General features: G+C 44.8%; 1 protein-coding gene across 3 annotated transcripts; it reads right to left on the bottom strand.

Moving 5' to 3' along the window:
• Window positions 1-27,356: 27,356 nt before the first annotated feature.
• Window positions 27,357-66,918, bottom strand: LONRF3 (LON peptidase N-terminal domain and ring finger 3). Of its 3 annotated transcripts, XM_043458594.1 has the most exons (13): window positions 66,780-66,917; window positions 65,229-66,417; window positions 62,370-62,488; window positions 58,744-58,866; window positions 54,519-54,674; window positions 52,075-52,339; window positions 51,235-51,325; window positions 42,230-42,344; window positions 39,918-40,039; window positions 37,457-37,615; window positions 36,686-36,848; window positions 35,533-35,682; window positions 27,357-32,199 (listed from the first exon to the last, which is right to left on the bottom strand). In XM_043458594.1, the coding sequence occupies exons 2-13, from the start codon at window positions 66,043-66,045 to the stop codon at window positions 32,044-32,046; spliced, it is 2,436 nt and encodes an 811-aa protein (XP_043314529.1). In that variant the 5' UTR covers window positions 66,046-66,417; window positions 66,780-66,917; the 3' UTR covers window positions 27,357-32,043. The 3 variants fall into 3 exon arrangements, with proteins under 3 accessions (XP_043314529.1, XP_043314530.1, XP_043314531.1); XM_043458595.1 differs by lacking the exon at window positions 54,519-54,674 and having other exon boundaries at window positions 66,780-66,918; XM_043458596.1 differs by lacking the exons at window positions 54,519-54,674; window positions 58,744-58,866 and having other exon boundaries at window positions 66,780-66,918.
• Between the last annotated feature and the right edge of the window lie 5,171 nt (window positions 66,919-72,089).

Below are 72,089 nucleotides of genomic sequence, written 5' to 3'. Positions count from 1 at the left end.
GTATTTTATGTATAGTAGTTTGTTATTCCCATATTCCTAATTTATCCCTCTCTTACTTTCTCTTTTGGTAACTGTAAGTTTGTTTTTTATGTCTGTGAATCTATTTCTGTTTTGTGTGTAGATTCATTTGTATTATATCTTAGATTCCATGCATAAGTGATATCATACAATATTTGTCTCTGTATAACTTACTTCACTTAATATGATATTATCTAGGTCCAACCATGTTGCTGCAAAAATTGTGCCCATTTTTTAATCAGGTTGTTTGTTTTTTTGATATTAAGTTATATGAGTTTTTTATGTATACTGGATGTTAACCCCTTATCAGTCATGAAGCGAAATGAAGTGAGGTTGCTCAGTCATGTCCGACTCTTTGTGACCCCATGGACTATAGCCTACCAGGCTCCTCCATCCATGGGATTTTTCAGGCAAGAGTACTGGAGTGGGTTGCCATTTCCTTCTCCAGAGATCTTCCCGACTCAGGGGTCGAACCTGGGTCTCCTGCTTTGTAAGCAGAGGCTTTTACCGTCTGAGCCACCAGGGAAGTCTTTTACCAGTCATATAATTTGCAAACATATTCTCCTATTCTGAAGGTTGTGATTTCATCTTATTTATGGTTTCCTTTGCTGTGCAAAAACTTTTAAGTTTAAATAGGTCTCACTTATTTATTTTTGCTTTTATTTTCATTACTCTAGGAGGTGGGTCAAAAAACATGTTGGTGTGATTTATGTCAGAGTGTTTTGCCTATGTTCTCTTTTAGGAGTTTTATGGTTTTAGGTCTTGCATTTAAGCCTTTAATCTATTTTGAGTTTATATTTGTATGTGGTATGAATAAATGTTTTAATTTTGTTCTTTCACATGTAGCTGTCCAGGTTTCCCAGCACCACTTATTGAAGGGACTGTCTTTTCTCCATTGTATATTCTTGCCTCCTTTGTCATAGATTAATTGACTATAGGTGTGTGGGTTTATTTCTGGGCTTCCTGTCCTGTTCCATTGACCTATGTATCTGTTTTTGTGCCAGTACTAGGGTGGTTTGTGCCATACTATATGTGGTTGGTTTGAAGTCAGGAAGCCTAATTCCTCCAGCTTTGTTCTTTTTTCTCAAGATTGCTTTGACTATTTGGGGTATAATTGACTTCTTATCCTTCAAGTCTCAGTTCAGTGTCACCTCCTCAAAGAGGTCTTCTCTTACCCCAGTTGTTTTCTGTCTCAACGCCATGTCCTTTTCCTTCATAGAGCTTATTACCATCTGTACAGATTTGCTTGTCTTCCTCACTGTAAGCTCACTGTAAGACAGAAGCCTTATTTGTCTTGTGCAGTGTTGTATTCCCATCACTCAATACACAGTGTTCACTGAGAAATGGCAGTTGATGAGCAAGAATTAAACTCCTGATGAGAGAATGGATAAAACAAAGTGATAGCCTACGTTAGCACCTTGCCCACCTGCCAACTGCCATGCCAACTGGCACCAGGAAAAGTCTCTATGTCATAGGGAAAGGGCAAATTTGGCCAGCCATTCTCAAATGCAGCAGCACAGCAGAGTCCTTGGGAATTAAAAAAAGAATAGTAACATGGCCATCCTCCCTGTAATGTCAAGGTTCTGATGTAATCTGAGTGGCTCTGGCAGATATCCTTTATGCACTACCTCAAGACTGCCGCTAGGTGGAGCAGTAAGACTGTGTTTTGGAGTGGAGTTTGGGCTTTGCTATAGGCAGATTTGTTTTGGGTGTTTGTTGGCAACTCTTACCTCAGATCTTATTCCAGGAGTGTTGGCTTGACAGTGCCTCCAGGAAAGTTCTAGTCCTGGTTTCTTTTCCTTGTCCTTTCGGGTTCACAATAAAAGAAAAAAAACAAACCCTACCTAACCTTCCCTCACCTCTCCTAACCTGCCCTTACAAAACTCCAACACCATTCTCTCACTTCCGCCCTCCATTTTCCTGCCCCCTGCCCAGCTTTATTGAGATACTACTGACACATAACACTGCATAAATTTAAGGTGCTCAACATGATGATTTGATACATGTATATGTTGTGAAATGACTACTACAATAAAGTTAGCTAATACCTTTATCACATCACATAGCTACCACTGTTTCTGAGAACATTTAAGATCTATCCTCTAAGCAACCTTCAAGTATATAATACAACATTGTTGACAATAGCCACAACGTTGTACCTTAGGTAGCCAGAATTTATTCATCTTATAATGGAAACTGTGTATGCTTTGACCAATATCTTCCCATTTTCCCCAGTCCCTGGTCCCTGGCAACCACCATTCTACTCTGTTTCTATAAGTTTGACTTTTTTAGATACTACATGTAAGTGAGATAATATGGTATTTGTCTTTCACTATCTGACTTATTTCACTTAGCATAATGCCTTCAATGTCCATCCATCCGTATTGTCATAAATGACAGAATGGCTAAATAATATTCCATTGTGTGTGTGTGTGTGTGTGTGTGTGTGTGTGTGTGTATCACATTTTCTTTGTCCATTCATCCATCGATGGACAATTTGGTTGTTTTCAGGTTTCAGTTATTGTGAATAATGCTGCAGTGAACATCGGTGTGGTCTACAGAAATCTCTTCCAGATAGTGACTTCACTTTCTTCAAATATACACAACCAGAGATAGGATTGCTGAATCACAAGATAGTTTTATTATATTTTTTTATTTTTTGAAGACCCTCCATACTGTTGTTTTTTTTCCCCCTTCATTTAATTTTATTAGTTGGAGGCTAATTACTTTACAATATTGTAGTGGTTTTTGTCATACATTGACATGAATCACCCATGGATTTACATGTATTCCCCATCCGGATCCCCCCTCCCACCTCCCTCTCCACCTGATTCCTCTGGGTCTTCCCAGTGCACCAGCCCCAAGCACTTGTCTCATGCATCCAGCCTGGGCTGGTGATCTCTTTCACCCTAGATAATATACATGTTTCAATGCTGTTCTCTCAAAACATCCCACCCTCGCCTTCTCCCACAGAGTCCAAAATTCTGTTCTGTACACCTGTGTGTCTTTTTCTGTTTTGCGTATATGGTTATCATTGCCATCTTTCTAAATTCCATATATATGTGTTAGTATACTGTATTGGTCTTTATCTTTCTGGCTTACTTCACTTTGTATAATGGGCTCCAGTTTCATCCATCTCATTAGAACTGATTCAAATGAATTCTTTTTAATGGCTGAGTAATATTCCATTGTGTATATGTACCACAGCTTCCTTATCCATTCATCTGCTGATGGGCATCTAGGTTGCTTCCAAGTCCTGGCTATTATAAACAGTGTTGCGATGAACGTTGGGGTGCACGTGTCTCTTTCAGATCTGGTTTCCTCAGTGTGTATGCCCAGAAGTGGGATTGCTGGGTCATACCTCCATACTGTTTTGTACAGTGGCCATATCAATTTATAATCCTACCAACAGTGCACAAAGGCACACTGCATTCCACATCCTTAAATAACACTTGATATTTGTTATCTTTTTGATATTAGCCACTCTATCATGTGTAAGATGATATTTCATTGCGTTTTTGATTTGTGTTTCCCTGATTATTAGTGATGTTGAGCATTTTTTCATATATCCATTAGCAATTTAGATGTGTTTCCTAGAAAAAAAAAGTCTATTTGGGTCCTTTGCCTTTTTTTAAATTGGATTATTTGGTTTTTGCTATTGAGTTCTTTATATATTTGGATATTAACTCCTTATCAGATATATGGCTTTCAAATATTTTCTCCCACTCTGTATGTTGCCTTTTCATTTTTTATTATTTCTTTTGCTGTGCAGAAGCACTAAAAGTTTGATATCATCTTGTGTGTGTGTGTGTTCAGTCGTGTCCAACTCTTTTCGACCCCTTGAACTGTAGCCCGCCAGGCTCCTCTGCCCATAGAATTTTCCAGGCAAGAATACTAGGGTGGGTGGCCATTCCTTCTCCAGGGGATCTTCTCTATCTGGGGATTGAACCCATGTCTTTTGGCTCCTGCGTTGGCAGGCGGGTTCTTTATCACAGTGCCACCTGGGAAGCCCTACTTGTTGATATTGTCCTACTTATTAATTTTTGGTTTTGTTGTTTGTGCTTTTGGTGTTTTATACAAAAAAAAAACCACTGCCAAGACTAATGTGAAGGTGATTTTACCTTATGTTTTCTTCTTGGAGTTTTACAGTTTCAGATTTTATATTTAAGCCTTTAATCCATTTTGAGTTAATTTTTGTGAGCTGTGTAAGATAGGAGTCTACTTTTATTCTTCTTCATGTGGATATCTAGTTTTCCCATTACCTTTTATTGAAGAGACCATCCTTTCCCCGTTGAATATTGTTGGCTCCCTTGTCAAGTATTAGTTGAGTCTATACAGGTTGGTTTATTTCTGGCCTCTATTTCTATTCCACTGATCTATTTGTCTGTGCCATGTTATTTTGATTACTATAGCTTTGAAATATAGTTGGAGATCAGGAAGTGTGATGCCTCCTACTTTGTTCTTCTTTCTCAGGATTGCTTTGGCTATTTGTGATTCCATATGATTGGACTATTTGTCTTCTTTCTGTGAAAAATGTCTTTGGAATTTTAATAGAACTTGTGTTGAATCTGTACCTCCACTTTTCTTTCTCTTCTTTTTTTAAACTTTTTTTGTCTTCTTTTCCTCTGTTTCTTTCTGGGAACCACTCTGTAGCATGGTTTCCTTACCTGTAAAAAGAGGATAAGAGTAGCATTGTGAAAGTCTAAGGAGATACCACATGCCAAATTGCATTGATCTATCTTCATAAGCCCTCACAATGCTTCACTAATCTGCATAGTAGTGGTAGCTCTTCTGTTTAAACAAACATGGTTTTATTAATGTTGATTTTTAAGAGCATGTATTATGTAAATTGAGTTATACTTGAAAAGTATTTGGGGAGAAAATCTCCACACACCAATCCCCTGCCTTTTGCTGTCCATCGTTAACCAGCCTCTTAGTTAACTGGATGGGGAAGGGGTGGGGGAGTAGCAGAGGGTTAATAAGAGGTATTTTGTTTTCACCTGAAAAATGGAGGTCATAATAGTGCTTACTTTGTAGACTTGTACTAAATGAAATAGCATATGCAAAAACTTGAAACAGAACCTGAAACATTAAAAACATGAGTTTTCAGCATATGATCCTTACCCTCAAATAGTTTAGGGTTCAGTTGGAGAGGTAAGTCTCTTGCAGTAGATCTTTTAATAGTACATGTTAACTCTTATCATTACATACATAGATTGCATGTAGTGTTAGACCCTAAAAGTGCCAATAAAGTAGACCAAACAATAAAAGCACCAAGATCAGAGCAGAAGAAAGTCCTTCGGAGTGGAGTGATCAGAAATGACTTCATGGAAAATGTAAGACTTGGGACAGGCCCCAGAAATATGCCAGGGGGTGAGTAGATGGAGCTAGAGCAATGCAGTGGGGACAAAAGAACATGGGCTTAGAGACAGAAATGCCTGTAGAGTGGAGGGGGAGGTCAGACCTCTTTGAAATGCATTTAAGGAAGCCCCCTTTCACAGGGCCTATTGGTAAAACACCAAACTAAAAAGAGAAGCATCTCCTAACATCCAAGAGCTAGCCTAGTACTATCGGTTGGCCTTGGTGTTGGTAGGTGCTGGCCTGGCACTAGTAGCAACACCAAACTAGAGCTTGGTGTTCTGTTGAACCCAAAAAATGTCACAGATTATCAGTATCAGATCAGGAAACTCTGCAACTATGATGGATCAAGACAAATCAAGACCACTCCATAATGTCTGAACCCAGACAAAATACGAACATTGTCCAAACCACAGAAATGACCGAAAATTTCTCCTTCCTGACTAATATGAGTGACCACTGCTTCTTTATCAATTAGTTTCATTCTAGTCTGTCCCCCATCCCTGATAAAATTGACTGAGATACTCAATCACAGGATGGCTCTGTTTTCTGATAGCACCCAACCCAGACTGAACCACAGATTCCTTTGACCCTCCCCCAAGTCACTCAACCAAAGCTCAAAGCCTATAATAAGTTTGTTTAGCACCCTTTTTTTCTTGAGATGCCTCACAGTTCTCCATGGTGTACATTCTTACTAAGTGACAAACCCACTTTGATCACTGTATGTGTGTTCCTGGGAGTCTTTGGCTAGTGGTGGTTAAGTCCCTAAGTCATGTCCGACTCTTGCGACCCCATGGACTGTAGCCTGCAAGGCTCCTCTGTCCATGGGATTCTCCAGGCAAGAATACTGAAGTGAGTTGCCATTTCCTTCTCCAGGGGATCTTCCCAACCCAGGAATCAAACCCGGGTCTCCTGTAGAGCTTGATCAGTATATGTACGTTCCTGGGAGTCTTTGGCTAGAGGACACTGATATTATCACTAAAATAATTGAAGTCTATGGATGAAGGTCTGCCACTCAGTTTCATTTCAAGAATTCCCCAGACACAATCCAAGAAACGTCTGAAACATTCACAATACAACACAGCATGATAAATGAAATGACAGAAGCAATTGCAGGCACTGTGGAGACAGAGAAAGACTACTTTTAGTAACAAATCACAACCCCACAATCCAGTGTGCATCATACTTCCTTTTGTCCTGATCACGCTCCAGTTACAGAGGTGACTCAGCTCCTATCTGCTGTTATTCCTACACCAACACCTGGGCAGTGTCTTTTCACTTCCCAACAAGACTTTCAGCCACAGCTGGTTTTTCTCTGTGATCTCTGGCTATGGGGAGACAGGTCCACACTTCAGGGTGGTTAAATACAAAGCCCAGCATAATTTGTTAACTAATGCTCATGCAGGAACCATCTTGTAGCTATTTTTAATGCTTTAGAGGAACATCAACTATATGTTGCTGATATTCCAAAGTATATTCTCAAGTGTTGTTTTTGAAGATTTGTTTGGTTCCAAACTTTTCTAACCCACTGAGGGGGTGGACAAGGTGGTATAAGTATCTCATGCTAACCTTATTCTCAAGGAGTGTACCACCTGACTTAAGAGACAGCAAATCATTGGCAAATAAAAGAAGAACATGGAAGAGTGTGATAATTACATGGTTCTTTGAAAGCTACCTGAACTTGCCCCATAAATGCAGGAAGAATTCTCACAGGAAGTTCACCATGTGTCAAGTGAGTCTAAGATGGCTTTGTAGAGAAAGAAAAGAGGGTAAAATATGCTTTAGAGCAAAGGGCTTTTTTTGGAGAGGAGAGCATTTCATGCTTTGATTGATTTTAGTATAAAATGAATTGGGATAATTAATTAATTTTGAGGGGATTATGCAGTGCTCCTTTAAGATCATTGAAGCCAACCAAGGATCTCACAAGAACAATGCTAAAAATGTTCACTGTTTACTGTAATCCTAGTTCTTCTGAGAAATGTTGCCAAGCAGCTATCTGCACATTTCATCAAATATGAATTTTCTCAGATTAGAAAAAACCACAAAATCACAAGTATGCAAAGGCCTGCAACTTCTGATTGGAAGAGTTGCCAAGGAGAATTCCTATATCAATGGCATCTGCAAATCCACACCTGTCACAAGTGATGGAATTCACTTTCACCTTCATTCTTCATTGTCACTATATTTTTTTTTAAGTTATTCTGGTGCAATCTTATACAACAGATCTCTAGAACTTATTTGCCTTGTTTAACCGAAACTTTATGCCAGTTGATTAGTAATTTCCCATGTCTCCCACCTCTAAACCCCTGGGAGCCATCATTCCACGGTTTGATTGTATGAACTTGACTTTTTTAGATACTTCATATAAGTGGAATCATGCAGTATTTGTCTTTCTGTGACTAGCTTATTTCACTTAGCGAAGTGTCTTCATCATGGGAATACCAGACCACCTTACCTGCCTCCTGAGAAACCTGTATGCAGGTTGAGAAGCAACAGTTAGAACCAGACATGGAACACGGACTGATTAAAAATTAGGAAAAGAGTACATTAAGGCTGTATATTGTCACCCTTTTTATTCAACTTCTATGCAGTGTACATCATGTGAAATGCTGGGCTGGATGAAGCACAAGCTGGAATCAAGATTGCCGGGAGAAATATCAATAAGCTCAGATATGCAGATGACACCATGCTTATGGTAGAAAGCAAAGAGGAACTAAAGAGTCTCTTGATGAAAGTGAAAGAAGAGAGTGAAAAAGCTGGCTTAAAACTCAACATTCAAAAAACGAAGATCATGGCATCTGGTCCCATCCCTTCATGGCAAATAGGTGGGGGAAACAATGGAAACAGTGACAAAGACTTTATTGTCTTGGGCTTCAAAATCACTGCAGATGGTGACTGCAGCCATGAAATTAAAATATGCTTACTCCTTGGAAGAAAAGCTATGACTTACCTAGACAGCATATTAAAAAGCACAGACCTTTGCTGACAAAGGTCCGTCTAGTCAAAGCTATAGTTTTTCTAGTAGTCATGTATGGATGTGAGAGTTGAACCTTAAAGAAGGCTGAGCACTGAAGAACTGCTGCTTTTGAACTGCGGTATTGGAGAACACTCTTGAGAATCCCTTGGACTGCAAAGAGATCAAACCAGTCAATCCTAAAGGAAATCGGTCCTGACTGTTCATTGGAAGGACTGATGCCAAAGCTGAAGGTCCAATATTTTGGTCACCCGATGCCAGCAGCTGACTCATTGGAGAAGACCCTGATGCTGGGAAAGATGGAGGTCAGGAGGAGAAGGGGACAACAGAGGACAAGATGGTTGAATGGCATCACTGACTCAATGGACATGAGTTTAAGCAAACTCAGGGAGATAGTGAAAGACCGAGGAGCCTCATGTGTGGCAGTCCGTGGGGTCGCAAAGAGTGGGACATGACTCAGTGACTGAACAACATCTTCAAGGTTCATCAATGTTATCATATATTGCAGAAACTCCTTTATTTTTTTATAACTTTCCTTGTTTATTCTTTTTATTTTGTGTTTTTTTTTATTTTTACTTTTTATTTTTATTGGAGTATAGTGGCTTTACACTTCTGTGTCAGTTTCTGGTGTACAGCAGTGAATCAGCCATATACATATATTTTCTCTTTTTTTGATTTTCTTCCCATTTAGGTCACCACAGAGCACCAAGCAGAGTTCCCTGTAGGTTCTCATTAGTTATCTATTTTATATATAGTAGTGTATTTTCTATGATGAGTATATGCTACCTTTAAAATCATAAATATTTTAAAATTATAAAAATATTAAGGTAAACCCATAGAAAAGGAATATCACACAGTAAAAACTAAACTTTATTGAGTCTAAAATACAAAATATTTTGCATATTTTATAGATTTTAATTTCATTTGTTATAAAATAAGTGTTAATTTATCTTTTATGGATGATGACTTTATGGCTTTTTAACTTTAAGTCATTTAAATTAATTTTAGTGTGATTTATTTCAGTGTAAACTAGTAAAGTTTGGGGTTGATTTTCAGTTTTTTAATATTGTCCCATTTGTTTTTCCCTTGTGTTTAACATAGTCACTTTTCAACAGTGTCACCAGTGTCAAAATAATATATAGACCAGGAAATCAAAAGTGGATACAGAATAATTGTTTATTGGCAAGGTATTCCTGCATAGAAATATTTTAGTTTTATTTTATGTGCCGACTCTACATTGAAAAAACATGCTTACATAACACATTGTCAAATCTTTCTCTTTAATCTAACTATTAAAAAAATTTCTGGAAGAAATAGCTAAATTTTAACTTAATCTTTTTACAGATAATAATGTCATTATGTTAAGTGACATAAATTGGCATATGATCAAGTGTGAAACAGATCGCCAGCCCAGGTTGGATGCATGAGACAAGTGCTCAGGGCTGGCGCACTGGGAAGACCCAGAGGGATGGGATGGGGAGGAAGGTGGGAGGGGGGGGATCGGGATGGGCAACACATGTAAATCCATGGCTGATTCATGTCAATGTATGGCAAAAACCACTATAATATTGTAAAGTAATTAGCCTCCAACTAATAAAAATAAATGAAAAAAATGTTGGACAGAGAAAGACAATACTCTATGTTATCACTTATATGTGGAATCTAAAAAATAAAAAACAGATGAATATAACTGTCACTGGAAACAATTAATCAATAGTCAATCTGATAAAGAAATGGAAAATTTTATCCAAGCCAACCCGAGGATTATAACCCAGGAGACAGTCTTTCAGGAAGCTCTGAGGTCAAAGCACAGTTATATAACTTTGGGGGACAAAGGGCTATGCATCAAAAGGTTTTACCTCAAAGTAGCATCTTGACAATGTAAACTGTCCAGTAGGTGGGTATTGGGTCATCGTGACCCCTTACAGGAAATGTTATCTCCCAAGGAATTACTTTGCTGGAATTACTTTGCTTTTTTCTTTCCTGGTGAGCAGGTCTTCCAGTGTCTTCAGTGAGGATCTAATTAACGTATAATACAGATTTGCTGTTGTTTAGTTGCTAAGTCTTGTCCAACTCTTTTGTGACCCCATAGATTGTAGCCCACCAGGCTCCTCTGTCCATGGGATTTCCCAGGCAAGAATACTGGAGTGGGTTGCCATTTCCTTCTCTGGGAGATCTTCCCAACCCAGGAATCTAACCCACATCACCTGCATTGCAGGCAGATTCTTTACCACTGAGCCAACTGGGAAGCCAAAGAGGAAGGAGTAGTGGCCCAAATGGACAGAGAGATAATTTTATGTTTAAAATTTTTCTTGTCTTAAAAATAATTTTATTTCCTCATAACAGAAATAGATTCAGATATACAGAGAAAAAACTAGTGGTTACCAGTGGGGAGAAGGAAGGGAAGAGGAGCAAGGTAAGGGTAGGGGATTAACTACTATGTATAAAATAAATAAAAGATAAGGATATATTGTACAGCATAAGTAAATATAGCCACTATTTTATAATAACCTTAAAAAATATAAAAAATATTGACTCCTCATGTTGTACACCTGAAACTAACATAATATTAAGTTCGGTTCAGTTCAGTCGCTCAGTTGTGTCTGACTCTTTGCAACTCTATGGACTATATAGCCCACCAGGCTCCTCTGTCCATGGGACTTTTCAGGCAAGAATATTGGAGTGGGTTGCCATGCCCTCCTCCAGGGGGTTCTTCCCAACTCAGGTCACTTACACCTCCTGCACTGGCAGGCAGATTCTTTACCACTAGCACCACCTGGGAAGGCCTCTGAAAGGATAACTGAGACTAAAGTCCAGCTCTACAGATTACCAACTGCATCCACTAGCTCAAACTCTACTTCCAAGAAACAGTAGAATTTCTGGACAGTGTTATGGTGATTTGAATGGAAACTGAAGGAGGTATTCACTAAATAGTAAAACAGGGCCTCATAGCCTGTACATTCCAGCATGGTTTCCCTTGCGGACTTTTTGCTCATATAAGGGATTAAATGAGTTGATTCAAAGTATGCCTCCAACTAATAAAAATTTAAAAATAAATAAATAAATAAAAATTTAAAAAAAAGACAAAGTATTGCTTTATGGTTTATCTGGGTGATACAGAGGGGAACTAGTGCTCAGTTGCAGAGGAAAAGGGTAGGATGTGTGTATGAAGATATTTTGTGGGGGGAAAACCTGATAGGTACAAAGAGAGAGAATAGATCCGTTACCTCAAGTGACTTTTATTCACTTGGCTTTATTCTACCAAAGTTCAATGCGAGATTTATGAATAATTAGAGAAGACATCAGGATACCAATTCAATCAATATTTTAATTCTTCCATTTTACCTTCCCCTCTTCATTCCAACGTGTGCACATTTGCAAAGGTTCATCATAGCAGTGAATATCAATGAGAGCATTCAGAAGGGAGAAGAACCTCCTAGAAATAGTTTTGTAAGTATTAATGCAGAAAATTACAGACTCAGGATACAGCCAAACAAATGTACAAATAACTTCTGACATTCTGCCTTGTAGAGTATGGTCAACGTAAATATCCCCTGTAGTCTGAGCACTTTTCTTCTTGGATTAGATTAGTTAGTTTAGTAAGTTAAATATTAAGAGTTGTATGGTATGATGTGTAACCTTGGCTTAGTTACTTCACCTTTCAAAGCTTCCATCTCTTTGTCTTATAAAGTTGGGAAAATATAAGTCCTGACCCCTTAGTGTTGTTTTGTGGATTGAATACAATAATGCACTCAAGTACTTAGCATAATTCCTGGCACGTAGGAAATGGTCAAAAAGTATTAGCTGTTATTGTCTAAGGTAAAACAAATGGCATTACAGTGGAAAGTACATGCTGTTCCAGAAAGAGTACTGAACTGGATGGCAAGAGTCCTGGATTCTAGTTCTGATTCTGCCACTAAATTGCTGTAATGGCCTTGGGTAAATGACAAAAATCTCTCTGGACCTTAGTTGGTTCACTTGTGAAAAATAAAGACATTGGACTAGATGGTTTCTAAGGGCCTGTCCAATTATAAACGTCATTCCATGATAATTCCAGAACTCCCCTGTGACAAAAAGTCCACTCTCTCTGTCTCCTACTAGCCCCAAAGTAAGGAGAACTGACAGGTGTAAATTACTGGATTCAAAGAAGTATCCACGAGATGGCCAGAGGAAAATCTGTACAGGCTTCTCAGCTGTACTGCAGCACTTTTCTGCCCATGGCTGTAGTCTATCATGATGAGGGGATGACAGCGCAAGCCGTGCAGAAACCTACAGGAGAAGGTTGGCACAGGCCAGGAGTGTGTCATGAGCCCGCCAAATGAGGCTGTGGAGCCCACGCCTGATCATTGATATTTATGTGCCTCTACCTTTTACATTTGGAACAAATGAGGGTGCTTCAGAGGCATGCATACAGTAGTTCTTTGATGACTGTGTCTGGAACAATGAGAACATCCCACTGAACTTGCCTTTGGCTTTGTGTGGATGAATCATTACTGCAAATTTGTTCCTGCAAAAAAAAACACAAAAAACCTCTCTCCAGAGTCTGGAAGCTTGTAGATTTCTCATGGCTCTCATCTGGGATTGAAAGGCTATGTGGGAAATTGGTCCTTACTGATTTTTTTTTTTTAGTGGGGGGATATTAAAAGCATACCCAGTCCTGAAATTGTGTCTCTGCACCTGTTGTAGAAAAGACTAAGGAACATTTTATAGAAGTTCACTTGTAGACTTCCCTTTCTCTGGGGGCAAAACATAAAGAAAAAACAATAAAAAGATAAAGAAGTGTAGAAGGAAATATCTCGATGAATGTGCTGTTTCCAGAGAAAGAAACTAGCAAAATATTAATACTTTCAATCTGAGTGCTGGTCAGTTCCATTGGTTGAGTGTGTTGTCAGGGCACCCGAGGGACACCTATAAGGGATGTCAAGTGTCCAGAGAACCCAGGGGGCACCCAGGTGGCCAAAGGACAAGTTCTACTGACAGTGAGGAACAGCATCATGTTTCCATATGAATTGGACAAACCATTCCATCAGCATAAATGTGGGGAAATCTGGGGCACCACTCCCCTCACAGAAATCTAACAAGTGGAAGGCAGTTAATGCATAATTTACTCCTTATCATGTACAAGGAAGGCACAAAGACAAGCCCATGTGTTGTTTCATGCACAGCTTTGTGGGGTATGTGCCTTTGGTGTGGTCAACACATGTTTAGGGTCGGTCCTTCGCTTTTAGGAGCGAGAAGTTAGATTGTATCCCTACCTCTTCCTCCAGGGTGATGAAGTTCTGAGGAAAGGATTCTCAGTAAGCAAGTTCATAATAGAGGAATTTCCAAAAATATTTCCAAAATAATTTGGGGGAATGACTTAATAATGACTCACACTGATTCGGTACTTATGTGTGACAGGGACTCTGAACATTTCTTTGGATGATTGATCTCATTTAAACTTCACAATCATCCTCGGGAAATTAAGCCTCAGACAGAGGAAGTCTTCTATAGGTGGTAAATGACAGGTCTCTGTGACTCCAAAGCCATCATGACATTTGTCTAATGATAATAGAAGACACAGCCCCTTCCTCGGGTAACGAGGAAGAATATAGGGAGGGGATAAGGAGAAGGCTTATCATCAGAAAGCACAGTCTCCTGCCTATGACTCAGCTGCAGCTGTGACTCATAGAAGACTGCAGGTCACTCAGCAACTTGGAAATGGCCCTGGACTTTAGTATTGGAGCCAACACATGAGTGCTGTGATGCTGGCTGTTATCCCAAACTGACCTGCCTTTCCACCACTCCCACAGACTTAAACATTCTTCCGCTTCCCACACCTACCTTCTCTCAGACAAATGTGATCAAAGACACAAATAAGGTGCCTGGGTGTGCTGTTTGGGGGATGGGGCGGGCAGAGGTGGGTTCTGAGACACAAGAGAAGCTGACAAAGAATCAATTTCCAGGGTCCAGGAACTGAGCAGCGCCCCCCACCCACCCAGATTCGTCTCAGCATTTGCGTGGTAGGTGAGACCCCGGCCCCTCTGGCTGATCAGGTGACAGACATTCCTCCCACAGGATGCTGAGAAAATAGAATGTATCTCTCTCTCTCTCTCCTTCATCATCTGACCCAGACTGAAAACAAATTTCTCTAAGCTAAACCCCGTTCTCATCTGCAGGTGCAAAAATAAAATAGCTGCCTTATATAAGGTTCTGCAGTTCCCCCACTTTAAATGACAGTGGGTTGATCTGGTTTGCAGAGGTGTCGCTGAGATCAAAGCCACTAATGGTGGGTATTCACTTCCAGCAGTCTCTGTATTAATCATCAATTTTCTACCTGACACGAGTAAGTATAAACGGAAATTTCCAGTTCTTGTCGTAGATCGTGGGATGGGGAAAATGAGGGCTGCAGGGAAAGTGTCTACTGGGCAGCTTAGCCCTTTTAACCTTGGAAAACTCTCAGGTTCCCAGGGCTAGGTCTTTTGTTGTTGTTGTTGTTTCTTGTTTTCTTTGGTCCCTACCATCCTGGTCTTCCTGTGTTTTCTTGCCCACACATCACTTTATGGGCAAGTATTGGGTTGGCCAAAAAGTTTGTTCGGGAACCCCAACGAACTTTTTGGCCAACCCAATACATCTGGCTTATAGTCATCTCTACCCCCACCCCACCCCTGCAAAAAAAAAAAAAAAAAAAAGGAGGCCTGTCCGTTCTTGCCAAGGAACCAGACCAGCAGGGATTACCTAGTCTGAGTAGCACCAGGCTTTTCAGAATTAAGCTTTAGGCTTTCTGCTTTTTTTCTTTGTCCTCCCACTCTTTAAGGCACTCTCCCCAATTCCACCTCATTCTGAAGACATGTACACAATATATATACTCCCAACCTCCACTCCCCACTCGGAATTGAAGGCCTTCCTGACAATAGGGCCATATGACACAGCCTCAGACATTTGTAAATACCTACTTGTCTCCTCCTTTTTGAGTGGGCTGTAACCTTCACTTATTCCAGTTATATAACCATTGGTCAGCCAATTCCCATAAGGCCCTTCTCTGACCTAGTTGCACCTCATAATTTAATGATTTCATAGGTTACAAGAGGTGCGGCTGCCAGGTTGCTATAGAAACTTTTGCTCCACTGACCTTTTTTCCCCCTAATAAAATGTTAAAACAAAGTTAAATCAACTATCCAATGAGGGATTGGGTGTATTTTAAGCATAATGTGTTCTTTCACACTGGTGAATGCTCGAAAGCCTTCTACCTCAGACAAATTCAATTTGTCTCTTGGGTTTTGGGTTTTGTTTTGTATTTTTACATTTTCAATCAAATAATCCTATTGAGTTCCCCCAAGGGAGAAATAACAAGCTGAAAATTACCCCTAATTGTGCATGCTCTTGCCAAAGGACTGACTTCATCGTCATGTCCAGGCTCCACAGGCTGGAGTGGAAGAGGAAAAGCCAAGGAATTGATAAGATATGGAAAAGAGAGTTGGAGGTATGGAAGTCTGGCAAGCCTGAGGTCACACTGAAAAATGATCAGCTGAAAGTATGTTCTAGGCCCAAGGCATTAGGCCATGAAACCCCTGAATCCTGTGCCTGGGAGACCAATGAGCAGAGGTAGGGGGCCAGACAACCAGAAGTCATGCCCCAGGCAGGTGGCTGAGGAATAGCATAAGTCCTTAGAGCAAAAATTGAACTTGGAGCTGAATTAACTGCCCTCTGACATAAGGTTGGGGGCCATAGGTGCCTCCTGTCCAGCAGTGGGGACACCAATGAGTAGCTTGGGAGAGCTATATAGACCCCCTTAAATCCATCTGTCTCTCAAAGTTACTCTCAAATAATAATATGAAAAGCCTTCTTTGATAAGGACAACCTATATTTTAAAATATTCAGTAAAGTATAAAAAGGGCTTCCTGGTGGCTCAGTGGTAGAGAATCTGCCTGCCAAATGCAGGAGACGTAAGAGACATGAGTTCGATCCCTGGGTCGGGAGGATCCCCTGGAGGAGGGCGTGGCAACCCACTCCAGTATTCTTGACTGGAGAATTCGATGGACAGAGGAGCCTGGCAGGCTACAGTCTATGGGGTTGAACAGTGTCAGACACAACTGAAGAAACTTAGCACATACACACAAAGTGTAAATAAGACCATATTTGGAGATGTTTGGTATTTTTGCTCCACAACCATATACCACCTTAATAGAAACCATGTCTTTGCTATATAAACTTAGCAAACTTAGGGCCACACAGAGTGCCCCTCTGTCTTGGCCCACCTCACCATCTCCCACTAGTAACTATTTGTGGCCTTAATGTGTTAGTCATTCAGTTGTGTCCAACTCTATGCGACCCCAGGGACTGTAGCCCACCAGGTTCCTCTGTTCATGGAATTTCCCAGGCAAAAATACTGGAGTGGGTTGCCATTCCCTTCTCTAGGGGAATCTTCCCAACCCAGGGATCAAATCTTTGTCTCCTGCATCGCAGGCAGACTCTTTACTGTCTGAGCCACCAGGCAAGCCAGATATTCTTCCTTTATACAGATTCTAGAGCTGCCATGCTGTCTCAGGCTAATTGTTGGTTCCAAAGTAATAGAGAATCAAAGTTTGCACAGAAATAATGTCATATTATCCTTATTTACTAGTCTTCATGGCTGAGTCCAAGCAGGGCTGAGATGGGGCGGAAGGGGATGCATTCTAAGCCAACTTTCACTCCCAAGACAGCTCAGATTGAGCAGGGCTCACAGCTTCCTTACTCCCAAGGGCCCTAGGGCTGAACAATGTCTGTGGAGTCTAGTGACCTAGCCAAAGCATTGGGCTAAGGACGAGTAGTAATACAAACAAGGACCAAAGGAATTAGGAAAGAGAAAAGAGAAAAGTGTTCCTCTTGCAAGCGTCTCTGATGGTTGGAGCACTGCTCAAAACTGCCTCAATCCTGGGGGACTTACCTGGCAGTCCAGTGGTTCAGACTCTGAGCTTCCAGTGTAGGGTGCGTGGGTTTGATTTCTGGTCAGGGAACTAGGGTCCTGCATGTGGAGCAGTGCAACCAAAAAAAAAGAAATTGCCTCAATCCTGGGGACACTGAGGCCATCACCCATCCAACTTTGAATGTCCCTGACAGCTAGGAACACTTGCAGTTGATGTACTCTCAGGATGTAGATGTAGACCTGAATCGTAGTGGTCAGTGGTCTTAATTATAAGCTACAGAAACCACCTCTGATTTAAGGGAGAAAATGTATTCAGTACTTATTTATAGGTTCTTGGTAGCTCACAGAATCCCTGGGGGAGAGCTAGCCAGCCCAGGACATTCCTACAGTTTTCTTCCATGAGCACTAGACGCAGCAGCCTGGCCCCTTAATGCTCTCAACATTGAACTCCATCTTGACGCAACTATTGCTGCCGCTAGAGAGGTTCTGCCTCCCCCAATACTCATCAGTGAGTGAAAGTGAAAGTCACTCAGTCTGACTCTTTGTGACCCCATGGACTGTAGCTCTTCTGTCCATGGAATTCTCCAGGCCAGAATACTGGAGTGGGTAGCCTATCCCTTCTCCAGGGGATCTTCCTAATCCAGGAATCGAACTGGGGTCTCCTGCATTGCAGGTAGATCAGCTGAGCTACTAGGGAAGCCCTCATCAATGAGGACTTCCCCCAAATATTAGAAAGAGCTTTAGAGTCTAGGAAGTAAAAAAAAGGGGGGAGTATTCATTCACTAGGGCTATCAGAACAAAATAACACATATGGGTGGCTTAAACAACAGAAATTTATTCTCTCACTGTTCTGGAGGCTCAGAGTCCAAGATCAAGGTGTCAGCAGGTCTGGCTCTCCTGAGGCTTCTCTCCTTAGCTTTTTCAGATGACCGTCTTCTCATTGTGTCCTCGTGTGTCTCTTCCTTTTCTTATAGGAACGCTGGTCAGATGGGATTGGGGTCTACCCTAGTGGCCTCATTTTTACTTTATTACTTCTCTAAAGGCACTCTCCCCAAATACAGTCGCATTCTGAGGTACGGGGTGGTGGGTTAAGGCTTCTTCAGCTTATGAATTCTGCAGAGGACACAGTTCAGTTTGCAACAGGGACAGATATTTGTTCTGTTTTTAGATCATTTTTTAAAATTTGATTGGGTCATGCAACTTATGGGATCTTAGTTCCCTGACCAGAGATCGACCCTGTGACTCCAGCAGTGGAAGCATGGAGTCCTAACCACTGGACTGCCAGGGAAATAATCTGGAACAAACGCTTATTATTAAAGAAATTGCCTTTAAGTAGGTAATTAAGTGCTTCCCTGGTGGCTCAGATGGTAAAGAATCTGCTTGTAATGTGAGAAACCCGGGTTCGATCCCTGATTGGAAAGATCCTCTGGAGGAGGGAACAGTTACGCCACTCCAGTATTCTGGCCTGGAGAATTCCAAGGACAGAGGAGCCTGGTGGGCTATCATCCATGGGATCGCATAGAGTCGGACACAGTAAAAATGAGGCCATTAGAGTGGACCCCAATCCCAAATAAACAAATGCTTATTTCCCTGAATTTGCCACACTGCCTTGGGCACTATTAGTTTGGAATGGTTCATTACTCCATCCCCTTGACCCTTCTAGGGGCAAACCAAATTGTCTTCCCCTCCCACAATCTTATCTAATGCCAGCTACATATCTTTCTCTACTAGTCTTCTATTGAGGTCCCCACAAGCTTTGTGGGGCACTTACTCAGATTAAAAGATCTGGAGTTCTTAAATCTCCTGATCTGATATTCTTTTAGATAAACTATTGAACTTTAAATTCCATCCTCTAATGGCAGCTAGTTCTTCTGTAAATATCAGTGCATGTCCCAAGGACCAGAGTGGTGGAGATATCTAGGAAGATTTGACTATCATGTTCCTCAACATAAGTTCTAAAGAAAATGATTTAGAGTGTGGTCCTGCTGCCCTTGAAGGGATCACAGTGTATATGCACCATGTGTGCTCACTCAGTCGTGTCTGACTCTCTGTGACTCCATGGACTGTAGCCCACCAGGGTCCTCTGTCTATGGGATTCACCAGGCAAGAATACTGGAATGAGTTGCCATGTCCTACTCCAGGGGATCTTCTGGACTCAGGGATCGAACCCACATCTCCTGCATTGGCAGGTGATTCTGGGAAGCCCCGTGTATGTACCACTGTGAACCTAAAAAAGGTTAGGTAAAGAGGCCATGTTTTCATTATCAGAAATACACTATGTTCTTTGTGCAAGGTTTTTCTAGGTCAAGGAGGCATGTTAAGGCAAGAGTTTGTCTGTCTAATGCTTATTTTGCAAAATTTCATAATCCTGTTTTGTAAATTGATAGTCATTAATTTTCCCCAATGGATGGCTATTAATATAAGTAATCTAGCTAAAAATATATTTCAAGAGAGTAAAGTGAGGTCATTTTATTTGTGAACTCCCCACATTTACATCTCTGGGCTCAATCTTAGGGCCTCTTTTCTTTAGCCAAATAGTCCAGGCTTTAGCCCACAGCTAAGGGATGGAAGACATGTGGAAAAGTGTAAAGCTACTCCTGGCAAAGGCGAGTTTTTGAATGGTGGAAGCCAGGGAAGGAAAGAAGGGGAACCAAAACAAGACTTTTAAAAAAATATATCAGCATGGCTTCCTGAGGTGTGGGTCTTGTTTTTATTTTGCCAAAGCCAAAATCGGTGAGAATTATAATCAAAATGCAAATACATATTGAGAAGCCATAATGAAACTCTTCGGGAGAATAAGGCAAAGTCCATTTGTGGGAGATGCTGGGAACTTGAGCTGGGCCAGGCATGCAGTGTTCAGAGACTATTGGGAAAAAGAGACACTGAGACCAAAAGGCCAGAACAGTGTGATACGAACCTCAAAAAATAATGGCCAAAAGTGTAAAGGAGGGAAACTGAATGGAAACATAACTATGGATCCAAGATGGGAGCACTTGGGTGTGTGGAGGTAGGGAAGCAGGCAAGGACAAAAACTACCAGATGAATAAAACAGGGGGAAAACCAGGAACTGAATGTCCAATTGTCTTTAGCTTAGACTCTAGAATCAGAGAAAAACTACTTCAAGAAGGGCCCAGATCAGGAGCCAGAGAATATATAGAGCAGGAAGGTCCATAAGTGCATGTCAAGGGGGTCTAAGAGTCTGCAAATATATGTGCCTATGTATATGGCTTTCAGCAGATTCTCAAACACAGAATGACTTCCATACAATTTCTATTTACACAGAATGGCCCCAGAGAGAGTCCATGAGTATTTATGTTTGCTTGTTTTCTGGGTCAATTCTAGGCTGTAGCCAAATAATCAGTATGCCGGGGAGACTAAGTCAGAGGGAGGTGTCGGGGGCAGTCCCTAAACTGGTCAGACTGTGAAAGTTGGGAGTTTAGCTCAAGTTCAAATTTAGCATGTTGTCCTGATATGCTGAACCAGCATCAAATCACTGAAATATTATGGGGCTTTCATGTTAATCTTGGTGACCCCAAACAAATACTATTAGAGTGTGGACTTTAGCATGTAGAAAGTTCTTCCACAGAGAGCACATGAATGGGCTTCACTGATCTGGAGGAGGTCTGTAGACTGCATATATGCAAAGTGTATTCAAAATAGTGTGTGTGCCTTTTTCTAGAGAGCAGATACATAATGTTCTGCACTTGTAACACAATAAAGGTTATGACCTGTGACATACAGAAATATAAAGAATGATGAAACAACAAGGTCCTTCTGTATAGCACAGAAACATTTTATAATAAAGGATAATGGGAAAGTATCTGAAAAGGAATATACATCCAGTTATTCAAGCTGGATAACTTTACTGAATGTCAGAAGCTAACACAAAATTGTGTCAATAAATCAACTATATTCAATTTTTAAACTTCTTTTAAAAAAAAGGATGATGAAATAAGGTTAAACTTTGTGTTTGAATGACAAAAAAGTTAAGACGAGGTTGTCTTGGCCTGGAAGGACTTTCAAGCTTGTGGGGTCCCTCTGTAAGCTACATTATAGGTCAGAGCTGTGAAACTGAGTGTGAAATTGACAGTACTTGTGAGAGGTTCTCTACTGCCAGAAGCCTTACGTCAGATCAGGGCAAAACATGGCCAGGGCAACTAGGAAAGTCATTTGATCAAGGCCTTACATTCACGACTGACCTGTGTTTGGGGTTATCTCACAACTAGGGTATTCTTCATACATTCACAGAGTTTCACTGATAGGTCTGGACAAGCACAATATTCACCATATAGCTTAAAGCTTGTGTCCCATTTTCAGATGACACTACATACAGTGCAATACAAATTAAAATCCTGTGAACAGTAAAGTCATACTGTATTAAACTGCTCTGTAATTAAATATATGAATGTGTTACCACAAATTTTATAATCTTATCTTTGACTTTTCCTCATTTTTTTCATATACTTGCTATAATTTTTTTAATTGTAGTAAAAAGCACTTAACATAAAATATACCATCTTAATCAACTTTAAGTGTAAAGTTCAGTTGTGTTAACTATGTTCATATTGTTTTGCAACAGATTCTTAGCACTTTTTAATCTTTTACCTATCCTCATTGGACAAATGCCCCACTTCTCTTGTGACTCACAAAATTATATTGCATTACGTTTCTCTGTATTAAATGCGTGAATGCGTTACTACAAATTTTGTAAACTTATCTTTGGTATTTCCTCATATTTTTGTTTGTTGTAATACACTGGAAGGATCATAAAATGGAAACAGTCTGGGACTTTCTCAGCTTGTGTGATTTTCTCACTTAATGGTCAAATTCAGCCACACATATAAGCCCCTAGGTATGCCATCCCTCAATGAACAGGGAGAGAGTACAGTCTGGTCAGAGAGAGGAGCGAATGAGTCCCGGCCAAGCCAAGGGAAGAACCATGAGGACAGCTTTGATGGGAGCAATCTCCCCTCCATGATGAGAAAGGAGCAACCTGGAAGCCGACTGCTTGGATCCCTAGCTCCCTCCATGGTTTGAGCGCTCTGTGCCTCTAAACAGGTTCCTTAACCTCTCGGAGCCTCAGTTTCCTCTTCTGTAACATGAGGATGGTAATGGTGTTTGCCTTCCAGGATTGTTGTGAGCACTAGAGAGCACTGCCTGGTACAAAGTAAGCACTCAATATGTATTACCTGCTACTGGTATTATTATTATTACTAGTTACCCTTGTGTAGTGGTGGTTAAAGTGAACCTCTCCAGCTGGGAACACCTGGCCTAGGGACCTGTCAATCCATCTTGTCATGACCTTAGTGAGATGAATGACGAAGAATCAACTGTTTAATCCCACTGAAATCCTAGGCCAGGAGAATAGTGGTTTGAAGGGGGTGGATGTTGAGGGATGATCTTAAAGAAAAGCATAGAAGGGATTGTTGTCTATTATGTCCATCTCAACAGTGGTTGAAAAGGTTGGTCTGAAAATGTCTTGTCAATCACACCATCTTGGTGTCCCCCCAAGACCTCTCTTAAAGCACGAATAAATTATCTGAGAGTCCACCAGAAATCTGGACTCCTAACACTTTGCATGTCCACACACACTAGTTTTCAGGATTGCTGTTTCCTGAAAATAGCTACTGGCATTGTGGGTAAGTTGAGAGATGGACAAAGGAAAATGACCCAGAGTTGGTGCTGTGCTGGTAAAAATGTAGCAACCTGTTCTCTGGGAGAGAAGCCCTAATTTTTAGTGTGCTGTACATCTCCCACCATGGCTGATTTCAGCTACTGACCTGATGTCACTGAACGAGAGGTGCTCAGTGAGTGGCGTACTGTGATATAGCATTTCCACCTACAGATGCAGGAGGGCTCAATAACTTCAACAGCATGAATGAGAGTGAAAAGTAGGAATTATCACAATTAGGAAGTGATAAACTTGGAGTATCCGTTACTTTGTTTTTAACATAATTTATTTAATTGTAAGTTTATACCACTCATTTAAAAATAGTGGCCATGTTTAACAACCAGCTTGTAAAATTTCTGAAATCTTAACAGTTGTCTTTCATGAGGACAACAAGCCAGCTCTAGTGCCCCACTGCAGGGGCCCCGTTTATGTCTGGTTGATCAAGGTGAGAAGATTCATCTGGGTCCATTGTGCTAAAGCCTCCAATCTTATAAAGCACAACCCTTCACTCCAGCCCAGCCAACTCCTTTCTTTCCCTACACTACCACGCTACCATGGCCTCCCCACTTCTGAAGGTTTCAATCACTCCCGAAAGCATGTCCCTCCCACAACAACCCCAGCTTCTCTTTCTCTCGTCTGGATTATAATAGGGCTCCTGGGCTCAACTGCGGGAATCAGGCTGTGCTGAAGGGGCTCCCATGACAGTTACCCCATGAACCCTGACTTGGCCAGTGGGCTGGGCTCTCCCATGCTAGCCCACCTCCTTCTCCCAGAATTTCACTGCACAGGTCTGCCCAGACAGTGGCTGGTACTTTCAATCAGAATAAAACAAAAGTGTGAGACACTGGGACCTGCTTCCCTGTCAGGAATTGCCAGGCCTTGGGTCCTGTGTTCTGTTGGACTGAACTGCTCACAATATTGCACACCATTGGCTGATGGTCTCTTTATGAACTTAATAGTTTTTTTCATGTGTTTCTTCTGCCTGGAATGTTCTTCAATCCCTCTCCATACTTTCATCTGGAAAACTCATTCTTCAGGATTCACCTGCTGTATCACCTCCTCCAGGAAGCCTTCCCTGAATACCTCCCCAAGCAAGATTAGGTGCTTTTCCTTTGAAGAAAATAATGCTCTGTGTATCTATGTAATACCCTGCATTTTCTTCCCTAGGCTGTGAGCCTCTCAAGGGCACAGATGTGCTGTGTTTTTCTTTGTAGCCCAGTGCCTGGCATATAATGTGTCCTGTAAATACTTGTCCTGCCCTTGCAGGATCTAGACTAAAAATTACCACTGTAGCTGAGCCTCTGTTTTGCTGCCAGTTCCTATAGGTGGAAAGGCCTCTGGTGAATACCCTTCCATCTGAACTCTGAAGGAGATGTGAGCATCAGAAGACCCATCCCCTTTTCACTTATCTATTTTTTGAACACAAAGATTGTGTTTAATTCACAATTAATGAGGGAACCAGTAAGATGTCACAGGCTATTCTAAGGAGAATACAAAACACCTTTTTCAACTTAAAAAAATCCTTTCATTTGTGGATTTATAGTCCTGTATTATGGATGGCTGACAAAACCCCACCCCTTTTGGCACCTGGCTCCCAGAGGGAAGGATGAGGTAGACAGCCTTCTTTGTGAAGTTGTTTCATTAATGATGAGGCTTTAAAAACATTCAGGATGAACTTTCCTGGTGGTCCAGTGGTTAAGAATCCACCTGCCAATGCAGGGGACATGGGTTTGATCCCTTGTCCAGAAAGATTCCACATGCCATGGAGCAACTAAGCCTATTTGCCAGCCACAACTACTGAGTCTGCACTCTGGAGCCAGTTCTCTGCACAAGAAGCAAATGCAATGAGTAGCCCATGCACCGCAACTAGAGAGTAGCCCGCACATGGCAATGAACACCCAGTGCAGCCAAAAACCAACAAAAAAGACAAAACAAACAAAAAAAACATTCAGGAAAGATAGAAACAGACCAGGCACTTGATGAGATTATTGGACCTAAGAACCAACCTGGAATCTCTTGCTTCTGGTCTTCCTATTAGATAGATGTCTTTTGGTGGGGGGTGGGGGGGAGGGCAGCTGTCAGAATATAGGAAATGTGAGGCCTGAGAAGTGAGAGCGGTGGAGTTCAAGACAGGCAGTTTAAGGACTGTGGAGTCAGACAGCCTGGATCCCAAGGTCAGCTGCGTGGCCTTCAACAAGTTGCATTCTTTTTCTGAAGTACAGCATCCTCCTCTGTAGAACAGGGATGATAACAGGACCCACCTCAGGACTAAACACGATAGTGTGGAGCACAACACCCTGCACATCATTCATTATCAGTCAAGGGGCGCTGCTTGCACAGAAAAGGTTGTTATCACCCTCTCTGCAGGTTCCCCAACCAAGTGTCCACCAGGTGAGTCTGTGGCACCCTGTGGGGGGAGCTCATAACAGCAGTGAAGGTCGGGGGCTCTGGAATCAGATTGCCCAGGTTTTTATCTGTATGACCCTAGGCAAGTACTATAACCAGGCTGTGCTACAGTTTACTACCTATAACATGGGACTAGAGATCTACTTCACAGATTAGGGTGAAGATCTCATGAGAAGATAAATATTTGAAAACCTAGAAAAGAGCCTGGCATGCTGGGAACACTCCGTGTATGTTAGCTGGGCCTTTGAACATCCAACGGTGTAAGAACATGACTTGTGCTTCCTGAAGACACAACCTCAGTCTTGGTTTGGGCATAAGTGGCATCCCCAACCAGGATGGAAGATCAAATCCAGTCACCATGAGAAGAGGATGCATGAAGTTCTGCACAGAAGGTGGTAAAAGGAAGTCACGTGAGTTGTCATGATTAGCTATTTCCTCCTTCCCTCCCTCCAGTTGGAACTCATTCTTGTAGACTGCCAAAACCAAAGTGCTTAACTCCATTTGTAGACTTCATGCTCTCCCAACCCTCAGCCCTGGTCCTTTTATGAAAGTGCTCACTGGGGCTTGTAGGAGAAGCACATGGTCCAAAGGGTCAGTGATCTCCCCTTTTCCTGTGACTGTGTTGGATGTTCCCATAATGCACCTCTAAAACCCAAGAGAAGCAAGATTTTATAGCAAAACTCGACTTCTGTTAAGTAAGCTATTTGGGGACTTAATTTTGTTGCACTTTTGGTATCCAGAAATTGTTGATATTGACTTATTGAGAGGGAGGTGGTATTCTGCAGGGGGGCTAGTGGGAAGCACTTCACTAAGTGGAGGAAAGGGTTTTTTAGGACTTTGTAATGCAACCATGACATTGGGTCATACATGTGTGGACAGTAAACATGGCTGATCATTCAATGTAAGGATCAATTGAAATGGGGAAATCAGTAGCAGAAAACTGGAAAGGGTGGGAGAGGTGAACTCTGAGATCTGGAGCAGGGCTCCTTGGGGCCTCCCCCTCCTCTGCCTTGACCAGGGCATGGCTCTGCAGTGGACTGACCATGGACAAGTCTTGCTGGGAAGTTTCTGCATTGCCTGGAAGAAGGCAATATGAAGAGTATTGACATCAGCTCCTTCCCATCCCACCCCAGTCCCTCCTAGGAGTGAAGAAATCATAGAATGTAAGAGGGGACAGGAAAGTTTAAACATCTGGGAGCCTGTGGGTTGAGGGCATTTGTCCATCCCTTCTCTGGCTCCTGTCTTGTTTTGAGACTGGGAGTTCCTTCTAGGGAGGCATCTTTGGCCGTGGAGAACTCAAAGGGTGGATCCCAGAAGACAGAAAGCAGAAAGTGTTGGCTTTGATCGAACAACACCTTCTTTTTAGATGATTCAGTGCAGTTCTCCAGAGAAAATTAGGAGGCATTCTGGGCAGAAGACCTGCCTTGAAGGGAAGACTGTGCCTTTGGCCTGTGTGTGCTCTATCTCATGAGAACCAGACAGCAGCAAATGAGGCATAGAAGGGCCATGTCCAACAGAGCCAAGCATTCCCTCTGGGACCTGGCTGGCAGGAGTTCGGATTTTTCTCAATTACCGGAAAGATTCTGTTACAAAGAACAAGGTCAGGCCCAAGTGGAGTTTTCTATCATTTTTTTAAATTGTTCTACTCCTATGTCTTTTTTTTTTCCTTCAGCAGTAAAATAGAACCTGTGTAAAGTCCTCAATGGCACGAGACTCGCACCCGTATGCTAAACGAGGTGAGATGTTACTGAAGCGCTCATGCCAGTGTCAGCTCTTTCAGCATCATTCATTGTCCTAGCCAATTTTACCAGTTTTCCTGTCAAACGGCTCATGCCGTGGGCCTTAGCTTCAGCCTATTGTTGAGACACCATTGAATCAAAATAAAAACGTGTAATTTGCTTTCATGAACATTTTATCATGCCAAAGAAAATACACTAGGTATTGTGCTCTGCTTTAAACAAACCCAATATATGAATGGATTGACAAAGTAGTGGCAGGTTATTAGCAAAAAGTTTCAACATAATTAGTAACAACAAGCTTTCTGGTGCATTTTTAAACAATTAGTTTAATCAGTTCACACCTGCCTCGCTGTCACATACATAAGGTCTATTTCCTTGAAACATCTTCCAGTCAAATGTATTACAACCAATAGAAACAAGAACAAAATAGATGTTCTGATTGCTTTCAATTCAGCTTCTGACAAAAAGATACTGAAGTTATTTGGGCAATTCTTTGCCCTACAGTATGGGTAGAGTTGTGTTAGATACAAAGTGAGACAATAGGAAACATTTTAAAATGAACAACAAGCTTTCACAGAGACTGTCTATATCACATTGTTATTACAACATAGATGAGCTGAAACTTCATTTGTATATTTTGAGGAAAGAAGACCCTAAAGAGACATCAAGCATATAGAGGTAGTTGAATAGCAATGTCGGAAGAAAAAAAAGAAGCATTATATTTATTCCCCGTTTGGGTCATTACAATGCAAGAGTAAAATGGCTGCTTAACAAACAATGGGAATTACAAACACAAAGACACATTTGCCACTGTTTAAATGGCTTGCTTGATATTAATCCTGGCATTACCGAGAACTGCATAAAATGATGGAACTAGTTTATCTAAGGTAAAGCCCATGATGCCACACTGAACTATTTGCTCTCCTTTGATTTTGTTGTTGTTTATTATCATTGCTTTGACTATAGATAAATGTCAAGCAACTTTTAAAATGAAGCATAAGCTACAGTGTTGCTTTGTAAACTTGTTAATCACATTTGCTGCACAGGGTTTTAAACGGCTACACAGTCAGGAAGCAAAAGCTTTAAAATGACACCAGGAACAGGGATTACAGGCACTTCTCTCTCAAGGTTAACTTAACGCATTTGAAAACACCCATTTGTAACGGGAAATGTCTTCATTTCACCTCTGGTTGTGCATAATCCAGATTATTAAATAGTTGAACAGTGGGAGCTATCACTCTAAGAGGAACCAAATGCATACATTTGACTTGGCTCCTTTTCCTTCTTTCTTGCACTCAGGAAAGGCCACAAATCGCAGGCCATGCAGCCGGCTGCTTCTCAGAACTGTCTTTGATCAAATCAAAACCTCATTCCTCATGCCCAAGAATGGGCTGAAAAGCTGTCCTTTTCTCTTATTTGGGATGCCTTCTATTTGCATCTCGATTGCACATCTCTGCTATGATTCTGCCTTGGGAAACAGAAATGGATGCAAAGTCAACATGTTGGGAACTCAAGGAACGAGTCCCTGAATAACACTCCCATCTTGGAAAAGGAGTTGGTGAGGGGAAACACAGTCCCCAACGGGTTCCAGTCCATCAACAGTATGTGATCTATTGGCAGTGAGAGACCTCTGGGTGCTGTGAACCAGCCTCAGAGCTCCACCGCTCCAACACCCAGTCACAGGGGACTATCTGAACCCAGTCCAGCTCCACAAGCAGAACTGGAAGCGCCACATGCGCAGTGATTTGGCTAGCCCCAGAGTGCTATGGCGGCAGTGGACTAGATGCAGTCGGCCTTCAGAAAAGGCAAATTGTTAACATAGTCAGTTCTCTACCCCACTAAATAAGGGGCAAGCACTCTTTTCTCCAAGTTATCTACAGAAATTTAGTTTTTATCATTTTTCATTTTCTACATTTTGCTGGTTACTAGCTAGCAGCAATAATAGTACAGTACAAAGCAGAAAGGCATAATGTCTGCTTGGTACCTAATATATATATATATATACACAAGTACACACACACACATATATATGCACATCTATATACACCTATATACATCTTTATACACACACACACACACACACACACACACACACACACACACAGGGAAAATAACCTACTAGAAAAGGCTAGGTCAATCACAATAAACTAGCTGAATAAATGGCACTGAATACCAAGGGGGAAGTCTTGTCCTTCTGGCCTAGATTTAACTTTATGTTTTTATTGTGTATACTCTTTATTCCTAAGCTTTGCAGCAAAATCAATTCACAAGCAGTGAAATGGTCATGTCCAATTGATTACCCCATTCAAGTACATATCAAAGAAAGTCAAGGCTTAGCTTTGCACCTTGCCTCCCACCACTACTGAAACAAAAGCTTGCTATAAAACAATCCAAATGTGTATCAAGGGTACTGGGAGGCAAGTCCATTTCTGCCTAGCCAAGATCTATTGCTACAGTTAGGTCCTCACTCATCAATGTGAAATATCCTATGATGTGGAATTTTATACATTTTGGAGAGCAAGAAGTGATGAGTTGATTATTCTATGGAGTTCAAATTTAAGGCTTCCATTATATCAGAAATTTTAGACCTCCAAACAACACTACTTTTTAGTCCTCTTGAAAGAGGGAAAATTTGCTGGCATGGGATTTTTCCCTTATTTCTAACCCTCATTTGTTTTCCAGTCTTTTCACTTTCCCAAACAGACTTCACCCCCAAAGGAATTACATGTAAATCATCAAGTTATGGTCTGAAAATCAGAGGTGTGGACTCCCTCAACCAATTGTAAAGGGTTTGGAAATGGGTATTTTATGTAAAGGCATGGTTTTATGGAAATGAAGCTCCTGATGATATTCTGTAACTATGAATAATCTAATCAGAGCAGTTACTTGTTGAATGACTCCTATGTGCTAGGCACTATGCTAAGTGATATATGTATATTATCTCACTTAATGTTGTATTAATAACAACCCTACATGCAGTATTTATCATTACCATTTGCTAGATGACAAACTGGTTCTCAGAAATACTGAAATCACAAAAGTAACACATCTAGCAATCAGAGACACTTATGACCCTCTTCTTTGCTGCATTTATGCTAGATAATAGGAAACTATTGCCCTAGGACTGTATTCTGACCATCTGGTTGGGCACCAGGTGGGAGTGGGAGCCTTTCATTTCCTCCTCCTTGAGCCTGGGAGAGTTTGCTCGGGCAGTAACCACTCCTACACTTCCATTTTTTACTAGCCCAGTTGGGCTCCAAACATCCAACCTGGGACCACAATGTTCTGACAACACGGTGTTCGTTAAGAAAGTGCAGAAGAGGTTATTTGGTTTCTGCTTACATGAATCTCTTTTCTGTTGCCTGGATCAACTCATTCTCCCTTTTCTGTTTCTAGCCACAGGTGGTGATGGAAAAAGTCAGGCTGATTACTTGAGGCAATAACCTCTCATGGGAACAGAGTGGATGGGCTGCACATGAGTCACACATCGCAGCTGTCCAGAGTCACATGGGGGGATTATTTACGTGAAGGTAGGAATAACACGATTCATTTCTTCCCTGCCCTAATCTTTTCACTTGGTTGTTATAACACTCCTGTTTTCAGGTTGCCCTGGCACTAAAGAAATCAAACTGCACTAAGCAAGCTAAACAAGACCTCACCCTTACTCTCTTATTACTGTTCTTCCCCTGTGTTGAAATCTTTAGCCCACCACCACAAGGAGGGAAGATCATGTTTAGATAAAATCATGGATTAACTGTCTGCTTCCTTTGAAAAGGCTTAAAAACCAAAAAGGTAGTTTGAGGGTTTTTTAAAAAGGGTTCTACATCTTTTTTTCCTGGTTTCTTTACACTTTTAATAATGAACCATCCTCATCAAGTGTTTCCACACATGCTAGCCAGGCCACAATCCTCACAACCCTGACTGACAAGAGGTGGGGTATGGAGGCTAGCTGGGCATGGCTGTGATGTGCCAGACTGAAAACCATCACCTCTGAAGAGTTAAATATTCTTCTGCCTTCCCATTCTAACTGAATTGGAGAGAAATTAAGATATAATTAGATTGCTGAAATAAATGCCTATGAGAGATTGTAATAAAATATACTCTAATTCATCTCTTGAGTCCAGAAAAATAATTCCTTCATCCTGCCTCCAGAGCAAATGGATTATTTTTATTGTACCCTGGCTTATTCCATAACCTATGCCGAATTCCGTAAGTGTTTTCTACTGTTGCATTCAAATTGAAAGCAAAATAGAATCTGTAAAGATAGATGATCTTAGCATGATGCTGAACTTCCTTTAAGCATCAATTGGATAGATACTGAAATGGTTCAAGAACTGGGGTCACATGTAGCACAAATTGTTAAAGCAAAAATCACACATTTCTAGTATTGTTACTTCCCCCTAGGTACATGGTAAACCACAGCAATAAATAAAGCAGTATTTTTCAGTGATGCACACTTAAATAGTTACAAACACACATGTAGGGGAAAAAAAGATATTGTAGTGCAAAAAATAAATTATTAAAACAGAAAGAACTATGAACATTATTTTACACAATGCTATATAAAATCTGAAACATTTGGAATGAGATCTCAAAAGTCAGTACGATAATGTAGCAACATGATTAGGAACTGGGTATCACATTTCAACCACACAGTCATTCCTCTATGAAAGACAGAAAATTAAAGCAAAACCACTTTAAACTTTGAGAAAATTTTATGTCAAAATCAAAAATTTTTTTTTTCTTCTGGGCTCTTAAACAACCTCTGCTGTGCATGTAGTTGTGCAGCATGTCAAGAAGCATCTTCAGAAAGAAAGTTGCAAACAGATCACATTTTTCTGGTCTTTCTACTTAATTTCTCTCTGATCAATAGCAAGAGAGTGATTCTGTTTGATACTTCCTTCTAAGATGTTATTGCAATTAGATATATTTACAAGATGACTCCCCTGCAGTGGTTGGGGAGCGTGGGGGCTCCTTTTCAGCAATCCACTCACTAGTTCTGGTTTCGGGATATAAAGGCCAGGATTCGCCGAAGACCGTTCAGCCGATCCTTCAGGGACCTCATTGCTAGGAACGGGAGCTGAGCACGGCTTTCCAATGGAAGAACCGCTAACGTCCACCAGCACCAGGCCGGGCCATTTGGGTTGATCTGCAACAGAGAAATGGTATGGGTTCATCCTATTCCCACAGAAGCGATCCCAGCTTGCAGGCTTTCAAAGCCGCCAGGAAACAATCCAGGTGGAACTGCTTCTGTTTGTGGCAGAGACTGCTAATTACACCCCCTCCTCAATATCTAGTTCCCTTTATCTTAGCTAGGCATACAGCCACTGGGGCCGAGGCGGGGAAGCTACATTGCTCAGTTTCCCTTGCAGCCATAAGACAAAGTTCTGGCTAATGAGATGTAAGAGGCATTGATGCGTATAACTTCTGGGTCATTCTCTGGGAAAGGGGCATGTGCCCTTGCCTTCATCTTTCTCTCCCTTTCCCCTGGCTAGAACGTGGACATAGTGATGATCACCTTCTTCACTCAGGAGGATGAGGGCAGCAGTTACAGGAGGGTGGAGCTTTGCCAGGAATGAGCCTGGGTGTCTGAATGATCTGATGGAATAGGGCTGCCCTAGCTCCCCATCTCTATGACTTCTGCTCTCTATCTAGTTTAAGCTACAGTTATTTTTGGTAGTGGTTAAAGCAGACACATTGATATCTTAACAAATACACCATACCTTCTAGCCAGTGTGATTTCATGAGCTGAACCAGCTACTACAGTCAGCCCTCCATATCCACAGACTCAACCAATTATGGATTGAAATTGGTTGACTGAATCTGCAGAGGTGAAACCTGTAGATGCAGAGGGCTGGTTGTACTCATTGCACTGCGTCACTTTATAGAAGGGGCCTCCTGGAACCAGTCCCCCGTGGAGATCGAGAGATGACTACTCAGCCTCTTCCACCTCTTAGATTCTGTTTAGGCCATTTGGCCTGGTGTGCAAAGCATGTGAGCCTTCAGTTCTTATGACCTCTTAGGCTTCGTGTGTCTCTTACCTCCCTTCTTTTCCCTGTTTTTGGCTGAAGGCAAGAGTCTACATATGCCAGGTTACTATATGGGCCACAGTTAGCTTCTCCCCCAAAACCAGAGCCAATGGTTCACAGTCCCAAAGGACAACTTTGCAAAAATTCCAATTGCAAAACACAGTCACATGGAAATATATTCCACCCCAGGTTTCCTTGAATAAAGAGCTTTCCCACCCCACAGAAATCCTGCACCAAAATTCTGTTTGTCAGCAGTGTCCCAGGCACACACTGTAGACATTGCTGACTTATTTTCTTGTTGGTTGTTGTTTAGTTGCTCAGTCCTGTCCGACTCTTTTGCAACCCCATGGACTGAACCCTCCAGGCTCCTCTGTCCATGGAATTTTCCAGGCAAGAATACTGGAGTGGGTTGCCATTTCCTTCACCAGTGATTTTTCCCCACACAGGGATCAAACTCACGTCTCCTGCACTGCAGGCAGATTCCTTACCACTTAGCCACCAGGGAAGCCCAACTTATTTCCTACTAAGCCCCAAATGAGCTTTCTGCCTACATCCTTCGGAAGGTTGGCTTTAGAACTGCAGAGAACCACATTCTGGTCAAACCATCTACACATGGGATTATTTGCCTCCAAATTGGTCACCTGATTTTCCCCCAACCCTTGCTGCCTCTTTGCTTCTCTATGCCTCTAGATTCATTTGGATTCTTTTTGTCCCTTGCTGCAGTCTGTAATATCTCCTCCCTCCTCTGATAAGTTCTGAATGTTAGATAGACATATCCTGAACTGTATTTTCCAAGATCATTAAGAAAGATATTTAAGCTGATGTTAATACATGTAGCAGTTTCTAAGAAACCCCCTCTGGAGCCTTAGAACATTCTTATTAATGGGACCGCTGGGGTTATAGCATTGAATGGCTCAAACAAGATGAGATTTTTTTTTTTTTTTCGCTGCTGCTGCTGCCAAAGCAACATGATAACAGTCCTCATAAGAAATGAAACAGAACCCAAGATTTCAGCTTTCTGTGTCACTGAGCCCTTATGAATCACTCTGTGGCATCTGTGTTTTCTCTTATGGAAGATGCTGTCACCATTACTGATCTCTATCTTCTGCCTGACTGGGGGAGAATGCTTTCCAGAAGATGAAGGGGAATATTCAACTTGATCGTGAGCTTTCTCTGAGCTCTGTCGTAGTCATGAGTCACACTGGCCCAGAGCCAGGAGCCTGATCACTGGGAAGCATTAACTGCCCTTCTCCCTCCAGCATTCATGATGCCTTTGAATGGGGGGAAGGAGTCACATTTGTGGTCTGGAGAAAACAAGACACTTCAGCCCATTAGGGAAGAGACTGGTGTTTTACAGCCTCAGAAGGCAAGAGGAAGAAGGGACTTTAGAGACCTCCTCATCTACCTCCCTCATTTCAGAGATGAGGGGAAAGTTGACAAAGGGGAAAGGACTTGCCCAAGGTCACATAGCTAGAGGTAAGGAGGACCAATCTTTTAGCATGGATGTCAGAACCTATATAGTCTACTTTACTATTGTGACAGAGTCAAGAATGAGTGTAAGTCAAGAATCAAGGAAGTTATGGGGATGATATTATAGAAGCTAGCTCAGAATGTGGGAAGGTGATGGTGTGAAAATATTAATATTTGACTACAACATCTCCAATCTTGTCCTAGAGAGAAAGTATTCCCTGATTTACACTAGGCATGGAAAGCTTCATGAAACAGCTACCACCACTTTCCTGGGGAGCTTTTTTCTGATCTCCAGCTGGATCTCTCACATGGACCTATCCCTCCAGGAAATAGACTGATCTGGTAGAATCTAGTGAACTCTTATCTAGTAGAGAAAAGGGTAGATTTAAGGATTGCGTCAGTTTTCTCAGGAAACTTGCTCATCCATAATGAGGACAATGACAAGGATCTAAACCTCCAGGGCTAAGCTTCGAGGGAGCTGGGTATGAAAAGTTTCTGTGGTCCTGCAGCTGAAGCCCTGCAAGGTGGCTGGCCCTGAGCAATGGGGAAGAGAGCAATGGGGAAGAGAGTTCTGAAGCCCCTGAGACATGGCAACCTTTGGTCTCAGCTCCCCTAAATCCCCTTCTTTTAAGCCTGGCCTTTTGTGAATCCTGTCACCCTAACACATCACCACGGTGGGCATCTGGACTCCCATGAAAGACTCTTCTGTTGATGGTGCCTGTGTTCCCATCCTCTCACCTAACTAATCTCTCAAAACCTGTCTTGGATTCAAATTCCTACTGCTTTAGTTACCCCAAGTCTGACTTGGGGTCCTTTTGTTCTTTACCATGATGCCCATTGCCTAGCCAAATGAGACCAATTTGGATCCATCTTCCCCTCTACACTAAATTTGCTGGATGGAAACCACACACCCATCTAATCACAAAACCCAGGCTCTCTTATCTGGTGGGAATGATTGATTACAAAAAGACATTTTCATATACCTGGGGATCAGCATCTTTCTCTGGCATTGGACCAAAATGATTGAGTATCCGGTTCTGCAGAGATGTTTTGAGGGAATGGAACCATGATGACGCTTGCTGATAGACACAGTTATGTAATCCCATGAGCTCAGCACAATCCTCTCCTTGAACCTGAAAGTACCAAAGTGGAATGAAGCATTCTGTACCTTCTCCATCACACCTAGAACCCTTTTTGACACGTGGCTCTTTGAGCATCCATCCTGCCACCCTCTGGGAAGGCTCACCCTTCTGGCTGTCTGCTGTGTGATGTGTGAAAGGCTCTTCAGCTGCATGATGGACTGTGTGGAAATACTGCTGAGGGTGGTGGACTGGAGAAAGGTTCAGCTGGGTAAATGAGCCAGACATATAGAAAACTAGTGACGCAAACTGGCCTGAGTGGATGTGTGCTGTTCAACTAGGTTGTGCTGGTTCACACCTCTCTCCTTTTCATTTTTGACATCTGCTTTCCCATTGCTCCCTGGGAAGAGGACATGAATGTGTCTGTGTCTCAGTGTGTAACTCTATCTTCCAAGGCAAATACATTTATTCACTGAGCAAATGTTTATTACTCTTGTACTATGTAGTGAATGTAAATATCAATGATTATGGGATAATTTACCTCTTCTTCTACCCATTAATCCAGAAAACCCAGGATTAACTGGACATGTCCTCTTTCTCCCTTATGGGATGATGGATTATCGGGAAGGGCTCTCGGCCAGGTTGCATGTTTAAAAATAGAAATGTGCATGTGAATCCACAATTATCTCAAAAGCAAAAGTTGTAACAGATAAGTAAATCAAAAAATCAAATATATATATGTAGATCCAGCTCCAGATCTTGGTATCCCTGGCAGAGACCCAATTCCAGTGCTGAATGGGCCGCAGGGTTGATCTGGCTTGGCACCTCTCATGCACAGATACAACTCAGCAACTAAGCAGGGGAAGGCTGGACTCTGGGCTGTGCACTGCTGTCCCACAACTGAACTGCAACCCGGCGGCATTCAATGTGGCTGCAGCAGATGGGGAAGAAATCCCCAGGCTCCCATCAGTGCCGAGAAATCCTCCTGCAATCATCCTGATCTGCCAAGCTACATGGTGAGCCTGGCCTCAGAATTCTTGGCACTGGCCACCCTCACCTTTTGGTCTTCAATGTACTCGATGTCAGCTGTGTTGTAACCATCCCGCTGGCCCTGATGGAGGACCCTGAAGCGCCTCTTGCCTATGCTGTCGACCACTGAGCGGCCATCAGCAAAGAACTGAACATTTCTGATCTCTAGGATGCAGCCATATTCCGCAAACCTGTTTAGAGGGAATGGAGTTAAGAAAGTAAATTCTTGATAAGCTGTTTCCCTGACCCGCTATCCCTGCTCCATCGCTATACCCCCATGTTGTGCCTTGAGGGACTTCTGCTTTTTTGTCTGTCCCAGGGTCTATGGCTGCAATGACACCACAGGCAATGCTTGTGTGAAAACTCATCTTAATGTGTCACTGTTACCATTTATTGTACTGTACTCAGTACTTTATGTGCATTATTAACTCCCCAATCCTTCCAACAAACCAGAGAAGTAGGCACTATTATTGTACCCATCCTACAGATAAGGAAACTGAGTCACAGAAAGGTTGAGTTATCTGCCCGAAGTCAAACTTCCTCCAAGGCTGGAGCCAGAATATGAACCCAGGCAGTTTGATTCCAGGGCCCACACTCTTATAAAACAAGTTTTAGAATATGTATCAACCATTTAACAAAAGGTTGATCCTGGGGTGCCTTTAAATAGGCAGCCTCTCACACACTAAACCTAGGGGCCAGAGGGACCCTGAACCTTACAAACACACCTTGAAGAGCCCCGAAGTAAAACCACAAATCCTTTCCACCCAACCTCCCTTGACGCTCCTAACTCCTCGCTTACCCTTTGACAGGATCTCCAAGGCACATGCCAAACTGTCGTGTGCCTGTCTCAATGCATCTACGGATCATCAGACGGTAGCAAGGCTCAAAGATGTGCAGGGGACAAGGAACCGTGGGGTAGGCCATGGTGCACACGAAAATAGGCACGTTCTTATTTAAGCTGTCAGGAAGAGCAAATGACATGGATCTCACAGCATGGGAGCAGAACAGAGAAAGGCTGGTCGAATTTCACCATGTGGATCCCCCACAGGAAGACAAGGAGGCATAAAGTGTGGACAGCTCATAAAAAAATAGTAAAATGCATCTGATGCTGTGGGCTGAGTCCCATTACCTGATGCATAGGTTAGCCTAAGGGCTATGATTAAAATGGACATTCTATACATTCTAATTTGGGTAATGAAGTTCTCTAGTACCTTAACATTGTCGATGATAGTTATACCTCATATTTTTCTTTCTTTCATACTCTCCACTCCAAACAATCTCTTCAGGTGTCTTGCTGGCAGTATGGGGAAGGGCACTGGTGGTAAAAGTGGACCCAGCTCTCCAGAGGGATGGTGGGGAAAATCTCTGCAAGATCCCTGTGAGCAGCTTCCATTTGCAAAGCTCCCAGAGGATGTGCATGGCAGGCCCAGCTGGGAGGAGGGAGCAGTAGAGAGGCAAGAGTAATATAGCCCAGTGATGCTCAAATACTCCTATGCATTGGAGTCACTGGAGGCCCTTAAACACAGACAACCTGGCCACTGCACCTCACCCTCCCAGAGACACTGGTGCGGTGGCTCTGAAATCAAGACCTACAAGTCTGCCTCGCAATGTGTGGCCATGAAGATTCAGACACACAGCCTGATGGGGAACCACCAACCAGGCCAGCTCCTCCTGATCACAGTTCTCTTGTTTGTCTAGTAAATCCAACACAGGGACATCTAAACTCAAACCTGCCAACAAATATAAGACTGTTTGCCCAAATCTCAAAAGGATTAAATGTGATTCCCCTAAAGGAATATCCCCAGTAAATTCCAGTGTTTATTAATAAGACATTAAATGATACATGAGAAGAGGGTTCAGAAAGATTCAAGGTGAACTTAATATCAGAAAGAAAGATAAAGACTCCTGCAGTAGATCTAATATGTCAATGAGAAAAGAAGGACTGCACTTCTGGCTTCCCAGGAAAACATGTTAGTCAAAGGGAGAGGTGCAAACAAGCTGGTTTCAGTTTAACACTGTTTTCTATGGGGTGGGCATAAAACCAGAACAGCCCCCTCGGGAGCTTTACCCTCAGAATGCTGTAAGAATTCTGCTGGGAATGGGAGATGAGAGGGCAGCAGTATGAGAGGCAGAAATTAGTGACTTCCCCTGCTTTTTCTGCTACCTGAGGCAGAGAGTTTGGAGCCCTACTTCCATCTCACCCCTACTCGCCACCTCTCACAACACCTGTGATGGAAGAGGAATCATAATAACCAGAAGCATTCTTACCATTACTTTTATTAAGTGCTTACTCTGCACCAGCTCATTTGAGCTTCATAATGAGTCCTTGAGGTAGAAACTACTATTATCCCCAAGTTACAGATGAGGAAACTGAGGCCCAGAGACATTAAGTGACTTGCCTAAGGTCATGAAGTCTACTCACTTTATGGCAAAACTGTGTCACAAGCCCAGGTCTGACTGATATCAAAGTTCTTAACCTCATAGAACCTCCTTATGTATCTGAAGACTGTCTTCAGAATACAGCTGACCCTTGAACAACTCAGGGCTTACAGGGACTGACCCTCTGCACAGCTGAAAATCAGCATGTAACTTAGAGCCAGTCCTCTTTATCCATGCTTCCCTGGTGGTTCAGCTGGTAAAGAATCTGCCCACAATGCAGGAGACCTGGGTTCAAGCCCTGGGTTGGGAAGATCCCCTGGAGAAGGGAACGGCTACCCACTCCAGTATTCTGGCCTGGAGAATGCCATGGACTGTATAGTCCATGGGGTCGGAAAGAGTTGGACACAACTGAGTGGCTTTCACTTTCACTGATCTTTATCCATGGTTCAGCATCTGTGGATCTGACCAACCACACATTGCATCATGTAGTACTACAGTATTTACTACTGAAAAAAATCCACATATAAGTGGAACTGCACGATTCAAATCCATGTTGTTTAAGGGTCAACTATACTTCATTCAGTTCCCCTGATAACTTATTCCAATCTAATCCTGCCCATGACACCCAGCTACTAGTGCCAATAACCTGGTCAGTGGTTTGACTTAAGTTTTTTCAGTGGTGAGCTGGTAAATGAACAATCGGCTTTCTAGGGGTGGGGAGGGGAAGTCCTTGTTATTGCATTTGCCAATTTTCACGGTGTCAACACTCTCACTGCGGCAAATTTCAAGCTATCAGCATGGTATCATTAAATGGGGAAGATATGTGCACTTTCAGTTCTATGAGCTGGCGTGAATGAAACTGAAAACAGCAGTGTGCATACTTAGAAAGTTCTTCCATTTCCTCTTCATAAAGCCTCCTTCGTTCCTTGAGTTCTTCTGGAAGGAATTTAGCTATTAGCTCTTCCATTATGACGTTTTTGCTGTACTTTCTTGATGCTAAGCACTACATGGGGAACAAGGCAGTTAGATATTATACAGTCATCAGAGAAATACGAAGCACTTCTGATGTAATCAGTAGAACAGTTCAATGACCAACATACTGGAGTAATGTGGACCGACACATTGGCAGCTCATATGATCATAATGTATATAATCTCTGGAGGTTAGAGTTTACCTTAAAAAAAAAACACATGCAATGAATTACTTCTATAATTAGAAAAAAATATTTTAACAAGGAAAAACACCTGCATTGAAGTTTTAAAAATGCCATAGCCTTCCTAAAACACTGAAATTGATTATGATCATGTTTACTGTCAATTAAGGGAGACAATCCTTTCCTTTCCTTTTTCTGATTATTGTGTTTATAAGCTCCCAGAATGTTCTCCACCTGGGATACGCTGCAAGTCTGTGGACAAACGTTTCAGGGAACTAAAAAGCAATTTTAAAATCATTCACCCTTTTCTGCCCTGCCACACTCTCAGTGCTTTGCTTCTGGATATTTTGAGTCTATATAACTATTTTTCTCCTCTAACTTAAGTATTTTTAAAATAAACTAAATACTGGTGATTTCATTTACCTATTTATTTTCTTTATTATAACATCTAGATATCACTGAATTTACATTATAAACCCTGATTTCAGAATCTAACTCAGGCTCAACTGTCACTATTACTCTCATCCCAAACACCCCTAGTTTATGCATATCCAAGGAGCTGTAAGGAGTGGGTGTTTAACGGCATGAACCAGACAATGGGGATGACAACATCTGCAGAGAATTGCTGGTTATGGAAACTACCTACACAGACCCAGCAGGGGGAGCTCCTGAGTATAAAAAACTGCAGGCTTCAGACATTTTTTCCTTTGCCAACGTCTATCTATTCCGCAGTGAACATGATCGGAATAAGATATTTCTCTCTCTGGAAAATGGTGCAAGTGTGACCCCAGGTGAATACCCAGAGACAGGTGGAAATAACTTCTAGCCCCTAAGGCCAGGACCCCACAGCCTCTGCTTCCAGGATGCCTTCCTAGCCACTGCCATTGCCTGGCTGCAAGAAAATCAGAGGCTTGCCAGTCTTTGGGAGAAAGCAATGGCTCAGAAGGTAGCCTATCCAAGAAGGAGGTGAACCTCTGCTGATGCTAAAACAAAAACCCAGGAAAGGCACATATTAAAATGTCAACAGTAGATTTTCCTTCTTTCTGCTGTTCTGAATGTTGTAATGTTCCCACAACACGAATGCATTATTTAAGTGTAATGGCCATGGGCTTCTCACCTAAAATCAGGACAGCAATCCCACCTCTTTACCCAGGCCAGACATGACACTGACCCTTCCCCCAGCCCAACACACACCTTCAGGGCTATCCTGGGTGATTATCTCACTTCCTTCCCTTAGTTTAAATGGTGGGGTGCTGGGAAAGCTCAACATGTGACTTCTCTGGATCTACATTCATCAAGAGAGAGTCTTGCATCATCTCCAGCCTCTCCTCAGGGATGACAGGGGTCAAGGAACATGAATACTAATTGTAAAATGTGGCAAACAAGCCCCTAGCAGGGAGAGGGGGGGGTGACAAGATGGATTCCTGGATCTTCTTGTGCTATAGAAAATTACAGCAAAGCCACTTGAAAAGCACAGGAGGCTGTTTGTGTGATTCATTTTAGAGGACCTGGAAGCCCCAGAGATTTTCAAGCAGACAAATACCTGCTAACAATAACAGAGGCAGTTGAGGAGAGGGACAAGGACCACAATGAAGGGCTGTGAGGTTTTCCTGGGGACCTGGGGGTGACCGCTTCAAAATATGGAATAAACATGGATGATAAAGGAACACTGGAGCTCATAGATGAATGAGCCAAGGCCAGTGAATCAGGGGCCATGATGGGATTAGAGCCAAGATCCATGTTTATCATCAATTTAATCCATGTTTATCACCATTTTGGTTCATGTTTACTATCATTTTGATACTTTTGTTTCCAACACAGATTGATCTCACTGCTAGCAGTTCATAAAAAGCTAGCTGTTGCCTCATTTCCCTGGAGGACTTTGTGGAGAGAGGAGGGGTGCCTCTAGACAGGAGAAATTGATGGTCTGAGGGGGTGTTTTGCTCTAGCACAGTGCAGTGGCTTGGGATCCAATAGGATACTGTCTTCGTACCCAATTCCAAATAAGCTAAACTGATCAAGAAAGAAACAACGTTTTACCTGGGAAAGACCGTCTTTGCACAGTGGACACTTCGCATTGTGATCTAGACATCTTTCAAGGCATTTTAAGCAAAAGGTATGCCCACAGGGTGTTGTGACTGGTTCGTAGAATAATCTGAAATTTAGGAATCAAAATGGAAGAAAATTGCAATCAGAACAAACATAAAAGACAGAGCTATTGAATGTTAAGGTTTTTTTGTATTATTTGAGTATTATTTGAGAAAGTCTATGCGTGGGAGTAAGAGGGGGGTTCTTTTTCCTTTTTAAAAAACAATCCCTTACACTTTACAAAACCATTTGCTTTTTATTTCTGAGCTGGATTTAAATGCATCAAATAATGCACTTATTAAAATTTAGGGCATAGCTAGATCATTTTATAACATTAGTTCTAGTCAGTCTCTTCCAGAGCATCCAGATTTTTTCCCTGTCAGGTCCCAGAAAAATGAAGATGAATGCCCAGAGTGTCTGATTAGATTCCATTCTAAAATACTTAGCCAACCTGTTCACCTGAATATACGTAAACACATAGATAAACAGACACAGAGATAAATACACACACTCCCATATTTAAGCACTTTATATAATATTAAATGGAAAAAGACTAGGTTTATTTGCTAACCTTGACTCCATTTTTCATCTAAACAATGTACACAGTCTGAAGGATCTCTAAATTGCACCTGTAACAAACATACTGCCTTTTACATGGATGGATCTTTTGCCCAGGGGCAGTAGAGTAATATTGTTACTGTGCTTATTAATAGACAGACAGACACATACATAGATACATGTGTATACATACACATTCTCTAATTAGATCCTGTTTTAATTGCTTTGCAGGAACTGGCTATTTTTTTCAAAGCAATCTGAGCCTCTTTTAAAAAGCTGTTCTGTACATTCAGAGATTCACGGATTTATTTTGCTTAATGAAAGTCTCACCTGCAGCAGGACCACTGGATGGAGGCAGCTGAAGATGATGCTTCAGAAGTGGAGCTCGCACTCTCCAAGAGGACAGAAAGAAGGGAAAGACGCCAGAACAGCCTATTTTGACCTCACTAGAGTGTTCAGTTGAGAGGAAGAGGCTGCGAGCTGCACAGCCCCCTCGTGTGGCCAGGAGGTGCACCAGCAGCCTGGGCCACACAGCCAGGCGAGCAAAAGAATCAAAACATCAGAGCTGAAAAGTACTTAAGAAAACATCGAGCCCACCAGCCAGAATGAAACAGATCCAGAGTGAATGAAGTCGCTGATCTAAGAGTACACAGCCAACTGTTGGCAAATGAAAGGCTTTCCAACTTCCCCTTCCAGCCGTGTGCCCGTTCTATTAGAACAATGATTCTCAACTGTTGCTGTGTTCGAGAATCATGTGGATTGTTTTTTCTTTAAGTAGTTTTTTAGATATATTATTGACATGCAATAAATTGCACATACATAAAGTGTAAAATTTGATAAGTGTTGACACATGCACACACCTATGAAACCATCTCCAAGATCAAGATAATCAAAATACTTGTCACCCCCAAATGTCTCCTTGTGTCCCTGGGCAAACCCTCCCTCTTGCTCCTCCCTAGACCACCCTCCCCCATCACCTGGGGAACTTTTAAAAACTAAAGAGGCTGGACCTCACCTACAGAGATTCAGATCAGTTGGTCCAGGGTAAGAGCCAGGCATCAGGATTTTTAAAGCTCCCTGGGTGGTTTTAATGTGCAGCCAGAGTTGGGAGTCACTGAATTTCACAATCCTACTAACCTCTGCATGGACAAATCTCCATTGGTATCTAAACCTAATTATCAGAGTCCCCAGTGGAACTTTAAAAACACAGACATGGCAAAGTCTCACTTGATAAAGTTGCAATTCAGGAGATTTGTTATTTTTAACAAGCCAATGAAGGTCTGGACCTGGGAAGAAGTTTTTCATATATTTACTGTTTTCTATTTCAATGTTATCAAGGTATTTAAAAAGTAGTTAATGTGTCTAACTGAGTTAATAAATTTTAGTTACTAAATTGACCAAAAAGTATAACTAGTTTTCAAAAAAAGTCTTTAATGGAGGTCCTAACCAGTGTACTAAGGCAAGGGATAAAAAAGTCTGAAGACTGAAAAGGAAAAAAAACAAAGCTGTTGTTATTCATAAATGGTATGATGATGAACTTAGAAAATCCAAAAGAATCTTAGAATGATTATTAGAATTAATAGGAATTGAGATAATTAGCAAGAATGCTAGACAAACACACACACACACAACTGTAGTTCTACATACCAACAAGAAGCGTGAGAGAATACATTTTTTTAAAGATGACATTAACAATTGCTTTTGAAAATCAAGTGCCCATGAGTGAAGTCAGACAAAGACAAATATAATATGGAATCGCTTAAATGTGGAATCTAAAAAAAAAAAAGTAGAAATGAACTTATTTTAAAAATAGAAATAGAGTCACAGACATAGAAAACAAAATTATGGTTACTGGGGGTAAGGTGGGGAGGGAGATTCAGATTGACATATACATACTACTATATACAAAATTGATAACTAATAAGGACCTACTGGGGGCTTCCCTGGTGGCACTAGTGGTAAAGAACCCACTTGCCAATGCAGAAGATGGAGGAGACACGAGTTCTATCCCTGGGTCAGGAAGATTCCCTGGAGGAGTGGCAAACCACTCCAGTATTCTTGCCTGGAGAATCCCATGGACAGAGGAGCCTGGCGGGCTACAGTTCACAGGGTCACAAAGAGTTGGACATGACTGAAGTGACTTAGCACACAGCATACAAGGACCTACTGTATAGCAGAGGGAACTCTACTTAATACTCTAGAATGGCCTATATGGGAAAAGAATTTTAAAAAATGGATATATGTATACGTATAACTGATCCACTTTGCTGCTGAAGTTAACATAACATTGTAAATCAACTATGCTCCAATAAAAATCTTTTTAAAAAGACAACAAAAAAATGAAAAAGAAAATCAAGTGCCCAGGAATAAATCTAACAAAAGTTTATGAGACCTCTATTGTAAGAAACTGCAAACATTTCATTGAAAGTAAAAGAAGACCTAACTAAGTCCCAATGAAAGACCCCAATGGGTTATTTCACTTGTTTGTTTGTTTTTGTGGAACTTGGCAAGTTGATTTCTAAACTTCATAAGGCAAGGCAAAGTGCCAAGAAGAGCCAAGACACTTTTGAAGAGCAGCAACGTGGGAGAACTTGCTCTACCAGACATGAGAATTTATTATAAAACAGTACTGATTGAAAAGCAGTAAGACTAGCACAGGAACAAACAGATCCATAGAATAGAATACAAAACCCAGAAATAGATTCAGACCCAGATTCTTGATTTTTTAAAATGTGGCACTTCAACACAGAGAGAAGATTTTCCATACATAAATAGAATCCTCAATAAATGCTATTTGGGATAGTTGGTTATCCATAGGGGGCAAAGAAGTTGGACTGATTCTCACACCATACACAAAAAGCAACACCATGTGGACTGTAAAAATGAATGTGAAAGACAAAGAGTAAAGCTCTTAGAAGACAAGATAGAATATCTGTATGACCTCAAGGGGGAGAAAAGATTTCCTAAACAACACATACACACACACACAAAACACTAACTGTAAATGAAAAGATTGATCATTGTTGCCATATTAAATTTAAGAACTTGTTAGTGTATTGAAAGATGCCATTAAGAGACCTTTCATGTTGAAAAATGTCTTTATTTAATAAGCCTCACAGAATGACTTTCTTCCTTAAACTATGTGCATGTACAACTTTGATAAAATTTAAAAACCAAATTAAAAATTAAAGGCCATTAACAGGGGAAAAAAAGAGAAAGGTGCCATTAAGAGAGCAAAAGGCAAGCCACGGAGTGGGACAAGATATTTGCAACACAGGTGACTAACGAAGGATTTGCATTTAGAACATACATAGAGCTCCTACAAGTCAGTAAGAAAAAGAGAGATAACCCAATTGAAAATGGGGAGAGTTATATATATACTTCCTTGGTGGCTCAGACAGTAAAGAATCTGGCTGCAATGCGGGAGACCCAGGTTCGATCCCTGGTTGGGAAGATTCCCTGGAGAAGGGAATGGACTCCAGTATTCTTGCCTGGAGAATTCCACGGACAGAGGAGCCTGGCAGGCTGCAGTCCATGGGTTTACAAAGAGTCAGACATGACTGAGCAACTAACACACACATATATACACTAGTAAACATAAAAACTGTTCATAGTAACATTGTCTGTAATAGCCCTAAACTAGAAACAATCCAAATAGCCATCTAGAATATAACTGATTTTGTAGGATTCATACAATGGGACACTATACACTAGTGAAAATGAACAAATTTCACCAACATGCAATAACATGGATAAATCTTCATCCCAAGGAAAAGAAGTTACAACAAAAGAATCCATTCTGGATAATTCAACTTACATTAAGTATTTTTAAACAGGAAAAAATGAAATTGCACTGTTTAGAGATACATACAAGAGTGATAAGACTTTTTTTGAAGAAAAAAAGAAGAGATAAAAGTCAAGATAGTGATTTTAGGGGCAGTTGGCGGGGGTGGTGATTTAGAAGTGACATATGGGCAGCTTCCGAGTCCTGGTAACTAACGTTTTCTTTCTTGGGCTGAAAGGGATTGCATGAGTAGCCTCTTTACAGTATTTTATGAGAATCCATTCCTATTTTTATGTACTTTCCCACTGTGTCTATTTCACAATTTAAAGTATTTCTCAAGATTGTGACTTGCAGGCTGACTTTGTGAACCACTGCTGTGATCTAACCACTAGAAGCAGCCAAGACAGACGATCTCATTTCCTCAGTAATTTGAGACCTGTGAATCTGAATGCCTTTTATGCATTATTCGATGACACTAATGATGAAGACTGATTGATGAACCTGTATCTGTAAAACTATTTTTCCTGAGCATTTCAAAATTGGGCCTTTTGTTCACTGAAGAATGTAATTCACATACAAATAATAATGATATAGTTGGCCAATTAATTGCAATAAATACTGACATTTAATGAGCAGATGAATGTAGCAGACACAAAAGGATACAGCAACTCTTAGCAAGAGCTATGATTAAAATGCCCCTGATCCGAGTGGTCACAAACAAGAATGCTGCCACAGATGCTGCATAATTATTGCTCTGAAATAATTCAAGGTTCAGATGCTTAGAATATATCATCTTTCAATACTCAACCCACTTCTATTCAGGCTGACTGAGTAAAGAGACTGGGAACAGATGGAATGCATTTCTCTTGCTATCAGGAATGTGTGCATTGCTGTTTTTCATATAAATTAGCTTTATATAGTCATAGGCAGTAATTAATTGGATTAGCTCTATTTTACTGTGGAGGAAATTGGCTCAGGCAAGTTAAATAACTTGCCCAAGGCCACACAGCTAGCTAGTAAATAGCAGCACTTGGGATGTGAAGTCACACGTGATTCTCAAGCCCATCTTCCTTCTCCACTAGATGACACAGAGATGACTGTGTGTGAATCTAGATCTTGGAACAAACACCATCCGTGTACATGTAGATACACACACTCACACACAAACACACCCTTTTCTCCCTCTCTCTCTGTCTCTCTCCCTTCCCTTCCCCACCACCAGAAAGAGCGAGAGAGAAACTCCATATATAGAGAGATAGAGTTAGAAATAGATATATACTCAAATTCCTCTCCCTTTTATTTATCACTTTAGGAATGATTTCAGAAAACACTTCAGGGAGGCATTTATAAATCAGTGTAGGGCCAGATTTTCTCACAAGAAAGCATTTTACATTGTCAGGGTGATGGAGTAAACAATAGTAATAATAAATGCTTTCAGTTAGATGTCAGCCTGGATAAAATGTTTGGCTTGTCTGGAAATAGCTATCTTTTCCCACCAGTTACATCCTTGTATTGTGCTCTTGTGTGGCTATCAAATGAGAGCAAAGGGGGAACAAGGAGGAGGGAGGGGGTGGAGGGAGAGAGCAAGCGAGCGGTGAACTGACTCCATAACACCCAGCTACTTGAGCAGCTCAAACTAGGTTAAATATAAAGCTTTTCGTTTCAATGGACAAAGGGGCCACTGGGCCATTAGGTAACTGGTTCAAATATCCAACATTCCTGCTCCACAGTGGGCCCAGAGGTGACCCCAGGGCAAGGGTATCAGGAGCAGGTAAATCTCAAGGGAGGACTGGCAGTCATTAAAGACGGAGGAGGAGAGTTCTGAGGTGTTGGAATCAGAGAGCAACTTCCCCCAGCAGACCTTGTTCCGTCCGTTCAGTAAGGGGGACTCGGAGACTGGGAAGTTTCTCATTAGCTCACCCTCCAACGGTTGTTCCGTTCACTCTTTCCACCATTTTCCCCTGAGGAGTTTATAAGCAGCTCCTGATTTTCTCTCTAGACTCAGAACAGATCAATTCCTACTCTAACTCGTCTTCAACCAAGACAGCATCACAGCACTGGATTTTATTCTTGAAACCTGCACAGGAGGTACACGTGTAGTTTCATGACCCGGCAGACTGCTTGAAAATATCTCTCACCATAAACCCTCTCCACCAAAGACACAGGACAGTCATGACAGAACCTAAGAATAATTCTAATCATGATTAGAAAAATAAAAACACTACAGGAAACAGGAACTTTTTCAGGACTGCAATAATTCAAACTAAAGCATGTATCTGAAATGGCCTCTGTCAACATGTGATTTCTGACTTGGAGACAAGCCCTGCTGGAAGGGGAACCACATGTTTCTGAATTAGAGCTCCAGTTTTAAGAGCCTTGAGATCAGAAATGTTCTCTAGACTTGGCAGGTTTCTTTTCACCATCAAGCAGCTCCCGAGTGTCCCCAGTGTAACTCAGCAGCCCATACAATAGCTGCTCCAGGCAAAGATGGGTTTTTGCTTTGAAGTCTCATTTAGAACAGAGGGGCAGGATAAGGGAAATAATGGCTTTTCAACTCAGAACGAGCAAACTCGAAGGGGGTCTTATCCTCTTGGTGTTTATTTCTTGGACCAAATTTCTAACCCTTCTCTGAAGCCCCCCGTTGAGATCAGGGACAAACAAGATGAAAGGGAGAAAGCAGACGGAAGGGAACAAAAGAACTTCAACCTCAGAATTCTTAGCCCTCAGGGAAAACACAAACAGGATGAGTCTGCGTGTTTGATTTTGCATCCCCGGGATGTTGGGAGGTGTGTCCAGGAGGATAAGCTGAATCAAGTCTATCAAAGTCTGACATCTGAAAGACCCTGGCTCTCATCACTGGCTGAGCACCATGATGGCGTTACCTGTGGGGGCCCATGCCTCAGCTTGGAAAGCAGAGCTTGTCTGTCTCACACCTTGGCTCTGGTTTGACCCACCTGCTACATCGTTGTGAGGCGGAGGGGGCACAAGGGACTGGGTTATTCAGCCAGTCCCACCCTCACCCACTCCACCTAGAACTCTGACAGTATATGCAGGGCTTGCTTCAAGTGCTGCTACATTCCTTATCAAGTCTGTCCGAGCTTACAAGCAAATCTGACAATTCTTTTTTTTTTTTTTTTTTTTTGAGAGAGAGAGAGAAAGTACGTGTTCAGGTAACAGCTGCCTCACTCATTTTTATTCAGAGGACAAGAAAAGTCACTTTGAGCAGTGACAAATGCCTGGGATTGACATGGAAGGCATATGTACTTGTAAAGGGCAAGAAGACGTCTGAGGGGCCTCCGTTGGCTGCATCCATCTGTGTGATGGACCAAAAGATTTTTCTTGACATCTCTTGTCTTGGTTCAGCCATCTTAACAAATTTTGTGCAAATATCTCAGCCTCCTTTTAAAGCTCTTTTGCCAAGGGGAAGGCACATTTGAGAATCTACTGACAGCTGTGGACCTTGTCCTGGAAAACTCTCTCTCTCTCTTTCTCTCTCTCTCTCTCTCTCACACACACACACACACACACACTTTTACATATAACATCAGGGAATTCATAGATCTACTAGAATCCATACACAGAACCCCCTCAGGGGTCAATGGACCTAAAGCTAAAGAACCTCTGGTCTAGGAAAAAAAGTTAACATTTATTGAGTACTTATGTCAGGCACTATTCTAAGTGTCTCAAATAGATTTTCTCAGTTAATCATAACAACACCATAGAACAGGTACCACTGTTCTCCGTTTTACTGATGAGAAAACAGTGGTGGAGAAAGTCACTTGCTCCAGGTCAAACAGCCAGTAAGTGGCACAGCCTGGGTGGAAACCCAGGCCATCTGTTTTTGGAAACCTCCTCTTAGCCACAAAGCTACTGTTGTGAAATGAAACAAGTGAAAGTCATTTGTTTTTGCAGACCATGACTGTAGCAGTTTCCTATTTGTTTATGTTGCGGGGTGGGGAGAGGCATGTGTCTCCAGAGATCTGAGAAAGGAGAGACAATGTGGCAGTGGGTGGAGGAGAGACTCCTAGCCAAGTCGTACATGCCCACTACTGACTACTGCACAGGCAGGTACAGACCAAAAATGAGTCCAGCCCTCTCCTTGGCTTCCAGAGAATAGGCCTGTGAGACTGACACTGGCACTCATGCTTTGAGATCTTGATCTAGTAGCCAGCAGAGATTAGTTCCAGGGTCCCAAACTTAAAGAGAAGCCAGGAAAGTGATGCAAATGTGAGAGGAAGGCAGTGGCCGAGGGAGGGGGGCCATGACCAACTGGCCTGGCCCTATGAGTGTCCTGTCTCTAAACATTCACCTTAACAACAATCCCCCAAATCCCATGAGGGCCAAACAAAAGACATCCAGCCTGTGGACTGTCAGTTTGACCTCTGAGTAGACAGTTTCCTTCCTGCTCTCTAGGTATTTCCAAGGCAGGAGTGTGGGGCATGTGATCTGTAAACAAGGGACACAAGCTCGCCCATGTGACAGTCAGCGTGACTTCCATTTTGTTAGAACCACGCTTTTCTGTGCTAACCAACCAAGCCATAGGTCACTAGCAGAGAGGTGCAGACACCAGAGGGGAAGACCTCTCGGGCAGTAAGCGACAGGACACCTCACATACCTCATACAGAGGGAGCATTCAAGGTCAGAGGCGTCAAAAGATGCCAGCGGGACACTGAGCACAGGCCTGGCCCTGGGGTCAGTGGAAGGATCTGTAATGTAGAGAGCAGAAGTCAGAGGGGAATCAACCTTGGTGTCACAAGACAGCACTTCTAAGGCCAAAGAACCCAATTATGTTTTTCAGTTGGTCACTCTCATCACCTCCCCGAGAATTGATTTAGTGACCAAGTGAGTCACTGAGAGTGGGGTACCCTGATACAGGCATGTGGAGGCTTCCAGCAACCCCAAAGAAAGAGACGTGTAGGTCAGGAATTGTCTGGGAGCCCTGGGGGGCGCTTCATTCAAATGGAACAGGCACCTCACTCTTGACAAACAGCTGCAATGACTCCACGGACTGAGCCAGGCCTTCATAGCTGACACTGAATCTTGGCACTGGCAGCCACTTTTGGAAAGATACCAAGCTGCAGCTGCTGCTTGTCAGATGCCTACCTACGGGGACACAACTGGGAATGAGCAGGATGAGGCCTGATAGAGCTGCCCGGGTCCGGCCTCCCTGGAATGGGGAAGGGGGTGCAGAGAGGCGGGCCTGGAAGGAAATGACAACATCAAGGGCGTGAGATGTCGTTACTTGATGCTATGCTTGCCCATAGGCCCTGGCTTTTCCTTATAATTCATATGGGGCATCGGCAGGATGCTAGGAACTGCTTGCTCTCACAGAAACCCCACAGCCACCCTAGAAGTGGCAGAGCAGAGGAGCCATCATGTGGAGGGCAGGAGCCTCCGCACACTGCTGAGCCCGGGCTCCCCTCCAAGCCCCCACCTCCCTGGGTAGAGTCTGCACCTGGCTTAGACGCTTTCTTAGGCCTCTCTGGGTCTTGGGGCTCAATTTGGCAGTGCTTCCTTTTCTTCTCCTGGCATTTGCCAGTCTTACTGGAGGCAGCTTGGGAAGAGGCAGCGACCCCCTTCTCCTCCTCCGCTCCAACCGAGTCTTCCGTGTGGTCCTGCGGCCCATCCCCTGTCACAGTGACCAGGTTCATCAGGCTGCCCCCCTGGCCCCTGGCTGCTGCTGCCTCCTGACTGGAACAATGTGGGCGCTCAGGCATTTCCTGGAGGAAGAAAGCCAAACGTCAGAATCTACTGGGGCCCAACATCGTCCTCTGGTAATTGTCTCCAGAAGGGACGAGGAGAAAATACTGTCCAGTCCTGACCATCTAAGGACAGGTAGCTTAACTGAGTGGCAGTCACAGGGGACAGAAGGCCCAGCTGGGGCAGAGTAAGGCGTGCAGGGAGACAGTCCTTGGGCATCAGTGAAGGCGAGATGCCAAGTGCAGCACCGGTCTCCGCTCCTCTCCAGTCAGTCCCCAGTCACCACCTGAGGGACACCAATGCACGCAGTTCGGTGAGGGTAGATCCTGCCACTCGGCCCTTCCTCTCACCCTCACTGCCATTCCCAGCCATCGTCCAGTCCCACACCCAGCTTCCAAAGAACTTTCGGGAAGGTTCTGATGCAAGTGCACAGGCCTGCCGAGTGCCCTCACACTCCAGAGCTATGCTATACTGGTCAAAGGATCTAGGAACAAATGAATTCTTTCACTAGATTTTGGGCAAAGAGTCTGAAAAAGAGACACGATCATCTGGCAAAATGATCAATAACATCTCTAGCCTTTTCAAGAATTTTTGTCCAGGAGAAGGATCTAGAAAAAAAAATCCAATGACAAAGTGTTTATGCAGGTTTAGCTGGAAAATCCCTCTCTACTCTACATTCAAAGTGCATGGGTCAAAATGCTCAGGTTGTTGTCTTCCCTCCAACTCCAACCAAAACAAACAAACAAACAAACCTGGTAGATAGATGAAAAATGGGGAGCGCACAGCTGGGAGAAAATGATGAGGTGAGGAGGAAAAGGCTTTTCTGAGTCTCTAACCCAGGGAGTTCAGGGTTTTATCAGCACTATGGCACTGCTGCATCCTCAGCTTTCCACGAGGCCTCGGCAGAGCCTACACAGTACAGTGCTTTGCAAGGCAAAGTTTGGGTAGAAACCCAGTCCTTACTCCTCAGCTTCTTCATACAAGAAAGACAGGGGTGTTTTTTTTCTTCATTTCTGATTGGGCTGCAATTAGAAGTCACTCCAGGCACTTGGGTTCAGTATTATGGTTCTCAATCCTGTAATAAAGATCTCAAAGAAGTATTGAAATGCAGATGGTGCTAGTGGTAAAGAACCCGCCTGCCAATGCAGGAGACATAAGAGATGCGGGTTCGATCCCTGGTTCTGGAAGATGCCCAGGAGGAGGGCATGGCAACCCACTCCAGTATTCTTGCCTGGAGAATCCCATTGACAGAGAAGACTGGCTGGCTACAGTCCATAGGGTCACAAAGAGTTGGACACGACTGAAGCGACTTAGCCCATAGTACTGCTTTGATTTCAGGATATATTCTAAGTTCTGCCCATCACCCCTCCAGCCTTTTTGAGTCAGGCACACCTTCATTTTGTTCATTCTCCAGAGCAGAGGAAGAAGTCAGGGAAATATAAGATTTTCACCTGTCAGAGAACCAAGAAGCCACGGAGACCCTAGGGCTCACACACAGGGGAGGAACACAGGGCAGGGATAGCAGGCAGGCGGATGCTTCGAGCTGCCTAGATCTTCAGAGCTCACCTCTGCCTACACATCTGTGCTTCTGAGCCCCAGCTTCTGCCCACTTGCCCTCTTCTTGGAAAGTTGGGGCCTGGAGACCATGGTTTTCGAAGACTCAAATCCCAGAAAGTTAACACTTCCTAAGTTGCTTCCCTCTCCCCAGCTCTACCTATGTGCTGGAAGTCTACTTATGTGTAAGACACGGTGCAGGAATATGAAATGACCTCCACTTGGGGATCAAATGAAGATGTCTTTGCACAAGGAACTCAGCTGGTGCTCAAAGACCAGCAGCTTGAACAAACAAAAAGCAGGAAAGGAGGGACTGTCAGGTCCTCTTCCCAGGCTCTGCCTACCTAAGCTCACCCCAACTGAATGGCTCCTGGGGAAGTAGGCCTTTCTAGTTCTGTCACCTCTCTCAACTGGACCTGATCAAGAACTGAAAATTGAACATAATAAATCATCAACCTGGGCCCCTGCCTGAAATTCAGTTTTATCTTTAAATAGCCTTTCAGCAAAGAAGACAGCCACTAGCAACTCCCATTTCTTCTTTCTCGGAAACCAAACAAAGTAGGAAGGTGAGGGCTCACTCTCCACGTCTGCCCACAAAACAGTCAAACGAAGCGTCAGGAGCGAGCTGGGTGAGTGGAGTTTTACCTGTGACAACTTTGGTAGATTATGGCTGGTGCCTTCAGTAGCCAATGACTCTACGTGTTCCTTTAATCTAGGGTGAGGTGCCAACAGCTTCAGTATATCGAGAGAATGTTCCTGAGAGGCCCCCGGGAATGATGGTGTAAAGAAACTAAGGAGAAGCTGGGACATAAAACAGAAGACTTCACTACTTAAGTTTCTACAGGTGCTCGGGTGAAGGGCAGGGGTGGGAGGGCAGGAAGGGACAAAGGGTACGGCTTGTGGGGCCAAACCCCAGGGAGGAAGCCTTGGACCAAAGACCCCAACACAGTGGAGCAGGCATCCTCCCTTCAGCTTGTCAGAATCACCTGGGAAGCTTATGAGAATTCCAGGTTCCAAGTTCCCACACCTGGCTCCCCTGGGTCTGAAGTGTGGCCAGGAATCTGGATTTTGAAAAGGCACTATAGATCTGCCTTTGTCTCCCTAGCCAGTTACCACCACTCCGCTGCTACCCTTCCACAGAAAGATCTGCAGGGGGATTTCAAAACCTGTCTAGGAGGAAAGAGGCTGAGGAGAAGGCAGGAGACCAACATCAGCTGGGGGACCTGGAGTCGTGTCCGAGACGACCCCGTGGGTAGAAGGCAACAAATGTTATCAAGGTTCCTCTGTATTTCTTCCCTCCCTGTCTGCCTGTTTTGCCTCTCCTCCCTGACCATCAGCCCTGGATCATGAATCCCTTCAGCAGCGATGTGTTAGCAAAAGCAGAACCAAGTCTGCCTCCCTCTTCTCCCAGCCTCTCTTCCTACTTTCTAGCCTTCAGTTCCCAGAGAATGTCAAGTCACTTCAATGATTGGGGTGGGGGTTGGGGGTGGCAGGCTGGTTCTAGTCTATGGTTGGCTTCCTTTGCAACTGGATAAGCTGGGGATGGGGGTGGGGCAGATACAAGATCCAGATCTTTGACTGGGAGTCAAAGATGCATGATCTGGTGGAGGCTGCCCCATCAACCGCCCACATCCTTGCTTTAGTTCTCTCCTGTGAAAGTGCCAATTATTTGTATACATAGGTATTTTTGTATGTAACACATAACCAGGAAGGTAGGTCACTTGCTTCTAAAACATATTCACATGTTTTCTGTTGAGACCAACTAAAAGGTGCCCCACCCCTTCCTCCAGGTAACAGGGTATTAACTGATCAGGAGAATCTGACCGAAACTGGGATCAAACTCACTCCGGTTTGATTTCTTTCCTTACTGGGCCCCAGCAGTTCCTTCATGATGTTTCTTCTGATGCCAGCATTTTCCACGTGGCCAAGCCCTGCTCATCCTTCAAGGCTCAGCTCCAGGACTCCCTTCTCCTCTTCCTCCAGTCTCCCTAGTCTCTCCCATCCTTCTGTGTTCTCAACTGCACCAGAAGATAGTGCCTTACCCTCCCCAGTCTTGTGTTAGCCTCAAATTGCATCGCAAATGTAAGCCTTGCTCTCTAACCAGATGCTCAGTTTCTGGAGGGCATACGACTGATGTCCAATAAATACTCATCACACTGGATGGAACTGAGTTAAGACATTAGCCATCCTAGGGCCCAGAGAGAGGCCCAAAATCCCCAGATGACAGATGCCTCTGTTTCCTTCCAGTTCTAAGTTGGTACAGGAATGAGACAGGAGGTTTTCACACTGACCAGGGCTGTAAATGCCAGCTTTCAGAGACTCCTCCTTTGCTGGCTCTCAGGGGCCTCTGAGTGACCCACTGGGAACCACCTCTGAAGCACTCCCCCTGGAATTCTCCCCAGAGAGCAGTAGCAAGCCATAGGGCACCCCTAGGTACAAGGATACGAGGGCAGAGTGTGGTGGGAGGGGAAGAGAAGCAGAGAGGGAAGCTCGAAGGAAATTAGACAAAGGAACAGCAGCACTGAGCTTCCTCCTCTGCTACCTAGGACCTCATTGAAGGCCTTCCCAGTGGCTTTGGAAAACAAAAGTTGGGGTCAACTCTCAGTGAAAATGAGCATTCCATATATGAATGGAAGTCAATTTCACTTCAGCGTCAGCCTTGAAAAGGCCCAAGTGGGTCAAGAAGTCCAAAAAGAATCTGAGGTAAAGACAAACGTTAAAAAGAAACCCAGGCCTATACGTGACAAAGGCAGGTAATTCATGCCAAGTGAACCTGGACCATCTCTGTCACATCTTTATCCCTGGAAAGGGGAACAATCCAGCAAATAAGCACAGAGGGTCCTTGGCGTTCTTAACTAAGTGCCATGTCCTCACCCCACTCCGTTGAAATTTGCCTCTAAATTCTCACCCTAGCTTCAGAACTCTGGAACACTCATCACAGGCAAATGTTCGATTGTATTATCTGGCATTTATATTACATTATAGAACCAGTGCAAGAGTGTAAGGTCCTGGAGGACTGAGACTGTGGCTTATGCCTCTTTGGGTCTCCAGAGCTTAGCACAGTTCTTGCCCCATCCCATTAAGGCAGCTGTGGAAATGACACTGCATGATTGCTTACATGCTAAGTCTTTTCAGTCGTGTCCAACGCTTCTCAATCCCATGGGCTGTAGCCCGTCAGGCTCCTCTGTCCATAGGATTCCCCAAACAAGAATACTGGAGTGGGTTGTCATTTTCTCCTCCAGGGGATCTTCCCAACCCAGGGATCGAACCTGCATTTCCTGGCAGATTCTTTACCACTCAGCCACCTGGGAAATGATACTAGGTGGTCTATAAAGCGGGTGGGAAAGAGGATCAACCCAAATGACACCAAGAGCCTCTCAGGCCAACTGGAAAATGGACAAATGAGAGTAAAGAAATCACTCTCTCCTGGCTCCACACTTGCCTCTGTTGGCCTTTGCACACTCTCTTCTTCTAACCACCTTTGTCCATCCATCCCAGAACTGGATAATCCCACTGCTCCTCTCCCCCAGTCTCAGCAGTGGGTGCTGAGACTCCTGACTCGGCCTCCCAGGTCAGTGGGATAGTGGAGTAGCTCACAAGGCAGACTCTGGAAGCAGGAGGAGTCAGCTTTGGTTGCTCTTCCACCAATCATTAGATTCATGACCTCAGGAAAGGTACCAAGCTTCAGCTTCCTCATCTGTTTCATCTGTAACATAGCGATAAATGATACCTACTCTCACAGGGACGTTGTGGGGATTTAATTATAGCTTCCCCATAAAGTCCACAGAACAGTGCCCAGTGCACAAGAAATGCTCAATAAATGTTAGCGATTATTACCGTTATTACTCACACTGTGGACTACAGTTAAGATTTGGGGAAGGGTCCACAGCTTGGAGCAATTCTCTTCCACCAGTGCTCCTACTAACCAGCCCAAAGTAACTTCCCAGAAGCTCCAATGCTCAGCTGCCCCTAGTTCAATGATTTTGAAGATTCCTTTCTGCAGCCTTCAGAAACCAGTCCTGTCTCTTGCTCCCTTTCTTCATCCACTGCTCTGCCAAAGCACCCTGGGACAGAGGCACCTGGGGCGCAGTGGTGAACAGGGGGTGGGGCACAAGCATAGCAGAAGTCCCCGCTGACTGTCGGCATCCCATTTCCAGGCCAACGAGCCAGACACTGAGAGAGCACACTGCAGAACAATAAGCAATAAAGTCTATGAATTGAGGATGCTTGAGCATTCACTAATGTGCCCAGTATTTCATGCAGTTAAAAAAAAAATAACAACGACATTCTCCAGCAACTCAAGAGTTGGGATGACTGGATTATACTGTAATGGTCCCCAACTTATATCACATATGTGTTTTATTTCTAGCAAAGAAGCTGAAGGTTGGAGTTCTGCATATGGCAGGGCAGATGGGACCCAACACCCCTTGTGAGGAGCTGGCCACCCTGTGTGGCTGGTGAAGCAGTGACTCAGCCCAAGGAAAGTTCTAAAACCACCTCATACCCGGGATCTCTGGCCAACAGCCGGAGTCTCCTCCGCGGACCTCCATCTCTATGTTAACTTATTTGGTTTTATTTTTTTGTTTGTATTCTTACTGACCACCCAGATTCTGAGTCAAAGAAACAAGCACATTCCTCACAGGCTCCTACAGAAATGTAGGAGCTGCTCAATCTGATTGTACATGCCAAAAGGATGGTGTTTCTGGGTCATCAACTGGCACCTGTGTCTTGCTCCTGTCCCCTCAACCCAGGAAACCATCCACTCTGGACCCCCAACCCTAGGGAGGGCAGTTCCCTCACTCCCTGCCCTGGAGAGGAGAGAGGGCTGGAAGCCCATTGGGCAGCTGGACCTGACGTCATCTCAACTCACCCTTTGGGCTTCAGCTCTTGCTCTTTTGTTCCTTCCATCAAGGGACACACAATATAAAAACTCTCTTAGCGCTTCCTCCACCTTGCCAAGGGTGGCTAAGGCTTGCGCTTTTCTGAAGTGTGCCTGAAAGAAAACATGAGCATTCAGTCCCATTCTTCTCCACCTCTTGACATTGCTATCATTCATAACATCAGCTAAATTACTTCCTGGGTGTTCACTGTCATGTGAGGGCTTTAAAAGGACTATCTTATCCACAGCCTTATTGTGTAAGCCAGGGCTCTCCAACCCCTAGGCCACTGTACCGGTACCAGTCTGTGGCCTGTTAGGACCTGGGCTACACATCAGGAGGTGAGCGGCAGGCAAGCAAGCAAAGCTTCACCCATATTTACAGTCACTCCCCATCACTTGCATTTCTGCCTGAGCTCCTCCTCCTTTCAGATCAGTGGCAGCATAATAAATGTAGTGAACTTGAATCATCCCCAAACCATCTCCCCCCACACCCCCCCAACATCTGTGGAAAATTTGTCTTCCATGAAACCAGTCCCTGGTGCCAAATAGGTTGGGGACTGCTGGTGTAGGCAATTGTTCTGAAGCCCATTTTCAAGAAAATAAAACTGAGACCCAGAGAAGTGACTTGCCTGAAGTAATCTGGCTGGAAAATTGTGGAATCAGATTGAGAGCCTGGGAATGATTGATACAGAAGACTAGATTCACAACCACTGTGCCACACTACCACCACCCCCCCACCCCCTGCCCCACCATTGTATTGGAGGAGGCATCAAATGTAGCAAGAACCCCCATTTGAGGTCACACTAACCAGCTTTCAGGACCTGCCTGGATGGGCCTTCCTGTTAACCAGTCTGTCAAGCAGAGACCTAATCCATGTTACTGGCTAAGTGACCACCCACATTCAGTGATCACTTATCAGAAGAGGCCCAAGTGAGCCAAGGCATGTGACCTCTCTAAGACCTTGAAGGCAGCTAGCAGCAAAGCTGGAACTAGCACTGGGAGCTTCCCCGCCAAGTCCCTCCGAATGCTAACCAGGGGCTGCACAAACGCTTTGGCTCCAGTGGACTCAGCTCATGTCTGCTCCCTCACCACATCTTGAAATCATATAAGAAGTTTTAGGGTTTCTCAGGGTCCAAGTCCAACTGCCCTTGGGGGAGAAACCCTAAGGGGTAGGAGAGGAGCATCACGGGAAAGATGGAGGAGAAAGAAAAGAAGTGAGAAGAGGGCTGTCTTCTCTCCATGCCTGGCAGCTTGGCTTAGAGGCTGCCCCTCAGTGGCCTGCTCCCCAGGCCCTTGCCCACACATTGACCCCAAGTCTAACTTAGGGAAGGCAACAATCCAGGTTATGGCTGCTGGGCACTCTAATACATGGACCTCCCCTTTGGACATGCCTCTGTGGGCCCTGGTGCCTCCTGGCTTGGGCCTGGCTTACAGGAGAATCTGCCTTGTTGAACAGTGGCCCCTGCTCCAAGCCTCTTGGGGGCCTCTCCCCAAATTGCACCCTACCCCTCCTTCTGGAGCTGGATGCTCCCAGCAGTGCTTGCCAGGGGCCCTCTAGAGAAAGGCCTGCCTGACATTTCAAGGTGTCTAGAGGGTGTTAAGTGCTGGGAGACCGGCAGTTTTGGGGATCTGACCAATCATACCAAGTAGCAACCCATATATTCCACATGCTTAGGGCAGCCAGCTCAGTTATCGCACTTGCAGGAGAGTTCCAGCCCTGGCTGGGTGGCTGGAATAGGGATGCATGAAGTGAACACCTCTCATAGGAGCGTTTCATACAGAAATGGTGGGAAATCCATAAACTGGGGTGTGAGGTGGCTTTGAATCAAAAGCATCAGTTCCAGTCTTCTTTCAGTTCCCAAGTCCATAAAGTTCTATCATCACTGCCTCTTTGCTTAACCCAGCACTTAGGGGAAATTAACTTCTGTTTAATATTTTCACCAACTCTTCCTTCACTGGGGAAGTCACCTTTCCAATTTTATCCAAAATGGTCCACTGCTTACTTAGCCCTGTTTCCCACTGCACTATGGAGGCCGCTGCCTCGATACAGTTTAGAATGGGAGCAGAAACAGTTACAAGAGTCGTCCTCTCACCCCCAGGCAGCTCACTGGCCTGCACTGCTACAAGGCCTGAAATGCTCCCAGTGAAGTTCCTTTGGGTTAAGACATTGGTGAGTTTGAATAAACCGTAAATGTGTTCCTTGGGAAAGAGGATATACTAATCTATCATCACTCATGAAAATCTTCTTATGAAAGAGTATGAGGTTCACTCTGACATTAATGACCCAGTATGCAGCTCCCCAGTGTTTCATCTGAAGTTCCCCAAATCCAAAAAAAAGGCTGATAATCCAATATTTTCATAAGCTTGACATCAAAAGTCATTAGGTGGCAAATCTTGATCTAAAACAATATGTGTTACAGTCTTCTTCCCACTTAGTGTGAATTTTCATGTAATATGCTGCAGAAATATTATTGTGTTTGACTATGGGGCACTGTCCAGAGCTGATACCTGGTCTTAGTGAAATTGGAAACATTCTGGATTCTGAACATATCCAGCCCTATGGGATTCAGATAAGGGATTATGGACTTGGCCTTGGATCAAGTGGGTTTCAGAGGACAGCATCCTGGGCTGCGTAGAGAGAGCACTACACCAAGACCCAACGTTATGGTTCACAGAACAGACTCTTGGTCAAGCTGACCTGGAACCAGCGCTGCCCCACCCCCGCACCTCTGCAAGGTGATTAGGGCAGAGAGCAAGATCTATGTTTTGCAAACAAGGACACCTAGGGTTCTGTGAGTGAAGCGACTTCCCCATGGTCACTCAGCTTGCAGGTCCAGGCTCAAATCTAATCTTCTAAACAAACTATTGACATGTGACTGAAGGCTAGTCCTGAGGGAAGCCGGAAGAGATGCAGGAAGTGACATTGTGCATCCTGGCATCTTGAGAGAAGCTAAACCTGTCTTTCTCCCCTCCCCACTCCCACCCCACACCCTACATGTTCAGGGAAAGCAGCAGGCTGACTGACTACATTAAGGACTTAAGATGGCAGAACCAAACAGCAGTGTTTCTCTTCCCCTCCTCTCTAGTGTCCTGGGAAAATAATGGTGATGATGATGATGTTGGCAAATACATACAATGCTATATGCCAGGCATTGTTTTAAGTATCTGCCTGCATTAGCTCATGTATTCCTCCCAACAGGTAGTCTCCCCCTGTTATGCAGATGCTTTGAATATCCTCATTTTATAGGTGAGGAGATGAGGCACAGAGAGGTTAAGTAATTTGGCCAAGGCCACACAGCTAGTAAAAGTAGCAGGGCTAGGACAGAAACTCAGGCAGTCTGGCTCCCAAGTTCAAGTTCTAAAGAATCACAAAGTCCAGGCTGCTTTGCAAGTCATCAGTCTAAGATAAAATTGGGACAGAACTCAGCTCTCTTGCAGACCCCTAAGTCACCCTTTGTCAAGGGACTCCCCCCACCAGCTCCTATGAAGAGCCTTTCCCCTGCTCTGAGTGAGCTCTAGTGCCCCTACCCACTGCTCCCCACTCCCTGGTGGCAGTCCTCCCTGCCAATTCCTGTCCTCAGTACAATTCCTTCCCATCCTTCCCATCCCACACTCACCTTAAACCCCATGGGGCGGAGCTTACATGCTATTTCGGCATCATGCAATGCGTCCTCATGAGACTCCAAGGTGAAATAAATTTGAGACCGGTTGCTGTAAAGCAAGTGGTCATTTGGAGCTGCCAAAATGAGAGGAAAAAAAAAAACCTTGAGCAAAATGGCAAGTTATCTAGGACCTCTCTAGTAGAGACCCAAAAGTGTAAGCTTAATCTCCAGCCCTAGTATTGCCTTGCCTACCACACCCCCAGCCACTCTGGGTCTGAGCTTTCCCAACTGTAAAGAAGTCATCCCCCCCCCCCACCTCAAGCAGTTCCTTAAAGGGCCTGTGGGGTCAGTGGTGCATTATTAGCCACTCTGACACAGAGCAAATTCTGGCACCCTGCTTCATGGCTGTGGCTAGGAACTGGCAGCCTAGCTTCTGAGTGAGGTATTGCCCACAAGGAAACAGGCCAGGGAAGAGGGAGAAGGCGGTGGCTGGATGTGATCCCCATTCTTGCCACCAGGAAGACAAGTCCAAGTTAGTCTTACCAGCAACATCTTTGTCTACAAACCCCAACACATATATGAAGTTTCTCTTAAGAAAACAGAAATGCATTTGCAAGGCTCCATCATCTCATTACAGATGGGCAGATATGATGGGCTGGAACAAGGCTTCTGTGAATAAAGTGAGGTTGGCTCTCATCAATACTCTAAATCAGTAGACTCAGGGCTGGAAAGGCCTTTAGAGATCATCTGGTTCAAGCAACCCAATCTACAAGGAAAATCAGGTTTGAGAGGTGAAGGCATCTGCTCAAAGCCTAGCTAGCTGGTCAGAGTCATTGCTACCTTGACAGACTTTGAATCTGGGGTGGGAGACAGGTTCCTTTTTTTCTGAAGGACAGTATAGCACTTAGAATAATAGAAAGAGAGACTGGCCACTTTCTAGCACAAAGATACTCTTTGTTGGGGAGGCCCCTTTCCTCTTTGAAGGGTGAAGAGGTCTTCACATTTTCACCCCAGATCCTCTGGTGGTCCAAGGATGAACCCCCAGGGAAAAGTGATGACAATAACCAAGACAGAGGAGGAAGAGGGAAGGAAAGGGCTTTCCTCGCTCTTAAGGGACAGCTGGGGCTTCCCGTGTGGCTCAGCTGGTAAAGAATCCGCCTGCAATGCGGGAGACCTGGGTTCGATCAGGAATGGAACCTTCCTTTGAGATCCCGGCTTCAGCAGGCTCTACCTGTCTCCTTCATACTGCCCTGCTCTTCCCTAGAGACTAGGCTCCAGCTGCTGCTGTGGGAACAGGCTTTGTTGTTGTTTTCCCCGAGAGGGTATGCAGAGGGTTTGCGTGGGTGCCCATTACTTGCTCTTAAGACATCAGTTAAGAGTTTACAGCCTCCTCTGTTCATTTCCTGCAGCACAAGCCAGCCTGGTGGCAGCTGACAAGGCGCTCTGCTTGGGCACATGGGTCGGGGGTTGGGGGTTGCCAGTGATCCCCAGTCCACCTTCATCCCCGCCCCCCCCATTACCTGTTGCAAGCTTGGGTGAAGAGTCAACATGTGGAGACTGCAGCCCACCCCCTCCTCCACCGTCCAAGCAGGGCTCAGGGCACCCTCGGATCCCAGAACCCTGTCTGCCCAGCCCTGTCGCCTTCTCCCTGGCACGCCTCGCCAGACACCGCGCCCCACCGCTGAGCTCCTGGCAGCCGGCCCGAGCTGGGCAATACCCGTCGCTCGTCGCTGGGCGGCCACTTCCTGGGTCCAGACGTGGGGGGTTAGGGGGAGTCGTTACCCCGAGGGAACTCAGGCGCCCTAGTGCGGTCAGAGGCGCGGGGCTGCCCACGTCGCCCTTGAGGCCGCAGAGCCCACCCATCCGTCCTCAGGCGGCACGGAAAAGCTGGGCAGAGGCGGCCCCCTTGGCAGCCAGCCCAGCGTCCTCAGGGATCCCTGAGCCGTCGCCCGGCCCGTCGCCCTCTGGGCTGGAGGGCTAGGGTTCGAAGCGAGGGCGCAGACTGCGGGCAGGCGGCGCGGGAGGGGGGGACGGGGAGGGCATCTATTTCAGCCGAGGATCGTGTGATAGGAAGCGGTGACAATGAGTCACAGGGCAGCGGGGCGCGAGAGCTCCTGCCCCCCCCGCCCGCCGCCCGCACACGCTCGCGGGATGGTTTCCGAGGCGAGCGTGGCCCACTTCGGTTACCTCAGCCGTTACACAATCCCGCCCGCCCGCGCGGAGGAGGGGCCGCCCGGCCCGGGCCGCTCGCGGCCCTTATGCAACCAGTGCTCTCCTGACCTAATTCCATGCCGGACCCACCCCACCGGGAGCCGCGGCCCCGGAAGGGACAACTCCCGGCCGGCACGGCGGCCCCGGACCGGGAGGGAGCGGCAGACGCAGGCGCCGACCGAACAGCCCCGGCGTTCTGGAGCGCAGGGGCCCCGGCGCGCGAGTGGGAAGGGTGCGAAGTTCACCTCCCGGTTTGCAAGGTGTGGGCAGGTGGAAGAGGGGCTGGGGCACACGGAGGGAGAAGGAGAAGGCGAGCCCGAGAAACAGAGACGGTGACACCGAGCAAGAGCCAGAGTGACAAAGATGCGGAGGGAAAGGAAAAGACAGAGGAAATAGTGACACAAAGAGAAGCAGGGACTGAGACACGCAGGAACACACGAGCTAACAGGAGACATAAGACAAAGAGCAGGGAGACTTACAGAGACGCAGAAAAAAGGGCAGACACAGAGAAAAAGTCGGACAGGGAACTCCAGAGTTCCCCGCCCCCACTCCGCTCGCGGTCCGTCCCACGGTCCGCGCGCCCTCCCCCGCCGGAGTCACCCCCAGCTCCCCTCCAGGCTCCAGCCCCCGCCCGGCCCGGCCCCGGCGGTACGGTGGGCTCACCCAGCCTAACTGCCTCGTTGTACTTCAGCAGGGCCGCCTCCACCTGGCGCTCGCGGTACAGCCGGTTGCCCTCGTGCCGGAGTTGCGACGCCCGTGCCGGGCCCGGGAACAACTTGCCAAGGAGGCCGCTGAGCACCACGTTGACCCGCAGCGGCGGCGGCGCCTGCTGCCCAGCCCGCCGGGTCCCGCGCGCCCGCCCGGTGGTCACCATCAATGCCGAGAGTTTGACGCCGCAGAGCGCACAGCGCCGATCGGCTGCCCGCCCGCGTTCCAGGCACAGTTTACAAAAGGTGTGGCCACAGGACAAGGACACGGGGTCTGAGAGAAATCCATGGCACTTCCGGCACTTGAAGCCGTCCCACACCTCGGTGGCCTCGGCGGCTGTCACCGCCCCTGCTTCTTCCGCCGCCAGCGCACAGCTCCCAGCGCGGCTCCCGTCTGGGGGCTCCGGCGCCGGCTCCTCGGCTTGCGGGACGTTCTCGGCCAGGCAGCGCACCAGCTGCTCCAGCTGCTCGGCCACCAACTGCTGCCGCTCGGAGAGCTGTCGGTACACCTCGAGGGCTTCCCGGAGGCGCCCCCCAGACGCCAGGGCGTCGGCCTGCGTGAGCAGGACTTTGCACTCTGGCGTCGAGGCCTTCGGAGGCTGCTCCGGCTCCGGGGGCCGAGTCGGTAGAGGTGCGGGGCCTTCTGCAGCCGCCTCCGGGTGGGGGCCCGTGTCTCCGTGGGCCGCTGATGCCGCCGGCTCCGCCAGCTCTAAGTTGTTGCTGCCGAGCTCGGCGGGCAAGCTCAGCATCTGTCCTGTCTGAAATGAATCCATAGGGAGAGGGACACCCGTGGAAAAGAGGCGTCTAGGGGCCGGGGACGCGGAGCTGGGAGCGGCGGCTGGAGGGAATCGGGGCTGCCACCGCCGCCACTCTGCCGCGCGCTGGTCCCTGCCGCGCCTCCGCGAGCTCCATGCCGGCCGCCCCGCGCCGCCTAATAACTGTCTTGTCTCAGCAAAGTGTTATATAAAACGACACCACGTGATGCGCCGCCTCACCACTCATTGGCCGGCGGCGGGGCGATTGTTACAAAACCAGACAGTTTTGTAACAGTGTTGCGCTTGCTTCTTTTGGCTTCGCTTTTCGTGGCTTCTTTTTGCTGTTGTTTGTGTTTACACTCTCTTATTTCCCCCCTCGCGATGTGGTTCCTTTTTGGAAAAGTGAAGAAGAAGAAAAAAAAAAGCACCAGTGTCTACTCTTGGGCTTCTCCGTCTCCAAACCCTATTCCATCCCACCTCCAAACCCGTCAGCAAACAGGTCCCCTCTGCCAGCCGCTCACTAACTGCCCCCTCCCCGCTCGAGGCCGGTACCTCGAGAAGCACAGTCCTCCAGGTCTTTAGGGACTTAGGAGGTTTGCCCTCCCAGGGGCGACCGTGGCTGTCTGCGAAGGGAAGCACCTCGGGAGTGTTCTGGGGCAGCCCTTCACCTGGGTCCCTGCCCCAGCTCCTCTCCTGCGGGGTCCCTGGCCACCTTCCCCAGGGAATCCCCCAAAGGCAGTAAGTGTGGTTACCCGAGGGCGCTTGGTCTCCTGTGCTGCGAGTGGCTCCGAGCAGCGGGCCTGGCGGGCTCAGCACTTTGGCTGCGCTCGCAGAGCGGAAAGAACAAGCAGAGAAGATGCGCTCGCCGGCTTGGACCGGGAGGAGGCTCCCCGCGCGCCCTGCTTCTTCACCTCTCTCTCCACCAGCGATGGAACCTGCGCTGGGGCGGGCGGCCCGCGCCCAGACCCTGGGGGCCACCGGCCGGATGGGCGCGGCCGCGAGCACAAGGCCTGTTGGGTCAGTGGGTATTCTGGGGGCGTGGGAGAACCGCGAGGGGAAGACAGGAACCCAGAGCGCGGCTCAGGAGAAAGTGCGAGTCCCGGCGCACTCCAGCAGCCGGCTCAACTGCCTCCGGGTCTGCTGCTCCAGAACCCAGAGTTCTGACACTGGCGCGTCACAATGCGGTGGGGGTGGGGGGCGGGGGGCTGCGCACAGCCTAGGTGCTTGGCCTACTGTGTCAAGGGTGCCCCGCCAGAGTGAACCGCCCACACTGTGTCTCCCTCCCGCCCCCACACTTAGGAAAGGGAGCCAAAAGCACAAATAAGCAGACAGGCTCAGAGACTTAAAGGAATAACACACTTCCCCCTGGGTCCCGCTGCTCGGAGCAGGGAGGTGGGGGTCTGGGCTCGCCTCTGGCTCAGTGGGCCTTGGGAGTCAACGGGCCCTGGATATTGCCTGGAGCGGTGCCTGGGGAAGAGGGCTGTCCCATAGGCCTGAGGACCTACAATGGGCTCCTGCTATGGCCGTTTCTGAGCTGAATGACCTTGAGTGAGTGATCTAACACTCTGAGAGGCAACGTTTGGGCTTCTGAACCAATGTCAAGAATGACAGGTTATGTTGCGGAGCTAAGAACCACAGGATCCATCCAGGCTATGTCTGTTTCCACTCTTTAATCCCCCTTGAGTCAACCCCAAGGTCCCAGAGAACAGGTACTATGCAGCCATCCTTAGAGTCTCCCTCTGAGACAGGACAGGGGGAGAGGGTCAAAGGGGAGAAAGGGCACAGGCACATAGCGGGAGGGGACCAAGAAAAGAAACCGAGGAACTCAGGATATAGCCAAGAAGGCACACATAGGAAAACTTGGCTAGCAGCCCTGGCTTTGTCATAACTTGATGTGAGACTTTGGGCCAGACCTCCCACAAGGTCTTAGCTTGACAAGATCTTGATCCTAATGACCAAGTTCCCTTTGAACCTTGAGTGCCTTCTATCCTAAGACTAGATGTCATGATACCTAACTCAACTAATTAAGTACAAAAGACTAGTCCAGATGCTATACGAGGTGGTGACTTGGACAAGGGGGTGAAGTCAGCAGTACTGGTGGAAGGGCAGGTGATTAGATGGCTGTCTTCTTTTTCAAGGTCAGGCTTGAGCCAGATTTTGAAGCTAAGGAAGTCAGGGGACTGGCCAGGAGGCAGAGGAGAGGGTTGTGCCAGGCAGTTGGGGAGAAGCTGGGGCTCCTCCTAATTTGCTGTCTAAGGGAAGCTCCTTTTATCTTTGTTTCCCCTGTTATTCAATGGGGTCTGTCTTAGTCTGTTCAGGCTGCTATTACACAATGTCATAGACTGGGTGGTTTATAAACAAAAAAAGATATTTCTTATAGAGAAATCCATTTCTGGAGGCTGGGAAGTCCAAGATCAAAGCGCTGACAGATCCACTGTCTGGTAAGAATCAACGTCCTGACTCAAGCCATTTGTCTTTTTGCTATAACTTCACGTGGTGGAAAGGGGCAAGGATCTCTGAGGTCTTTTCTAAGTGCACGAATCACATTCATGAGGGCTCCACCCTCATGACCTAATCACCTCTCAAAGGTTACATCTCCGAATACCATCACATTGGGGATTATGTTTCAACATATGAATTCAGGTGGAGGACACAGTCTGTAGCGGGCCAGCATTAATTATCTGCCTGCCTCTTCTGGCATCTGTGAGGTGGGATAATCTGTGGGGCAAGTAAAGAGATTCATATGAAAGAGTCATGAGATGGATAATAATGAAAACCTCATAGTTCAAGAATTATATCCCTTTGACAAGTTTTAAAACTAGATATTGGTTATCCAAAATTGTCTTCCAGATGCAGATTTGGGATGTGCTTTTTTCCCTGGACCACCTTGACAAGTCAGCATCCCCTGGGTTGACTTCCCTCCCTTACCTGTCATGGGTGGAGAGACAAGGAGAAGGCCCAGTCAGGCAGGCCTGCAGACTTGGAATAGAGATGCTCTCATTAGGTAGCCCCTCTGGGCAGCTGTGTGTGCCCATGGCTAACCATGAAGTTAGGAATGTTCAAACTGCAGGGAGCAATGGTGCAAAAGGCAGCACCATCCACTCACTGACCAGACTCCATGAGAGTTTTACATTGTATTTTCAAATCAAGACTGCCTGCAGGATGACACCAAATGGGTTTCTATTAAACACTGGAAAGCGTTACCACAATGCTTCTCTTTCCTTTGTTTAAACAATTCCATTGATATTCATTGGTGAACCAACTTACAAATCTACTCAAAACTTCTCCTCTGCCCTTAATAATTGAAGTTCCTAGATTGTGATGAAGCTAAGGAGAGAGGAGAAATGGATGACTCTTTTTCAGATGCAAATATTCCCTTTAGAGGGCTGGGTCCTTCAAACTTCCATTTTTTGTATATATATATATATTTGGCCAGGATCCCCTCCTAGCTAAGGTTAACCAGGAAAAAGCCCATGAATTGATCTGTCCCTTCTTTTCAGCTGACTCACAGCAAGTTTCCCACCTGAGCTCTGAGGATCCTCTCTGGGGCCCAGAGGAGACAGTAGGCAGGGCTTGACTCCAGCTCCCCTCGACAGAGGCAACCGGGCATTCACCAGTTTCACCTAGTGAGCTTCGGGGATGATTTCATTGAAGAAAGTCTTTCCCTTTCTTAAAATTAAAAAGTTTTAAAACATTGGCAATTTTCACCTCTTTTAACAAATTTGTTGAGCATCTTCTCTGAACTAGGCACTTGGCTTCTAGGTCTTCCCTTACATATGGTAGCACAGCTTTCCCCATGTCAGCTACGGGGCAAGGACTCGCCTCATGTCCTTCATCTCCTCCTCAGGGAACAACATGTGAACAGATCGTACTGAACATTGCAGTGGACATTCTGGCCCTAGATAGCAGTGAGCAGAGGGACAAGAGGAAACCCATCTGGTCTGTGTCATACCTTTGCCCTGGATTGTTCACAGAGAGGGTGGGCAGTCCTTCACTTGGGGTTAACAGTCCTACACTTGGGAAGGGCTGGTAACAGCTCTGGAAGGGAAGAATCCAGCCCTAGCCATGGAGCTGCAGTGAGGAATGAGCAACCCCCCCACCCCCACACACACTAGGGTTGGAAGCTTGGCCAAAGCATTTGCTTGTTCTTTAGTTGAGTTTCTCATTTTATAAACCGGGAGTGATCCATCAATGACATAGTTCTTATAGGAAAAAAAAAAATAAGGCATGGTAGACATTAAAGACATTGACACAAAAAAAGGCTGCCCCTGGCTAACCAGAGTAGTGAAAAAAATCCAGAGCTGAAAGAAACTTATATATCAGTCCTGGTTTCTCAAGTGAGGGACTGAGGGCTAGAGAAGGCAGGCGACTTGCTGCAGGTCACAATGGGAGTTTGTGACAGAGCCAAGATTGGAAGCTAGGGCTCTTGCCTCTTTGTTTAAAGTTCTTTCCATGTGACCAGAAAGCTTCCAAAGGACACAGAACACCTCCCAAATAAATAAGAAATGATTTCAGGTTTCCGAATTACAAGATCTGCCATTCAACAAATATTTATTGAAGAGCTACTAGGTGCTAATGGAGCTGGCATTTTGGGGGGGCAAGAAGAGAAGGGTAGGACACTGTTTTTATCCTCTGATAGCTAACTGAGGAAGTAAGAGACAAAGATTTGAAACAGTTAAGGAAAAATAACAAGCAGTATGTGAGAAGTGCCAAAATTGGGAGAACAGGGAGTCCAAGGGCGAGCTCAAAGGAGACAGAACGCAATGTCTCCCATCTCGTAGCAAAGGTTCCTTTAAGCTGACTTGAGAGGATTTAAACAGAAAGGTTCAAGGCCACCCCACTGCTCAACTCAAGGGGGTTCCCTTCACACTGGGGGCCACTTGGCCAGGAGAACAGAGAAGAAATCTAAGTAAGCCAGGTTGGTCAAGGCCCAGGAATTTGTATTTTTAAAGTCCACCCATGTGATTATGCTCAGCCGGGACTGAAGTTCACCCGTGTAAAGGATAATGCAGAATAAATTGGATAAGGGTACCCCGACCCTCTCCCTAGCTCATCCACAGCTTCTCTGGGGGTAGGCACCAATAATTCTTGTCTACACTTTACTGAAGGGAACCCCGAGGGTGCAGGGACTTTCAATGATGTGTTCAAGGTCATTCAGTAAGTAGGGGGCGCTCGGTTTCCTGCCAATCAGTAGAAACAGGAAGACCACAATATACCGTCCCAAGGAAGATTTTGCTTCATTTCTCTGCAAGACAAGTTGGACCCGCTTGGTTAGCCAGAGAGTTCATGGCCCAGAGTACGAAAAGGAGCAAGTCTCTGGAGCTGCCAGGTGTGCGGGATAGAGCCCAGGGCGAGGCCAGTTGCTGGGAGTTGGGTGTTCTAACTTTGCTGTGTGACTCAGCCCAAGCCACTTCCCCTCTCTCTTTGTCCTTCACCTATTAATAACGATGCCCCACGTCACTGTTGGGATAGCTACCAGTGATGGAAAATGCACAGCGAGCTTTGTCCCGATGTGATTCCTGGGAACAGAAGGGATCCACAGCCATCTGCTGACTGTTGTGAGTAAAATATGTGCTGGCTGCCTTCAGAGTAGAGGCATTTTCTTCCCCCAAAGAGAGAGGACTAGAGGCCTAAGGCCAGACTCTGCCTCTTTGGGGGCACTGACCAATGTGAGGCTCTGGAGTTCTTGGTAGAGAGCAGTCTGGTGTCAGGAGGAAAAAGAAAGAAAAGGCAGGTTATCTGGAGGGAAAGCAGCAAGCATTCATCAGAAGGAAAATATCGGAAGCCTTGGGCAGGACTGGGAAATGGTTAAAATCAAGGCTTGGATCTTCTTTTATAAATTGTGGTAAAATATACAAAATGCAAAATTGACCATTTTAGTTATTTTTAGGCGTACAGTTCAGTATTAAGTTCATTCATATCCTTATGCAACCATTGCCGCCACCCATCTCCAGAACATTTTTTTCATTTTGCAAAGCCAGAACTCTGTCCCCGTTAAATAACCACCCCATTCCCCACTCTCTCCAGCCCTGGCAACCACCATTTGACTTTCTGTCTCTGTG

This window comes from Cervus canadensis, chromosome X (assembly GCF_019320065.1).
Source record: "Cervus canadensis isolate Bull #8, Minnesota chromosome X, ASM1932006v1, whole genome shotgun sequence".
Classification (NCBI taxonomy): domain Eukaryota; kingdom Metazoa; phylum Chordata; class Mammalia; order Artiodactyla; family Cervidae; genus Cervus; species Cervus canadensis.
This window is presented reverse-complemented; position numbering and strand designations above follow the sequence as displayed.

Coding starts and splice junctions, on each gene's coding strand:
- LONRF3 (XM_043458594.1), bottom strand. CDS start 66,045: ATGGATTCATTTCAGACAGGACAGATGCTGAGCTTGCCCGCCGAGCTC. Junction 51,326..52,074: donor TAAGAAAGCGTCTAAGCCAG/GTGCAGACTCTA, acceptor TCTACATTACAG/ATCCTTCCACTGACCCCAGG. Junction 40,040..42,229: donor GCAAAGACGGTCTTTCCCAG/GTAAAACGTTGT, acceptor TTCCCCATGTAG/TGCTTAGCATCAAGAAAGTA.